Source organism: Diadema antillarum, unplaced genomic scaffold (assembly GCF_040938485.1).
Source record: "Diadema antillarum isolate AM-2024a unplaced genomic scaffold, OU_Dant_1.0 seq00000931_RagTag, whole genome shotgun sequence".
NCBI classification, from domain to species: Eukaryota; Metazoa; Echinodermata; class Echinoidea; order Diadematoida; family Diadematidae; genus Diadema; species Diadema antillarum.
This window is the reverse complement of record NW_027271782.1, coordinates 1-72,089: the sequence shown is the minus strand read 5'-3', so window position 1 is coordinate 72,089 and position 72,089 is coordinate 1. Positions and strand designations below refer to the sequence as shown.

Below are 72,089 nucleotides of genomic sequence, written 5' to 3'. Positions count from 1 at the left end.
CTTGAACGTGATCCGTGGAGTGAACAGGTGGGCTCAAAAATGGCGCCTTGACGTTATTTTGGAAACAGCTGATAGACCCTCGTGGATCCGAATCCATTCTAAGCGGAGCAGAGCAGTGTACCTCCATCCAGTCTGGAGAATACGAAGATGAAACGACCTCACATTCGACCGGTCCAGGCGGATTGATCACATCAATATAAGCATCTATGACGTCATGGTGAATTTCACCATCTCTTTCTTGAGCCACGAGAAGTATATAGACACCTGTACGTGTCTTCCTTCTGCACATCTCTTACAGTGAGAGTCACCGTCAATCCATCCTCGGTGTTATTTGCTCTCACTCTAACCCGATCCACCTGTCCATCTTTCAAACAATGCTCTCCTACTACTACTCCATTTTGCCAAGAACAAGCACTCCAGATGCCCGTAATACATAATTATCATATTCCAAAGTGAGGAGCGGAAAGGTACAAGTTTGTATATCATTGTCCGTGTCAGCGCAACAGCTGTACACGTCAATAGCATTCACTTTTAGAGTGCCAACAGACACAACGCACGTCAGAAGGCGTAGACCCAACATCTCAACAAGAGAAGTCGCATCTCAATATTAATGTTACCATTAATAAACTATGATTCGTGATGACGATAACTGGTGGTAATGTCGCAAACAAACTGTAGATTTCGATTTACCATAAACAAACTCGTAGCTCCTATAGATATGAAGTATAGTTTGTGTATAAGGCACCACCGATTGCACAATTTCTAAATGACGTAAAATGCCATGCAAGAGTCAATCCCTTGTGCACCAGTCCTGGGTAAGTCCTACAGTGTTTTGTAATCAGTAGAAGCGTCTAAAAGCACGGCAGGCAGCAGTTCACCCACCCTGAGAATGGTTTGGCCCGCGGCCAGGGAACTGCCATGACCGTGCTGTTTGCCAATGCATTCATAGCACAGATCTTTGCAGATCTTTTCTGAATTAGATTGTCTTTTTAACAGTTGCACTGTATAACCTGAAATTTGCAAAAATTGCAAGTCTTACCATGTATGCACATACATACATACACATGTATACACACGCATACACACACAGACACGCACATGCACAAAAGGTAAACACACAAAGTAGTATACTCACATCATAAAAACAAAATTTAAAAAATCGCGGACCTTCGGTCTATTGGACATTCGGTTTGAAGGGGTTTAGAGCAGTTTTGTAAATTGCAACGAACTGGAAAGGCCTGTGATGTGAAGATTTGGTTTAGTGTTATAAAGTGAAGTGGAGTAGGCTTCAGATTCATTTAGAATTTCATTCCTGAATTCCCCTTAAGAGACATCTCAATATAGATACGCATAGATATATAAGATATTCTCTCTCTCTCTCTCTCTCTCTCTCTCTCTGTCTATAAGTGTGTGTGTGTGTGTGTGTGATGATTTCCTCGAGTTTTTTGCGTTTGTGACTTTTGATAATTGCTGCACGTATGTTCTGGTTAAGTCAGCACTGTGGGCAAGAGGTGAGGTGATTATTACAACGAGGCGCTCAATTCACACAAAAATAATACCGATTCTCCGAAATATATTTCAGTGGACGGCCGCCAGATTCACGACCCGGTCATTATGGCAAAATCTTTTCATGATTTTCTTGCAAACCTGTTTGCAAAATCCGGAAATCACCCACAGAGTATTAAAGATATTTAAGTAATAGGAATCCCCAATCAATGTTTTGAACCTATTGTTGAGGAAGAAATTGGAGATGTCATTAAGAATTGGAACGATAAAAAAGTTCAGGATATGATGGAATTAAAAATTTTCTTTAAAAAAAGTATTCGATAAAGTAATAATTTCTCCTCTTACATACATTTTAATTAATCCTTATCTAATGGTAAAGTCCCTATTGAAATGAAAGTAATAAAAGTTGTCCCTATCTTTAAGAAGGGACAGAAGGATTTGGGTAAATCGACCAATTTCTTTATCCACTTTAATCACTAAAATTCGTGAAGGGTTAGTTTTTACGCTATTATTGAAATTTCTCACAAATAATAACATTTTCTTACATTCTCAGTTTGGTTTCAGAAAACATTTCTAAAACAAGGTAGTTTATGCTGTATATAATTTTGACTATACAACTGGAGGTTTTTCTTTATTTTTCCAAAGCATTCGATACGATAGATCATGAAATTTTATTTTATAAACTGTGTCAATATGGAATCCGCGGGACGCCTTTAGAATGGTTCAAGAATTACTTAACAGATAAAAAGCAATTTGTTAATATTAATTACCATGATTCACAATTAAAATCTATTTCTGGGCTCACACCTGTAAATTTAATGGAATGTCCCTGATCACTTCACACAATCGTACCAAAGATACAAAAAAGAAAATGAAGAAAAAGTTAATTAAAAATCAAATATGAAGATTGGTAAAAAAATCAGAAATGCAGTTTAGCATAAAACTGAATAGCTGCAGATATTGAGTATGAATTCCGCTATAAACTGCATTTTGGTTGGAAGGTGAAAGTTTTTCTTTTGGAATTCGAAGGGACTATATTTGATTGGGTGCATGTACAGAAAATATGTGATTTTCGGAGTAAGAAGAACTCATAGTCTGACATTGCGAACCCTTGGACAGAGTTTGAGCTAGAGAACCCCCGTGAATATTTGATGGATGAAAGGGTATGTCTCAGTTATCCAGGTTAGTGAAGATGTACTACCTTATTTTTCCCAGATATGTTACAGATTTTTTTTTAACATTGAATTTTAACACACGTCTCTATGGGGAAATATTTACCTGTGTGAGCCCTTCAGGTGGAGTCCCACAGGGCTTTCCTCTTGGGCCCACTTTTGTTTATGTTATAAATAAACGATCTTCAAAAGTCATCGCAAATTTTATCATTCGTTTGTTTTGCCGATGACACAAGTTTTTTTTTTTTGTCATATCGAGACCCAATATATTAATGGATATGATGAATAGTGAGCTTAGGTTTGTGCAATCCTGGATTTATGCAAACAAATTATCATTGAATATATAAAAAAATTACTATGATATTCAGTATTTCTTTGAATCTTGTTCCAAATGATGTTTCATGCAGGGCAATAACACGAAGTTTTTAGGATTCTGGATTGACCGAGAATTATCCTGAAAAACTCACATTAATTTTGTAAGTAAAATTGTGTCCATAAATATGGGAATTTTAAAATAAGCTTAAACCATTATTTCCTTTTTTGCAGAGCATAATATATATATACTCTTCTTTAATATCTCCACTGCATTTTAATTATGGAATGTTGGGGTGGGGTAATGCGATTCATTCATTATCAGATTCCTTTCTTCGTATTCAAAAGCGTGCAATAAAAATCATAAATCACGCCGGATATTCAGCTCATAATATCTGCTTTTCTTTTCACCAAAACAGAATTCTGAATATTCCAGACTTATTTCATTATTATCTCTGATTTTGTATGTATAGACTAACAACTAATGGATTACCACCTGTTTTGATCCACATGTTCAGAAGAAATCCCTCCATTCACTTCTATCCCACTCGCCGGAGTGACGCCTATCACCTTCACGCTATATTTTTTTCTTGCAAAGAGTTTACTGGACTTAGATACGGGAATGATCTCCATCGAGATGTTACTTCTAACGTATACGCATTCACCTTCACACGCAAATTAAAACAGCTATTACTTAGTGGATACACCCTACCAGGCTTTTAGCATTTTTTTTTTAAAAATACTCCCAATCTTTTGTCTTTATCGGCAGCACTAAGTTATCTAACGGTAACGGTATATTCAACATATAGCATTCTTTTTCAAACATGGCGAGATCCGTACAGTCTAATATGAGCAATGTTCATTCTTTATATTGATTGTTGTAGGCTACTGGTATAATTTCAGTTGGTCAAGATAAACATATCCGTTCTCCATGTAATTCCACTCCTATGAATTCGGGTACCTACATTCTTAAAAGAGTTGTAGCTTTTACGTAGGCCCCTATTTCTGTTATATCCTTGTGGCACCCTCAAATTTACATGGCCATATACTTTTTTGTTCAGTGTGTTTGTTTGTTGGTTGTTGTTCTTTTTTTCAATCAAAAGACATGGTTGTATCTATTTTGTATTCTTACTTGCATTACTGTCAATCATTTTGAAATTTCATCGAGAAAGTGGAAATGTAAAATAAATTTAGAACTGAATTGAATATATATTATTACATTTGAACAAGTTCGGAGACAGACAGAACAAACCTTGGCCCCATACGATTTCATTCTATTGTTGATTTAAGATCATTTCTACTAGATTTTGTACACACATGCACAAGCACACATACACACACTCAACTTACGCACACTGACCTATTATTCAAGACAACAATTTGTCAATTTCAAGTTCAAGTTCAAATTTATTTCCTTTTTCGATAGTAACATGATATACAGCTCTCTTTCTTTAGTGACAGAAATGATGTAAACAAGACAATTTAAATTGAGCCGAATAAACAACAATAAATCAAACCTTACATGCCGTAACGATTTAAAACGGGACTGGAGTAATCAGAGTGAAATTCTTGTATTCGTGCGAAAAACGGAGGGACTCACTGAAGGGACAATGCTTGTACAGAGTATGGGCCGCTCTTTGACAAAAAAAAAAAATCAATGAAAAATCGGTATAATAGAAACAGCAAAAACAACAGCAGCAACAAAAAGTTTAACAGCCTGCTAAAAGGCAGAGGAACAAACAGATACATGCAAAAACAACAAACAAACGAACGAGCAAACTTGAAACGAGACTGGAACAGCAACAAGACTATACTTATAGGTAAAAGACTGACTTAAGACACGATATAGGAAACAAGAATAGTCAACGAGATTACAGAATAGACAAGAGCATAGAACATGCAGAGACAACGATCTTCTGACGTTCGACGAAAAAGCAAAAGAAAAGAAAGGAACCGTCCGATTCTCCCTTAATTGTATCCACAGTGGGTACTATACGTCTCGAATACAACCTCTTCAACTGCGGGACTAATTTCAAGACACTCTATCAAGTCTATAATGGCCAAGAAAATTATAGTGATAAACAATTTAAGAAATATGTGGAAGCGTCTTCCTTAATCAGAAGTACATGAAAATTGCACTTTCAAAATAGAATATATCATTAAATTTCAAAATCTTCACTTAGAAAAATACAGGCGACGTGGGGGCAAGAAAATTACAGTGAGAAACAATAAAACGGAACATTATTTTTTTTTTTGCAATGAAAACAATCTCCTGCGACATTGGTCATACCTGGGTTTGCCCAAGCTGTTGCACAAGATGAGGTAATACGAGAGATTTTTGAATAAAAAGCAATACCTTTCTTAAGAGAAATCGTAATTTACAAATATCCCCACATTTTGGCAATCTGTTACAGACGACACCAGTTTGTTCGTATGTTCGTACATATAGTGTAAGAAAAAAAAAATCAGAATTGTTCGGTTCAATCTGTTAGCACATGAAAAGCGATTATGTAAATTTGTATCATAATTATGGAATCAGAAATTAACAAAAAAAATGCTGGAAGAAAGTGATTGTGCGTTTGTGTAAGTGGGCGCTACCATGTCATGTTAAACATTAAAAAACAAAATTGACTGATCATTTATTGCTTTTAATGTGCTGAGCTAAGGGTTCTAACGTTCGATCCTACAGCTGGCCCCATAAATCTTGGTCTGTGACTCGCATCGTAAGTTTTTATCATGAAATATATTTGGAAATGAAAAATCAATTTTCTCAATTGATGTCACGGACCTTTATAAAATTTGGTACGGCAGTACACTGTATCACATTTAATTCCCCATCTTGTATACTGTAAGAGTATTGTTATCCGAACACACACACACACACAACAATAATAGTAATAATTAGAATAATAATGATAATAACAATCACCATCATCGTCATCATTATCGTCACCATCATCTAGGAGCTAACGAGGAAAGTGCCTTAAAAAACCAATTTCAGGTGTTGGTACAGTATGCAGATTTCATAAATGAACCCAAATAGTTATGATGACAGAACAGAACAACAACGACGAATTATCCAACTAAATGAAATCGAACATACCAATGAATCAGGAAGGAAGGCTGCTGTACATCGGAATTTATTTAAAAGTAAAGAAAACATGATAACTCGGATAAAGAGTGCTGTCCATGATAGCGCTTTAAATAGGACAAAGTCTTGCACTGTCAGTATACTATAACGGTTCATTCTATGTTAGCAGTATGTCCATGAAACAAAACAAAGAATATACTATTCCCTTAATACAAGAGGATGAATGCCTGTATATTGTATAGAAAAAGAGACCGCCTAGTCGAATGACATAGGAAGCTAGATAAACATTTTATAGAAATAAATGTTCCTATCTGAAACAAAAGTTTAAAGAAATTAGTAAACAAAAAAAAGTCATACTACGGTAAATTAATTAGTATACCTGGAAATAACATATTTTGCGTGATATAGAACTACCACCAAATCATATTTGAACAGAGTTAAACAATACAGAGGAAATTTACAGAGAGAGAGAGAGAGAGAAGAGGAGAAGATGTAAACTAAACTGAATATTGAGTAGATTTTAATGGGCGGATAAAAGATAAGCTATAGTGATAGCAAAAGACTGCAGAGTGTTTGACGTCCTTGCAGAGTGACTTATGGGGAGACATGACTGTGAAGCAGAGAAAATGTATGATTATGCCTGAGTTCCTGAATGCAGTCGCTGAAATGTTATCGATTCAGAGTGGTGATGGGGCCAGTTTACAATTTTCTGGTATCACTTCCGGGCTTAATTAGCTGACAAGCAAAAAAAAAAATGAAAATAAATGAAGGAATAGATAAACAAATAAATAAATAAATATAAAAGTCCTAACCGCAATTTCTTTTCCTGTCGCCACTTACGGGGTTTATTTGGCTGAAAAGCAAAATAAAAAGTCCTGTAATGTTTACGTTCTTTTCGGGTGCCACTTCCGGGTTTCATCACCTGACAAGCAGAAAAAAAAAATTAACCGCAAATTTCGCAATTTTCCACGTTTTTCTGGTGCCACACCCGGGGTGGAAAAAGTATGGGTCCAAGTGGTGAGCCCTTATGTAATCCTATGTATTTCTATACTATGCAAAAAAAAAAAAAAAAAAAAAAAATGTGGGAGGGGGCTCCCTCCCCCCGGATGCGCCGGCCATGATATTCATAGTTCAGCTAATAACAATGGTGCATTTTCTATTTCATACTTTTGCTGATAAGTTATTATGTTGCCAAAGCAATGGGGCTGGTGCCCTTTCGCACAACTCATTAAGGGGGAGAGGAACATTTAAGTTGACGAAGAACAAAGGTACTTCCCTTACCAAAAAAAAAGAAAGAAAGTTGAATGGTATACCATTAACATTACCATTCATTTACCCATCAATACATCTACCACTTGAAATATTCTGGTTTTGAATGGTATACCATTCAGTCTACCATTCATTTACCTTTCAGAATTTAACCCGTCATTTACCATTCACCCTTCATGAAACATTCACCATTCAAATTTATTTAATTAATTGGAACGTGCAATTTGCATACATACCATTGATCATTCACGAAATACCATTCAGTATACCATTCAGTCAACCATTCACTTATCCTTCATTTACAATTCAGATTACCAGTGAAACTAATTTAAATAATTGGAACATTTAATTTGTGTAATATTCATTTATCATTCAGAACTATACTATTGAAATCAAACAAGGTTCGTTTTATTGTTCCGCAGGTTCTTTATTACAAAACACACAGATTCTTATACACGTGAATGTCCGTTAGTTCGGAAATGAAATAGGGTTACGTTATTACGAACATTTTGGCGCTCTTCCAAAGGTTTGTTATTGATAAGGTTCGTTAATCCGACAAAGAAATATGGTTCTTATGACGACAGTTCAAGAATTCCAAACGTTCTTTAATCGGAACATTAAAAAAAAGTTTCGTTAATCCAAAAGTGAGAAAGGTGAGTCCACTAACAAAAATTAGGAATACCAAACCTTATACTCGTCGATAACCGAACCCTTACAATAAATAACATTTTTTTTTTTGATTGCCAAGCCTTCCTGGGAATAACGAACCATATTTCATTTTGGATGAGAAAAACCTTCGGAAAACAAACGATATATCTATATCAAGATTATGAACTTTCGGAATAACGAATCTTCGGAAGAGCGAAAATGAACAAACACTCGGAATCCCGGGAATGGCGAAATTTCGGAATAAGGAGCCTTCGGAGTAACGATCTTAAATAAGAAATGAACCTTTGAAATAGCGAACTATAACCGAATTCTATAAAAACCGTCATTTTCTATACATAATTATGTTACAATTCAAACAACTTTATGCTGTCTTTTAAATGTAATATTCAAACGAATTTAAAAAGGTACCATTCCATTTCACATAGCTTTCAAGTGTATGATGAGTATTCAACTAACAGAATATGATATATGCGTGGTTTCCTTGTTTTCGATATTACATGTATTTGTTCGGTTATAACGAACTTTACGAAATTTCGTTGTAACGAAAGAAAGCTGCCGGTCCCGAGCATTTCGTTATAACGGGAGTGCACTGTACCCTTCACTATTGAGAGTTACCACTGATCACTTGAAACCTACCATTCAAATACCCTTCACCATGGACAGTTACAACTGACCACTGGAAACCTACCATTCAAATAACCTTCACCACTGATAATTACTAAAACCACTGGAAACCTACCATTCTAATACCCTTCATCACTGGCAGTTACCACTGACCACTACTGGAAACCTACCATTCAATTACCCTTCCACATTGACAGTTACCTTTCATTACCGTTCAATTACCCTTCACCATTGACAGTTACATTTCATTACCATTCAATTGCCATTGACGATTTTTGTAAGGATTGTAAATTGTACTATGTGAGATACGATCGCTGCTTTTCTCAGGCAGATCTATGTTACCATTAAGACTTTTATTGTGGGGTTGTGATAAGAGATACAGTCACTTTTATTCGGGCATTTTGATGACGTTATTCTTGAGCAGGTTCCCGAAGAAGATTGCGGATAATCTTCGTAAGTTATACCATCAGGACTTATTCCTCCAGCAGTAGCGAAAAGGTGAGAGAGAAAATAAAGGTAAAAACAAAAACAAAAACTTGGAATGTACTTGTTCCTCTGGCCCACTTGGATTTTATTATCAAAGAATCCTGAGTTACACCACACTTCAGTCACTTAATAGAAACGATACGGAAATAAAGCTGACCTAAACAATTCAACCTACGATTTTATACATTAAATTTTAAAATCCATAACCTGAATTTTATTTGCTTTTAAAAAGAATCTGAAGAATAAATGAAACGTACGTTGTTGAAATCACATCGCACACGTTTCCATTATCTGAGGTCTTTGATATGACAGGTATTTTACTCGATGTTTATTAACATATCTCCAACTAATAATAACTACGACAGCAAGAGTTACCAAACACGATACAGCAATACATGAGATTAATACAACGCAAGTTTGATGAGTTTCCCCATAGCTATCAGCATATTTTAACGTAGTGAGCATGGTGAGAACAGTTGATTGTCCAATCGTTGACTCGCGAGGAGTTGTCGCTTCTCTTTGCTCGGAATCATTTTCCTCAAACAAATCTGATGAATTTTTACTGGGATATACGAATTCGAGGCAAAGCTCAGGACGTTTCTCACACTGAGGGGCGAAGGAACAGCAATTGATGGAAGACTGGGCGTTCAACCAGAAGACAGCCTGTATGTGATTCGAGGAGTAAACAGGTGGGCTCAAAAATGGTGCCTTGACGTTATTTTGGAAACAGCTGATAGATGCTTGTGGATCTGAGTCCATTCCAAGCGGAGCAGAGCAGTGTACCTCAATCCAGTCTGGAGAATATGACGATGAAACGACCTCACAATCGACCGGTCCAGGCGGAGTGATTACATCAATATAAGTATCTGTGACGTCAATATGCCTGTCATCATCTTTGCCTTGAGCAACGAGAAGTATGTAGACACCTTCGTCTTCCTTCTGCACGTATCTGACACTTAGAGTCACCGTCAACATATCCTTGGTATCATTTGCTTTCACTTTAAACCGATCCACCTGTCCAGCTTTCAAACAGTGCTCCCCGATCATTACTCCATTTTGACAGAATAGACAGTCCAGATGTCCATAATACATGTCATAGTCATATTTTGAATTATTCCAAAGTGAGGAGCGAAAAGTTATATCATTATCCGTGTCAGCGCAACAATTGTACACGTCAATAGCATTTGTTAGAGTACCAACAGTCACGACGCACGTCAGTAGGTGTAGACCCAACAACTTAAGAGAAGTCATCATGTCAATTTTGGTGTTACCATTAATGGTGATGTCGATGATGGTAATACCGCAGTCATCAAACGGTATGTTTATATTTACCATGCATGAACAAACTGGTAGCTCCTATAGATGAGATATACTAGTAGCTTGCGCAGCACCACTGATTACACATTGTAAAACAAAGTAGAACGCCAGTTAACATGATTATATTCCTTGAACACCTGAGTAGGCAATACCAGTGTATGGCAAGCAGCACCGGATACGAGCACGGCAGGCCTATTATCAGCGTGATCGACAGCAAACTTGGGTCATGTTAATGAATATGAAAATTTATCCCTTCCATCTGCACTGGATTGTTCACACGCCACCCATATGGTGTTATTGATTTATGTGATATCAATCATGCTATAGCATGCCAGATGTTTAAAAGTTAAATACAACGGTACGTGTACTTGCAACCCCGACAGTGACACGCATATTTGCCGCACCTAATATGCGATATTATCCCGTGTATGTACCATAGCTTGGAGGGGAAAAAAAATAGTATTGGTAATTTATTTCCAAGATTAGACGCTTACATAGATATCCCAGCTCCAGTGCAGAAAAGTTAAAGCTAATGCACTGCATTCTATCCTGTCTATGCCCAATAGGTGGTACATGTTCATGATATGAAATATATATACCTGGGCCCTGTTTCATAAAGCTGTTCGTAAAGTTACGAACAACTTACGAGCGGCTGGTGATCAGTTCTGGTGTGCTATACTTATCAGAATTTCCATAATTTAGCACAAGAACTAATCACCAGTCGCTCGTAAGTCGTTCGTAACTTTACGAACAGCTTTATGAAACACCCCCTGTATATTTTACTATGGTAATCATATAGGTTAAACGACGTTGTGTGTCAATGAACAATCTCCCACTTTTATTGGCTTGAATGATGGGCGGATTACGCAGAGGTTCTCAGTTCCTTTTTTACCTCTGCCAAGGGGGACGGTTATGACTGTTTTCGTTACCGTTATCTTTTGTGTTCGTTAGTTAGTTAGTTAGTTTGTCCGAGTGCAAAATAACTCAAAAAGTAGTTATTGGATTTGGATGAAACTTGCAGGAAAGGTTTAGAATGACACAAATAACAAACGATTAACTTTTGGTAGTGATCCGAGAATTTTCGGGGAATTTATGAAGGATTTTTTATATTTTGGCAGGTAGGGTCAATGAACTTGGGAGTTCAGCCTGCGCGTATTTGAGGTTTGCAAGCGCGCACTTTACAGGTGCGTGCTGTAGTTTCTGCTGGGGCTAGGCGCGCCGTACAGCTGAGGGTTTATGACGTAACAAAGGCTTCTATATGGGAAATCGGGCGACTACTAGTAGAAGTAGTACGTATGGGTGAAAATCACTGATATCTATGGAAGAACAAGATCAGTGGTGGAAATGAGCATGGGCGTAAATCCGGGGGGGGGGGGGATGGGGGATATATCCCCCCCCCCCCCCCCCCCCTGAAATGGAGGACGGGGGATGGCCTGTACAATCACCCCCCCCCCCCCTGAAATTTGAGAAAAAAATGGAGGAAGCAGCAATGTGATTGTATCATTTTTGTCATATAAGCCAGTTCGGAGTTAGCTGATGGGCACATTGGTACGAATGACCTTTCTTCTTTTTCAGTCGGCTAGGGGCATTTCACTAGTCTTCAGAGCGACATAATGCATAAGCTTTTACGTAACAATTAATGAGATTCATCAATCCTGTTCAAACAAAGAATGAACTTGAGTAGACCAGATGACCAGAGTGACCCGTCAATTAACACTTGGGAAAGCATCCATTTCATTATTTTACATTGAATATGTTAACAGTCTCTTTCTATTGATATTGCCAAATACCACTTTTACTGTCAGGTGGACGTGCTGACAAGCAGCATTTATAAGGATTACATGAATAATCATTACATCACAGATGCTTATCCCAGTGAATTTAAAAACCAACATGCCAGGTGGTACGAATGACCTTTTTCTGCTCATGCGCAAAGTAGAACTCCGAACTGGCTTATTGCATGACGTTCGTACGCCCGCCTTCAGACAGGTAACAGAGCTGAACAGTATTCTATCTTGTAGGATAATGCATTCATAATTTTCTCGAGCGCTCGCTCGCTTCGCTCGCTCGCGAAGAAAGTAATATCGACATAAGGTATGGTCCAGACGTTGACAACGTCAAACACATTGTCAAATAGGCGGGATAGGCTTACAGGTAAACATGCTATGAAGCGAGCAACTCGGGACCATCTGCAAATTAATATGTTCGAAAATAAACAAACAATAACAAAAACTACACCGCCATAATTGACCCCCCCCCCTCCATTTCCTGCATCATTCCTGAAACGATGATGACTCTGATACATCTATGGGCATACCCAGGGATGATCAAGGGCGTCGAATCTATCTCGGGGGGGGGGGGGGGGGGGGGGCAAAGGGGCATCAAGTTGCCCCGCCCCTACGGAAATGTTGGGGGCAGACAAATCATTTGTCCTCCAAGCAATTCCCGAGATGGGGACAAATCTCGAACTTTCTTTATGGAAAATTGGACAAGTACCGCCAGAATTATGAACCGCATCGCTGAATTGCAATCATGAATATGCAAAAGATCCGCTACTGGGTCCCTTTCGATAGACTTTGTACACTTTTTAGACTAACGTTTTATATCCTTATATTTATCAAAGATTGTGCAGCGGATCTTTCACTTACAAAAGCTCCCTCATATGCAGAGGCGTCGATGGAGGGGGAGGGGGATGGTTCCCCCATAAAAGTATTGGGGACAAACAGATCATTTTGCTCTTTCTCGTAACTCCCGAGATGTGGAAAAAAATTTTTTTGATAGAAAACTGTCTAAATATTTCACCCAAAGATGGCTGAATTTCAATTCTGGCTCCCTCGCGTAAGAGGGGGATAGGCCTAACCCCTCCCATACCCTCCCCGTTCAGTCATTTCTACTTAATACACTTTAGATCGACAGATTTCAAAATGTTTCATCTAAAGTGTGCACCAGGTCTGTTACTTCAGTTTAAAGAAATGCAAAATAATGTTCCTTGGGTGGGAGGAGATATCTAGATACTTTCAATTAACGGAGGCTTCCCCCCCCCCCCTAAAAAAATAGTATACACTTCTGGGATTGAAAATCCCCCAGATTATACATCATAAATGTATTTACGAGATATTTGTTGCTGCCAGTAATTGCCAGCAGTTGCGCCCGGTTCGCCCCCACCCCCTTAATTTCCTAAGCGAAAAAAGTACAGCTACAAACGGCAGTTTTTTGACTGTAAAATATCAAAATGTTCAAGCTCGCTCACTTCGCTCGCTCGCATTTAGTCGTTATGTCATTCTCCTGATGTTGCTGCCGGGTAACTGCCAGCAGTTGCGCCCGGTCCGCCCCCCCTCCCCCCTTAATTTTCATAGCGAAAAAATATAGCTACAAGCGGCCGTTTTTGGACTGTACAATATCAAAATTTTCAAGCTCGCTCGCTTCGCTCGCTCGCTTCGCTCGCTCGCATTTAATCGTCATGCCATTCTCCTGATTTGGCTGCCGGATAATTGCCAGCAGTTGGGCCCGGTGCGACCCCCCTCTTGATTTTCAAAGCGAAAAAATATAGCTACAAGCGGCAGTTTTGGACTTTACAATAATATCAAAAATTTCAAGCTCGCTTGCTTCGCTCGCTCGGATCTACTCGCTATGCCATTCTCCTGAAGTTGCTGCCGGGTAAATGCCAGCAGTTGGGCCCGGTGCGAACCCCCCCCCCCCTTAATTTTCAAAGCGAAAAAAATATAGCTACAAATGGCAGTTTTGGGACTGTACAATGTCAAAATTCATGATCGCATTCATGATCTTCAGTGTAAGAATTAATACAAGAAGTTTCTCTAAATGATACTATTTCATAAGTAAAATTGTTCAATAATAATCTACATAAAATGTACTGCTACCTTAAACATGTTGGACTGTTTCAAGTCGATAAAACACGCAAAAAATGCATGAAATTGCACCATTTACAACATCTATATGCAAAAAGTTCTCACTGTGGGAGGGGGAAACCCCCCTGCGCACCCTCCCCCTCGCTCGCATCGCTCCCTCGCATCTAACCGCTCCCCCTAAGATCAAAACCTGGCTACGCCGGTGATAGGCCCCACTATTTAGTAGGCCTTCACAGTGATGTCGCACAGATGGAGCAAGAGCTGAATACCACGATGTAGTCATTCAATCATCTATGAATATTTTTCTCTTACTTTTTTTATAGGAAAAAGAATCACAAATTTCACCAAAAGTGTGCACCAGATCGCTGAATTTCAGGTCTGAAAATGCCAAATTTTCCTTGTGTGGGAGGGGGATACCCCCCTCTCACACCCTCCCCCCGCTAGGCCGCTCCGCACCCTCGCACAGATATTCAAACTCCAAGTCCCTCCCCTACCCCCCCCCCCCATTTGCATCATTAAAACGGAACGATGCCCCTTGGATGTTGCTTTACTGACTTAAATCAAGAAAATTGAAAAATGAATAGCTTCAGGGAAATATCTACTACGTTTAATATTGCATACAAAAAAAATGGATATCCATATCTATTGAATTTATTTGGGCATTATTCAGGGCTGCGAAGGGGGGGGGGGGGTGGTGTCTAAATCGCCTGTCAGTCAAGAAGAAAGAACATCAAAAGACAAGAGAAACAACAACAACAAAATTCTTCATACTTTTAAGGTCTGATTTTCCGCCGAAAGTCGGCGGACAAGCAAGAAACAAACAAATAAAAACAAGAACAAAAAGTCTTCATATTTTTGCTGCCACTTCCCTCCCACTTTGAATGGAAAAGAGTGAGACATTTTTATTTTGATCCCTGTAAAGTGTGTGTGTGTGTGTGGGGGGGGGGGGGGCAAGCTTCTCCCCCCCCCCCCCCCCCCCAAAAAAAAAAAAAAAGGCTGCACGGGTCCGGTTATGGGCTTGTAATCGTGGTGATGGTGGCTATCGCCGATCATCCCCCCCCCCCCCACTCCTCAGTACGGATTTACGCCGTTGAAATGAGCTGCATGCTTGGCGGAGGTCTGCGCTCTCAGAGTGCCTCTCTAGTTTTGTTATTTTGTTTTTGATTGTTTGCTTGTTGTTGTTGTTGTTGTTGTTGTTGTTGTTGTTGTTGTTGTTGTTGTTTTGGGGCAGTCATTGTATTGCACACATTGCACACCACAAACTCAGACAAGGCAACAAACTCAACAAAGATATTGAATATCTGTGCTTTTTTCACTGTTTGCTGTTAAAAAGGACCTGCTTTGCTTGTAAGGTATAGTTGCATTTCCGGCACCCCATTTTTTAATGCTCGAGAGTGGTGCAACTACACTACAGACAGCATCCGGCGTAAGATCTATCCCGTATATATTATATCCCACAATCGGGTGGCATCTGGAAATAACGATCTTTGGACTTGGTATGTGGCCGTCCTTTAATTTTTTGAGTTACAAGTTTCACAGCAAGTCCACGATGATGGCGCCAGTACTACCGTACGAAGTAACCTTGGGAAGTCTACAAGAGAGTTCATATAGTCCAGTCCATACTGTACATGATAGCTGCCTCCATCTGGGCTCAGGGTTCTTGAAGGGTTTGCCAGTACAGCGAGCGCCTACTAATCCATCTACAGTCTAATAGGGATGAAGCATGCAAAACGTATAATAGCTGGACCTCCTGTATGGTTTGTTTATGTTCTCCAGCGTCGAGGGGTCCCAGACAATGCAATCATACTCCGTGATAGGGCGCAGCAGTGATGTGTACATTAATTAGCATACAGTTTTTGGTTTTTCACTTGGCATGTGCCAATGTTCCTTCTCTACAGGATCGAAGGCAAATGCTGCGATTGCTTTCTTAGTTAAAGTATTAACATGATATTCCAGCCTAGATTTTTGGTAAGATGTATTCCAAGGTAGGCCCCTGAGTGATGGGCTCGGTGAAGATGGGCTTCCGTTTGTTGGTCAGGGATAGGCAAGCACTTTGGAGGATTGAATATTCCATGGTCCAATCCCGTTCCCACTGCTGCAGTGCGTCTTGGTCTTGCTTTGGTACAAGTCCAAGAGTTCTGTTCTGAGGTGATAATCAATGGTGGCGGTAATACAGCAGTGTTGTCAAGTTCGATTTTCAATAACCACCACTGTTTACATAATATGAGAGTAATAAGCGTTTGCTTCTAATTAGGCACATATACATTACGCGCACACTCTTTTTTGAAATGATATTCTTTATTTGAATTTCATTCAATATCGGGCACTTTTTCCCAATGAGTAGTTTGAAGAAGAATATGCAGATAGCTGTCCTTCTCGCTTGTGCTGCTCTTACATTCTTCTTTTTAACATCCAATACAATATTTGTTTGTTTTATTTTCCTACAATATAATATGTGTGCATAATCATATATATGTATATATATATATATATGAGATTAAAACCTAAAATGGCATTAAAACGCTTTATCCTGGCGAGGAAATTAAGCGCATGTTTTAGAAAAAACAAACAAACAAAAAAACATGCGCTTAATTTCCTCGCCAGGAGAAAGATATAAAAATAAATAATATAAAAATATATACCCTTAGGGGAAAAGAAAGTTATAACGCAAAGTGAATGTGAATAAAAAGTTTAACTACAAAAGAAAAATACGTGCACAATATACTAGTATTGTACCAGAAAACTGAAAAAAAAAGAGAAAAAAAGAGTAGTGAAACAACACGAAAGAAAGAATAGAGAATAACGCCCTCTATCGACCTCGCTGTGGTTAATAATTATAGCAACGGCTGACGCTTTTTGCATCCTAGGACTGTGATGACGAAAAGAAATAAACGTAAATTCGCCAGAAGGAAAATTTGTCCAACATTATTGTAAGTATCAAGAATATGATTATGATTGCGAGAGTAATGTAATCATTATGCATAAATTTCAGGCTTGGCTAACGATAACTGTTTGAAAATAGCATCGCCCTTCGATCAACACTGACGCGCAGTTTCCGTTGCAATGTCACATCAGATAGTCCCACATGCGTGTTATTATGTGAGGTTTTGCAGAGAGGTAGAATTGGAAGATCCAGACGCGACGCCTGCTTTTATCACGCATATCACATCGTTTCACATTAGCATTGTTAGGGCCTACTGGCATTGTTGTTCACAACAGGAAAGTGCTTAGTCACCTACAAAAGTCTATTTAAAATCCCAAATTTCGCCATCTAAAAATGCAGAATTGGAGCAACTTTCCAAATAAAGTGCTCGCGAATTAGTTCTGTGTTAAGAATCAGGCTTGCCGAAAAACGGTAATGAAGGCTTGAAGCGCTAGAGACAGTAGAGTCTAGACTAGAACCCTTCTATAGAGAACCTTACTTAGTACTTCCTAATCATAGAGAAAAACGCCGATCTGTTGAGAGATTATCCCAAACTCAGAGTGTGATGGCATCCTCAAAAACACAAGAAAACAAAATCTCTACGTACGCGTACCGATGCAATGAATGACTCATAAAATTAAAAATAGTAAATTAATGTATAGGGGTTGAATGCAAGTGCGGATTCGCCGTATTGACAATATTAATTCGGACACCAACGACGGGCGCTGAAACGTCACTGGCTATGCAACCCTGTGCCAACAAGGTATGATGCGGTGTACATGTAGTTTTCAGCGGTTTTATACGTGCATTGACATTGTCATTGAACACGCATAGCGCATGTCCGACTTCTGGAGAGGCCGAACAGATTGTGGGGTATTATCAAGGTGATAATATTTTGGGATTTTGTAAAATTTAATGATACATTTAATGAAATCAACAATGAGAAAAAGTTGTTTGAAGTATATAACTATTGTTGTAGGTTTGTATGTATTTTTTGAGTGGAACAAATATTGCAGAAAAGCTTAAGTGCCTGAAAACCGATGGTTTTTAATACTCTATATTACTATTTTTAAATTCCTTTATTGAAGATCTCAACAGTAATTATGCCTTTATTGCTTATTTTCATTCATCATTGCAGGTTATCAATTGCTGTAATGAAGGAAATGTGAAGGAGAGAGAGAAAACTTCAAGATAAACATGGCTGACCGCCTTGCAATATCCAGCAATTTCAGCATGCAGAAGCCTATACGGCCTGAACCGCACTGGAACCACGCGCCACCACCAAGTCGGCAGTACCAGTGTGCCGAGCACAGCGCCAACGTCCTGGGACAACTGTACCAGCTGTGGCGAGAGCGCATCCTCTGCGACGGCACCATCATCGCCAACGGCCGCCACTTCTCCGTCCACCGGGCCGTCCTGGCCTCGTGCAGCGAGTACTTCCGCGCCATCTACATGGAGAATGACACGGTGCGCGACGTCCAGCTACACAGCAACATCACCCAAGACTGCCTCGAGCTCCTGCTCAACTACGCCTACACCTCGCAGATCGAGCTGACCCTGGAGAATGTGCGCAAGGTGGTTAGCGGGGCCGTGCAGCTGAAGATGCATAGTGTCATCAACATCTGCATCCAGTACCTCACCTCAGTCCTCGCCCTCGAGAACTGCATCGGTGTCCTGCACCTGTCGAGAAAGTTTGGCTTCAAAGACTTGGAGAAGGACGCGCATGACTTTATTGTGGACAACTTCACAGCGGTGGCAGAGAGACCGGAGTTTCAGTCGCTCAAATATGATGACATGTGCTTCTTCCTCAAACAGGATCGCATGTCCATCGGATCCGAGATTGAGCTCTTTAAGATTGGAGCCAGGTGGATTGACCATGACAAACACAACAGAGTTAGGTATGGTACATTGATATTGATCCACAATCATTTTTCAGAACACACTATGTTTCGACATGAAATGTAAATGAGGCAGAAGTGTAGAGTTGCTGGTAATCATTATAATGATTTTGCTATAGATCAGCTATCTTTCATAATCATATCAATGAATCCAGAATGTACATATACCGTGAGGAAAATGTGTGCATGATTGTGTATTTAAAGCTGTTTAGATAAAATATTGATTTCATAGAACAATTTACTTGTGTGCAAAGAAATGACCAATCCTTAGCACACATACAGTATATGACCCAGATTATCAAAGCTTCTTTTGAAGGGCATTCTGGTATTAATTTGCTCAGTATTCCAAGAAATGTTTAAAAAGTCACTTTTCCATGATGTTGGATGTTGGAAAATGTTGGGGAAAAAAGGATTATGTTAGTCTAGTACAAAATACAATGCATTGAGTCTGTTTTTCTCTATTACAAACTTACACTCTTTTCATCAAATGTGTCACTGAATAATCATGTTGACATGTTTTCTTTGGATTGCATCCGCATAGGAACACAGAAATGTTATTAAAAAAAATGTCATTCATATGATAGTGATAAGGTTATCGCCATTGCTTTGTTTTATCATCTATCTCCCAGAAGCACAGTTAGTTATTAATTTCTTTTTTAATTGTTTCATCACTGTCTGGCAGGTATGCACCCCAGCTGATGAAACATATTCGCTTCCCTCTCATCGCAAGTGATGATCTTGTGGAACACGTCCAGTCGCATTCCTTCATGATGGAAGATCCCGCCTGCCACCACTACCTCATCGAGGCCCTCAACTACCACCTCGTCCCCCACCGTCAGCACTCCATGCAGACGCCTCGCACCCGTCTCCGCTCCACCAGGGAGGTGATCGTAATGATGGGTGGGGAGCTCCCCCACCACCGGGTCAGCAACAAGGTCTTGGTACTCGACGAGCTCAACTTCGTGTGGAAGGAGCTGGCTCGCATGCCGCTGAAGAGGGTTGACCACTGCGTGGCTAATCTCAACCACTTCCTCTATGTGGTGGGGGGTCAGGTCACGCTCAACTCCAACGGCAAGGAGAGTATAGGAACGGTCCACCGCTTTGATCCGCGATTCAATAAGTGGCTACAAATGTGTCCCATGCAGCAGCGGCGTGCCTTCTTCTATCTCACAACTCTGAACGACAGCCTTGTTGCCATCGGGGGCAAGAATGAGCAGGGTCCTCTGGCTTCTGTGGAGATTTTCAATCCGACAGAAAACCGCTGGCGATACATCCACCGGCTGGACGAACCCACCTACGCACATTCTGGTACAGTTGTGAATAACTACTTATACATTACCGGTGGATTTGCAAGCCACAATTTTAGCAAAATGTGCTACATGTATGACCATGAGACTGACCACTGGATCCCCAAGTGCCAAATGAACATTGCCCGTGGGTTCCACATGACGTGCAGCATTCGAGGCATGATGTATGTGATGGGAGGTAACCACCTCAACCCGTACGGTGATCGCGTCGACGTAATGGGTGTTGAGCGCTACGACCCGCGGCATGATGCGTGGATCACCATGTCACCGATGCTCACGGGGCTCAGCATGGCAGGTTGCGTGGCAACAGAGGACAAGAAGATCTTCGTCATCGGCGGCTACAACGGCCTCGGAAGGCAGCGGGAGAAGGATGTCCACTGCTACAACGTGGATGCGGACGAATGGGATGTGGTTGCCGAGTTACCGGATTCGAGCCTCAGGATGTCCTGTTGCACCCTGGTTCTTCCAGGCAGCTTCTTTACCACCTCCTCTCCCAACTCGGAAACCACCTCCATGTCAGACTCACACTTCACCTCGGTTTCACAGCTAAATGATCACAGGTCACATGGAAGTGCCAGCACTGTGCTAATGCCAAGGTAGCAACAAAAATCTGAGATATCAGGACAACAGAGAGAGAGAGAGAGGAAGACATTTTAGTCGCAAGGTGCATGTACTTGATTCTCTCATTCAATTGGGGGAAATTTTCTGTTCTAAATTTTTGTCACACTGTTGTTGTTTTTTGTGCTCTTAAAGAAACTGTGGCTCTTGAGGTCTGGCATTCCAAGTTCTCTTGCTTAGTAGATGAGATGGTTTTGCAGATGACATCAATCCAACCATATCATCATTATTGTAGTACAGTGTACTGTCAACTATGCGAATGTTTTATTATGAACAGATTGTCAGGTGTTTAAATGCTTGCTTTTGGAATTGGAGTCTTGAATCTGAAATTCGTTTGAAATTCTGTGATTGCATTGCATTGATTGCCACGTCTTAGGCTGACTAAGGTTTTGGTTTGCTGTGGATGACTGTAGTGCAAAAATAGTGCTGTGCATGCATGATGATTTAGTAAATCTGATCTGGTTTTACAGAGGCTCTGCAAGCTATCCAAAATTGTTATAGCAATACGTAACTGAAAGTGTTGTATGTTCACATTGAGGGTTAGCTGCAAGAGCATTCTGCAGACCTCCCAATCATACTGAATTTGGAGGAAAGAATCTGAATATTGACCATACACAGCTATTGTTTCTACAGGAATTTCCTATTTTCTGAATAGTTTCACTATGTCACACTTCTATGGGAACTGCTCTTTTTTTCCTACGATTGAGCTGTATCATGAATCGTATTTTTCAGTCAGAAGGTTGGGAGGTCTGATACTGGCATTGAGCTGTGTTGTGTTGTCAGCAAATTAAACTTCCACCCCTTTCATGATATGTATACTACCTTCTAATGGAGAGGGTAAAATATAACACGATCAGCCAGCAGTTAATTGTGAATAAGCAGCACAAGAATTTGATCTTGTTGTTTCAGCTTATAAAAATGTTGTCAGGCTGTCATGTCCTCTGACTCTGCAGGATGTTTCTGGGAAGAAATTAGACCTATCATATTTAAAAATTATTTCTCCACATCCTGACAAAGGAATATATAGCTGTATGTGAAAGCCTCCCATTCTTGTTGAATCATTTAGTCGCACATGATTATGCATAGTATGCTTTCCTGTGCTGTATAGCTTCATATAAATGAGAACCTCTCTGTTTTTGAAGTGTGATTATTGGCAGCCCTGTAGTGTTGTAGAGTTTCTCAAAAGGTCGCCACCAGCAGTGACCATATCACAGTCACATGCTCCAACAGTTTTGAATAGACTAAATAGCTGGCAACTTGTCTGGACTTATTGGACAATCAAAGTGTACTTCATGCTGGAAACTTCTTTAGCCCCATCGTGCAGATGAATTGCAGATGGTGAGGTAATCCCTAATCCTGTTCCACAGGAACAGTAAGCTTAATGAGTGGGCTTAAGTCACACCTCATTTGTTGCAGATAAAGGAGGCGATGTTGTGGTCATGTGGAATGACCCAAGGAAACTGATACACAATACCGAGTGCAGGGCCAAGTCATAGTACCTGTGAATAATTTCCTTGTTAAGACTGTGTGTTTTCATGTGGCCTTGCATTTTTTTTTTTTGATTAAAAACAATATGTCATGCTAATGCAACGTCTTCATGACACATCGACATGAGGAAGGCCCATCCCCCTCCCCCTTCTTAGTCCTGGTGTTGCAGTGATTGGACTTTTTATTACATCACATCATCATTATGATGAGATTATATTTTACTGTAAAGGCGGCATGTCAGTATTTGACCGATTAATTAATGATAAAAATTACTAAAGTTAGGCAAACAGGTATCATAGTAATGTCCATTTATGCACTATAACATAATCAATACATACAAATATATGAACGTATACTCTGTATGTTTATCTCATTTTTGTAACTTGTCATAATTTATTCTTTCCTTCCTGTTTGGATATCAATAGGTTTTAACTGATCTGTTCACATTCTTAAATGTGTGCTTATTTGATTGAAAAGGCTCAGTATGATTAACTTTCAAGGCTTTTGTGCAATACTACATGTAGTAACCCAATTACAATGTATGTAACAAATTCTTTGCTGTGGACCAGTGATGTTTCGTTGACCAGTGCCCTCTCCTCCCATGACCATTTGTTGTAGGTTGTAGAGACATTCTCTGTGCAGTATCTCTTTTCACACCATCTACCAAGACATTCTTCCATTTCCTTTGAATGTGTACCTTCTGTATGTGAAGAACTATTCAAATGAAAGCAAGATCTTTTTAAGCAGAGGGGATGAAGATATGGGGTATTTAGAGACTTCTTCGATTATTTTTCTCCCTCTGTACAGTAGCTGACAGGTTCCATTCCTGCTGGTTTTCTTTCTCCCCCGACGTGCATATACACTGTATATATATGTATGTTTGTTAGAAATATAGATCAGCATACCTCATGATCTTACAAATTATGTGTATGTCATCTGTACAGAGGGAGACAAATTGGAGAAAACTCATTATATCCCATGCCTATTCAAATGTTATGAAATTAGCCACATTCAATTTGAAAGGAGAAGTAAATTCCTTAATTTCTCTTGGCATAAGTGAGGGGAGTTGCAAAGAGAATAAGAAATGTAAAAAAAATCCTGTAGGCTGTATCCAGCGCCTGTATCTCCTTTGTGTACATAGATTGAGTCTCGTCTTTCAACATGCCTTCAAGAAGTGATATGTGCATTATAAGCATCAACTGGCATTGTATATTGCTGCAATTGTAAAGTTTCTCTATCAAGTTGTAGACTAGTTTGCTACAAAGATACCTTGAAAATGCAAGACTGCTGTGTATGGTCGGCTGTATAAAGTGTGTGAAACGGCATGACATTTTAAACTATTTGCAAGGCTGATGAAACTGCAATACTATGTATTAATCGTCTTTCTGCGTACTTTCCATGTAAATAGACATTTTTCATACACAGCTGTAGCTAGAAAAAAATTGGGCAGCATTTATTTGTACAATTCCACATGCAAATTCTACACTTTAGATATTTGTTAAGAATGGAGTACAATGTACAGGTGTAATATACTGTATCATCTCATGCTAGAAGAAAATGCTGTACCAGTACTTGAACTTGTACTCGTGATCACTGGCATAAATTGTGTGTAATTCTACATAATAAGTTATAGTAAACAAGCTGATTACAGGGTATGACTTTTTGTGCACTAGTTTAAATCGCGTATAATGCATGTATTTTAAATTCTCAAAATTTTGTCTGTACAGTGCAATATACACTGTAGAATATGAATGGCACAACAACGCACGCACAAGGAACAAAATCTCCCCAGAAACATATTTGCACCGCATGCTATACGTCTGTACTTGGCTTCATGCAGGGATGCCTCTGTTTCAGGGATGCTTGGAAGCATGATGTAGAGTTCTAAACCTTTCATATGTCTTTAGTGCTTTAGTACCGTATGTAGCCTTATCAATTGTGAGTAGAGTATTATGATCAAGAATTTTTGCTGTTTTTTGTTTGTTTGTTTGTTTGTTTGTTTGTTTGTTTGTTTGTCTGTTTTTTTTTGGGGGGGGGGGGGTCATTAGAAAGGGAGGGGCAGAGATGATAGATGTATTTTATGCTCAATATTACATGTACCGGTACATGTCATTTCTATTTCAACAAAAGTCATAAAATGTGATATTGTTAGATCAGCAAGGTTTTAAAGTGGACGTAGTTACCTTTACGGTTTTATAATCCAGGAAACAGAAAAGAAAACAAGCAGATTAATTAAGCACAGTACAAAAAAAAAAAAGAAGAGGAAGAAGAAGAAGAAGAAGAAGAAGAAGAAGAAGAAGAAGAAAAGAAAGCGGACATGCAAGCACACATACAAATCAGGCATTCTCCCAGGTATTTTCTTTTAGTCAAATTGAAGTACTGTTTATGATATTAAATTAAAGTACTGTTTATGATTTTAAATGTACATGTATGTATCTGTCGTCCTTCCGAAAATGAATCTTCATGAACATCATGGCATACATGTAAGCTTGCTCCTCATGAAATGTTAGAATTCGTTATTCAATTACACACTTGTTGGCTGGTATTTAGATCTATAACAGTTGATAAGTTACACTATGCCCAGGTGTAAATTAATCCTTTGTTTACTTTGAATGTTGATTGATACAGAAACCCCCATAGCGTTGCACACACTGTCCAAAATTCCTGGTGCAGAAAGGGTTAACAGGGAGCTAAAGTTGTTCAATATGTACGTGTAATGCAGAGTACTTGTCTGAACTCAGACAACGACAATGTCTGTGCAGTGTGCAAAATGTATTACGCAACGCTACACATTGCAGTCTTCACAGGATCTCAATACTATTATATGTTATTACACTGCTGTATATTGTATCAAACAAGTTTCATGGTTGACATTTTGCTTTTAAATGCTAGATATTAGCGACATTGTTAGACACGTTGTTGATTCAAATTGCTTTCATCATTACAGCAAATTATCTGGATTTCAAGAAGAATTCCTGTATACACGTGACAGTAGCTTGCTGTGTTGCAGTATAAATTGACGCTTGCACCTACAAGAAGTGTGAAAATGATGTGTTCACTTCATTCTCATTCTTTACGTTCTTGATTTGCGAAATGATTATGCAGTTTGGCAAACTTTATGATATTGCCAAACTGTTATTGAATATGTGATGAAATGTAGTTCTTTTTTCTTGCATTGATCTGAATGCACTGCCAAATAATTCAATGAGCTTATGGCTGAGTATAGTGTATTTAGCAAATATTTACGTTTTTTATAACTGTTTAATGTGTATTTTTCTAAAGTAATGGTTTGATGGTTATTATTAAAGAGCTATGTATGTAGTCGCTGCCTTTTAATAGTAAAGCGTGACTTGCTGATTTATATAGCAAGAAGGTATCACCTTCCCGCTGTTAGTAAGCGTACATTGTATCACTTCATTTTACAGCAGTAGCTGCACGATGGTCAAGATTTGATTGTATGTAGGTGTACATTTCAGCAATTCGATACTCAACAGTGCAAGATATCTAGGATAGGAAGAGGTTATAGGAAGTGTTTTGAACCAGACAAGAGTAATTTTTAGTCTGATACGATTTTTTTTTTTTGTCTCACGACTGACCGGCTTTGGATCTGAAATAAACAAGTGTGTTTATTCTGAGGCTATCGTGATTTATTTCAGATCTAAAGTTGGTCAGTCGTGCGACCGAAAGTCGTATGTTTGCGGTGGCCTTTAGTCGAAGTGACTAGGCTATGTTTAGATATTTTGCAAGATTGTTTATTCTAATTACCTATGAATACAGTTGTTTGAAGCACACACATACAAAAAGAGCTAGTTCTGGTAATTATGTCAAAAAGTCATGATTATGTGCTGAAAAGATTTGTCCCACCTCCTTTGCTGCAAGAGAACCAAGCTTTGAATGATAAATGTTGTTACTTTTGTTGATTGCCTGCTGTCTTTCTGCTTAAACCCATGGGTCTTTTGTTTAGGTATTTTTTCCCTATTTCATGGAGGGGGGGGGGGGTCAAGATGATTGCGTCACTCACAGTGTTATATTGAATAGTGTATGTTATTTGAAACTACAGGCTGTATGAAAGTTGAATAACAACAGATAAACAAGCCCTTGGTTGTCAATTAAGTGCACATTCTTTATTACGTTTGTAGTCATACAACCACTCGTATAGATAATGTCGAAGTGCATGTACGTACATGTATTTGTATTTGAGGCAGTATTTGTTCACCAGTATCTAGCGAGGTTACGACTACAAAATGTACTTATCACACTCAACTTTTCAAAGTGTTTACTATCTTTTGTTCCTTAAAGGTGGAATCGATTCTGTTCTATGCACCTTAAGTGTACTGAGATGACACTAAAATGATTGCAAGATCACAAAACCGTTGTCACAATATTTGATCATGCCCTGTTAGTTTGCAATAAGCGTGATAAAATGTCGTTGCAGTAATAAAGCCTGCAAAACGCCTTTGTTTGTGTACATGTCTGTTTCCTCTTAACATTATTCATGGAGTGTGTGACGTGTAACTGTGTAATGTAGTGTTGAGTAAACAAACAGATAATATGCGATATACACAATGTATTCTTATCTTGTTGCTGACGAGACTCAAGATTGACTTTGGATGACTGCAATGGTTCCTTTCATCCCTTCTTAGCAATAAGACCAGGGCCCTGTTTCATAAAGCTGTTCGTAAAGCAACGAAAAACTTATGAGCGACTGGTGGTCAGCTCTTGTGCTGAATTATTGAAATTCTGATAAGTATAGCACATCAGGACTGATCACCAGTCGCTCATAAGTTGTTCGTAACTTTACGAACAGCTTTATGAAACAGAGCCCAGGATGGCTGATGATTCCCTGGAAATCGAAATCCCATTTGTCTTGTGCAAAAAAAAAAAATAATACTAATAATAAATAAATAAATGCGTACTGTGCCTTCGGGGAAATCATATAGACAGTGTAAGTGATTTGCTTTCCCCTTCTGACGCGCTATTGAATGGAATTCATTAATTTCAGTGAAACGCCAGAACAACAGACCCGTAAATTAATTTCCTTAATAGTATCTGATCACGGAAGATCGTAGAGCCTAATCATCTAAACGTTATGAAAACATAGACATATTTTATTTCTCTGGGCAAAAATACTAATCACTTAAAGGGGCTGTACGGTACTGGTTGAGGTGGGGATTCAGATTTGTAATATTTTGTGTGTGTGTGTGTGTGCGTGTGTGTGTGTGTGATACTGAGAAACCTCATGAAATATGGAAAGAGCATGAAATTTCAGGAAAGATTCAACGTTTATTTGATGAAAATTGGCCTTGAAATGGCTGAAATACTAGTATCCATAAAAGTGATCCTAATAAGACAGGCCGCGACTTTTATTAGGATCTCTTTGTTTTACTTTTTTTTAGATATCTCAGTCATTTCAAAAACCAATTTTCATCAAATAATCTTTTGACATATGCTTAATTCCCCGTAGAATTGTATGCTCCTTATAACATTTCATAGAGTGGTTTCTAAAACTTCCATTATACGTATGAATCTCCTTGACGTGCCCTAACTTCCCCCATGTGCCTACTATTCACAGGTTCCTTCCATGGACCGTTGATTTGGGAAATACCCTCGATCATACCCCTTTTGTAGTAAATACTGCACCTTATAACAAGTTTCGCATAAATGACACGCAAACAGATAAATGTGTATATGCTTTTAAATTCATTAAATAAATATATATATATATATATATATATATATATATATATATATACCAATACATATGTGTGTGTGTGTGTGTGTGTGTGTGTGTGTGTAACATTACAGGTGTCTATCCTGTATACAGGGCTCGACACTAGCGCTTGCCCGATTGGACAAAAGTGAAATATCGATCCGCCCCATCGCATGGGGAAGGGGGGGGGGGGGGGGGTGTAGTTTTTCAGTCATCCGAAAAGTGAGCCAAACATGAGTAAAATTATCAGAAGTCATTGTAATCCGAAAAGGCCAATTCAACTCACAGTCCCATGTCTGCACATAGAACTCACTCTATTTCTGACATTTTAGTTTTTGTATTTCATGTTGTTTTCCCTGTCAACTTGCGATAGAAAATATATCTAGCGACAACAGTTCTAACTTCTAAACTTAGTCAAATACTGTACATTTATACATTGTATAATGTATCAGATTTCCGCCAGTTCTCAAAGGATGATAGGTGAAGACTCGAGAGTGTAGAAACCTGTGGCTTGGTGGCGCCATCACGAATCTTCTCGTTCCGATTCTTGCTTCGATAGGCGTTTTCACATCAGCCCGATGTTTCGAAATAGCTCGCTATTTTCTGACTTGGGAAATTGGAAAATATCTTGAGCTTGGATTTTTATCGGGCTGATGTGGAAACGCCTAATCTGCTTCTGTTCCTGTACAGATCAAATATTTGGAACAGCCATTCTTAAACAGACAACATGGGATTAAGGACGGAACAATCGTCGAGGACGTTACTTATGAAGTTGATACAAAAAGTGGTACAAAAAAAATGTACCGAAAGCATCGAATTGGTAGATGGATAGACCCGTAAAAATCTAGGTCAAGCACAAACTGATGTGACTGACGTTAGAACAGTCTCTGTTGTAAATGTTCTCTTACGTAAATCTCCAACATTTAAATCTTCATTAGAATTGACAGTGGAGGACATTCTTGTGATGTGCACACTGTTGCATAACTAACTTAATGATAATCTTTACCCCCAATCAACTTCCAATGCGACTGCAGTGAATATCCCTGCCGGAGACTCTGCAAGCAGCTATCAAAGGTGGCTGTGGGCAACAATGACCATTGATAGGACTTGCAGCTATACAAACTGCCACCGTGTTACACAATAACACTTTACTTTATCAGATATTTTAGCTCATTTATCCGTCTGTGACGACCTGTCACAAACGGTGCCGTTCCAGCCGCCAGTGTGGTATTCAAACACGGCCTTTCGCCCTTTGGACTTGCAGATAACATGTGCAGTTGACTTTTGCTATCGGTTGATGTGTGTATTAGATATTTACAGGTCGATATGACAGTGCCTCCGCGCTGCAAAATTGTATGTCTTTGTACGATCGCCATTTCCTTTTGTGATCCTGCGATTCGTCATGTTTACGCGCCCACACGATGCTGATTATCTTCTGTTCCTAAAACACGTTCCGTCAGTCTGATATTCCCTCGTCTTGATAAAGTACGACTGACACGGACGGCGTGTGATATTCAAGGTTATATACTTGAGCTTTCTGTGGATCTTCATCATTCAGAAAAAAGGTGAGACGTATGTTTTTCGAGACTTCTCATGTACGCCATTTTCATCAGCACGCACCGAATGATATTTATTACTTAAGAGTAGAAAAAGAATATCACTGTCGAGCAATATTGTGTGTAATCATACCGTCCCCTCTATAAGACGCAAAACGCCCTGTACCCCGAGCCTGTCCCTTTGATAGTCATTGGACATGAGAGGGTCACAACCAACGCATATAAAAATCGTACTTCATTCATCCGCCGTTAAGAGCAGGGTGCTAGTCAGGTGAAGTGGCCCACCTATCTACCAATTCACACAAGTCACCTTCGTGATTGGCTGCATAATAGCCATTTGAAGATTAAGAAAAGAAGAAGAAAGAAAGAAAGAAAGAAAGGATACGTACTTTCCTCATCATGCATGGTTAGTTATGATAATATAATAATTGTGGCAAATTTACATTGGACAGTATACAGCTGTTAACGAAACTTCTGTTTGTTAATGATTCAATATCGTGAACGAATGTTTAAAATAGAATGGCGCATGTAGATTATGTTGTTTCCAAACCAACTGTGGATTCAACAAGGATGATCACGGAATCCAAATATGATGGTCCCATTTACAACAAACCACTGTCGTGACTGTCCCAGTACATTTCAAAAGGATTAGTTCACTATGTGTTACCACTTAAACTGACCTTTTCCAAATAGGCCTATACAGGTTATAATAAATTCGGTGTGTAACACCGACCCAGACCAACAATCATTTCATAGAGTGAGATCTCCACGATTTTTTAAATACTTTATTGATGCACTGTGTCTGATTTGTTTGGATGAAGGTATTATTCATACAGACGAAACTCTGATCATTCTTATCTCAAAGTGAACAATTTGTGGTCCGTCGAAAGAAAATGTCATTTTCATACAGTTGGCAAAACCATAAGATGATCATAGCAGTAATACAATGTAATCCACAACTGCTTATAGGCAAACGGGGCTTCAAGGAAAATTATTCCATTATTGAATTTCAAATTGAGAAGCTAGAAAGCTCCCAAAAGAGGATCGTCAGGGAAATTTAACTGAGTTTGAATTACATGATAAGGAGGGAAAAGGATGAAAATACAAGCAACAAATGCAACAGCAACACAACAACAACAACAATGTGCCCAAAAATACAATAATACTTGGACAATAGATCATTGGCAATTTTCGTCCCCAGATTACTCAGCGAACTTGCCTTAATTTGACGACAGTGTTTTTTGTGGCATCAGCGACGTAAGTTGAAAAGCATGCATATAAAGCATACTTTTCTAACATTATTTCAGGACATATTCATTTGTCAAGTTATAACCTCCAGTTTCTCAAATGAAATGCAGGTGAATACGAATAGTATTCGCCGTGTGCAGACATGCTGCTCATGGGCTCATTACAGCTGATCATGGTCAAGGAAAATAGTCACTGTTGACTCACTTGTACTTTGTTCATATTTCAATATTTCCATTTTCTTGTGATACCCCGTGTGTGTTCTGCCTACAGCGCTATCCTGATATTTTTCCTGTAATATTGTATATCAAAACATATCGGATTAGAAGACATCGCTTCACGCCATTATATGCTATCTTAAAATATTATAAATAACTATACGTTCCTTTATAAATGAAGTCCTGGAAAAGGGATTTCCGAAAAAGAAAGAGAAAGGAGAAGAAAGAGATGCATCTTTATCAAGCTGATATGTATAGCACGAGATAAATACTTGAAGTCTAAATAAATTTCATGAATACGACAGTAAATGCAGGATAACTATTTTTGCTGTTGTGTTTTTTGTATTTCAGAACCTCTGACATTGGGGAATGGACCGACTGGGTCAGGGCCTTGCACCATTGGTCCTTCTGCACGCATTGCTCCTGCTCCTACCACCAGGATCAGCCACGTGTCCAGAGAGATGCAGTTGCCGTGGCGACAGCGTATTCTGCGCGGGAACCAACCAAAATACAATACCAGACAATCTCCCTCCACTGACAAAATTTCTCTATATTCAGCGTAACAGTATACAATTACTGCCAGCGAATGGCTTAGCTAATGTATCCCAATTACAAGTCCTCAATATCAGTGAAAATCTCATATCTACTATAGACAAGGATGCCTTTAGCGGTTTATCTAAACTAGAAAAGCTTTGGTTATCGAGCAACAACATATCAGTCATCAATGCAGGAGTGTTTGCACCACTCATTAGCCTCACTGAGCTGGAACTCAGTGACAATCGCCTCTCCGTTCTTGATGCAGAGTCTTTGGGTTCGCTTCCCGCCCTTTCGCATCTCTTCATAGAACACAATCGCGCGCAGCTTGTTTTACATCCACAGACATTTACTGGTCTCGCGAGTCTGGCGCTCCTCCGCCTGAGGTCGAGCGGCATCGCCAACTTGGTCCCTGGGACATTCGAAGGATTGCAGAGCCTGACTGCTCTTGACTTGAGATCAAATCAGCTCGGAGCCCTCAGACGGGGAACCTTTGCCGATCTCCAGTCGCTCCTGTACCTTTACCTAGACTCGAATGATAAACTTCACTTGATCGAGGATGAAACTTTCACAGACCTTGACAGCATATTGCACTTAAACATTTCTGAGTGTTCTTTGGTCTCTTTGTCAGGAGATGCCTTTAAAGGTTTAAAATCCCTGGAAGAAATATTCCTATCCTCAAATCAACTTGAAGCAATACAGCCTAAAGCCTTTTGTACATCGCCGAATCTTCTGGTGCTTGACGCTGGTGACAACCCCTTGAAGTATGTAGACAGCGAATCATTCAGCTGCCTGTCGAAGCTTCGGACGCTGAAACTGAACGGGGGCAAGTTAACTCGAATCGGAGAGGGAGTCCTCTCTCCTCTACCAGAATTGGATATCATATCACTCAGAGATAATAACATTTCGGAGATAGCAGATGACGCGTTTCGTGGGAAGGAGAGGTTGTCGAAGCTGGAACTGGACTCAAATCGTTTGGAAACACTGAATGCTTCTCTGTTTGTAGGGGTGACTAATTTGCACACGCTACATTTACACGACAACATGATCGAGACATTGTCGGCAGACACTTTTAACGACGTCGAAGTGCCCTTGTACCTGACTCTGAGGGGGAATCCCCTGGTGTGCGATTGCGGGATCGATTGGATCGATCCGTGGATGGAAAAAACCGGAAGTGAGATCGATTCCTGCCAATGCGCCGAGCCGCCAGCACTGCATGGGAGGCACGTGTACTCTGTTCATCCGAAGGATTTCCACTGCGCGCCTTTCCAAACGGGCGGCCCCACCGACTACGTCGCGACCGCGGAGGATAGCGACTTCAGCATGGCATGTCCCGTGTACGCCAAGCCATCTCCCACAATCTACTGGCTCACTCCAGATGGCGAGCGTATCACGGATGTCACTGTCCACGATTTGTTTTCGGTTGACCGCAACGGATCCCTGATCATCATGCAAATCAACGAAGAACTTGAAGGAGAGTTCATGTGCACGGCGACAAACGCTCTTGGTCATATGTCGGTCGAAATCGTCCTCAACATCAACCAGCCCACCAAACATGTCAAATGGGTAGCTATTGTTGTTATCTGTGCCATCGTAGCCGTGATCGCTGTCGTAGTCGTAGTCGGCTGTTCGTCGGGGAAGGTGAGACGGAATTGCTGTCATCCAAGGAAAATGAGACACGCCTGGTCGGCTCACTATGACCCTCTCAACGCCAAACTTGATGCATTGTGAGGACAAGCTACCGTCTTGTCAAGTAGGTCGTGCACAGTTGTAGAAACTTCTTTTTTTACCACACCGCATAAAATGTATAATATTAATGTATGTAGTCCAAAAGGAAAGAAAATCAACCATAAGAATAAAGGAAAAGTTGCTATATACATCAGAAGTACCCAATGATTCACTTCTCCTTTGAAATGAGTTGTCAGAGACTCTAGGAGTCAGTAGGAAGAAAAGACGAAATTTGGTATATGATTGTATTATGGCTGTTTAAAATTCATTTGAGCAATTATTGTTACGTTGCTTTCTTGCCAAGCCAAGTAAGGATACATGTATACAGACACATACATATACACGTATATAATAAATATGTTTATATGTTAATATTGGAAAATTTGTTAGAGACATTTTATTGTTCTCAGTCCTCGGTCAACATGAAGTGATGTTCCTCTTTATTAAAAAAAAAACCTCTGAATAGATAATTAGAAATTCCTAAGAATTCCACAATCATGTGACATTGTTCGAGTACAACGGAGAGATTTCATAATATACATTAAAAAAAAAACTTATGACTGGCTCTTCAGCTATGATTTAATCTGTTATAATGAAAGAAAAAAAAACTATTTGTAATGCTAATTCCAGTGTTCACGAATCCTTGCATGTCGTTTTGGATCTGTAAGGTTTCCCTTAAAACAGAATTAAATCAAGACCTATGCCCCTTTACTTTCCATTGTTCCGTAGTGTCATTAGCCAATCTCCGGTAGTGCATGTTATGTTGTTACGTATATCTGTAGTCCATAAGTGTATGTTGTTGTTGGTGGTTTTTTTTTTTTGCATGTCTTTTTCTTTGTACAAACATTCTGCTATTTATGGTCGAAAGTTCAGGACCCTTTTGTCTAAATATCATCACACTGGCTTTATATAACTGCATAAAGAGTTTGAAATAGTTTGTTTCTGCATTCAATAAAAAAGTGACATGGATGTTATATGAGATTGAATGATTGATGATCGCATTTAGGTTTCGTGTGATATGTTTGTGTGGTCGAATGTTACGGCTTTCATAAAATATTGTGAAGGGTGCAGATTAAACCTAACATAAAACAGATTAAACATCTTGCAAATCAACCATCAACTGGTGTGGTGAGTGCCAAAAGTTTAAAGATTCACTGACACTGATCAGAGTTCTATATTCTTCTGAGTATATAGTAAGTCCTGATTTCGGATGAGAGATTAAGACTATTATATATATATATATTATATATATATATATATATATATATATATATATATATGAACAGTTTCTTCGCAAAAACCGCCAGTCCATATTTGCCCTGTGAAGATATTTGCGATTAAAGGTCAAGAAAAATAAAGAGAATAATAAGATTTTTTTGCTTCTTTTGACCGTAACTTCAAAAATGTACCTTTATATGTAGTGACCAATATATCATTTAATAGGTATTACTTTGTACTTTATGACAGAGACCGTACTTCAAAATCTTCAAAAATGGACTTATCGGTTTTTGCGAACAAACTCTTCATATATATACATATATATACATATATGTATATATATATATATATATATATATATATATATGTATATATGTATATATATATATATATATATATATATATATATGTTATCAGTATGATCATAAGAATACAATATACCACCTTCTGGTGTACCATTATAGTTCTTAATGATATTTTATTCATGATTTATGATGCTCGTAATATATCGTTTGTTTTGGTGCAGCAGAACAACGAAATGTTCACGTGTTAAATTCTAACCACTCGAGTGTGTATAGTTATTATCAATATGTCTGGATATACCAATGCGCATACAATATAAGACATACAGTATAAATGTTTGTGTATGTGATCGAATGGTCATGTGATGAGTGTCATTTGATTGACAATGCAATTATGTGATTAGATATGTTTTTATCTGTGAGTTGCCGTTTTGAAGTTTGGACGGGGGACGCGATGCGGAAAGTTCATGTAAAATACCGACTCATACATAAGAAACACGAATTATAGGCCATCTGTAGTTGATATCATCTTTACAAGTTTATATTTGCTGTGATGATTTTATACAATAATATTACTTAGTACGTAATATGATAAACACATAATCGACGTTCGATCGCTGAAGAGCTGAAAGACCCGCAAAATATTCAGATGCACACAATTCAAAATTTGTACACACATGGTCTTTTTCATGCCGTCATCACACACACGGTAGTGGTTTGTTTTGATGTTCAACTTAAATCTAGCAGCGCAGACAACCATTCGAAGAACGTAATATTTTCTGTTATAAATCACTTATATACATAATATTGATCGATGCACTTCACACATAATATAGACCTATTAAATACGTGTAGGCGCCTACGTATTGCACTTGTGGTTCTGTGATATTTATTGACTTACTTGTCGATTCAGAATCACGATCAAGACATAAAATTAATTGTCGGGGGTATGTGCATAGCTGCGGTAAATTTTTCTCGATAAACAAAAACAAAGACAAGTCACTCCTTTCTTATGTCGTGAACATAGATAATAAAAGACTGTGGTAGATGGTGGAGTAAGAACATGGGGTGTTTCACATAGGATTCAAGATAATCTTAAAGTTAAGGTCAACTTAAAGGGTGCATGCCATTGGTCTCTATGTTCAATTTTCATCACATTTTTCAGAATCTACATCAAATCGTTATCAACATTTGTAGAAAAATTAGTCTGTCACTTATTTTATTTTGTACGTTAACGCTCGTATTAAAAAGTCTAAAAAAAAATGTTCATTTCATAATTATTATAGAAGTAATATTGTCATTAAAGATAAATGCAGCATACCATGCATCGTTTCTGAGTTTTTTTTTTTTGTGGGCGTATCCAAGTAATCTGAAGTAAGATATTAGAAAAAAATATTATAGAATATGTGACACATGATTATTAGCAGTGATTAGCAACCATCAGTAACAGCAGCAGCAGCAGCATTACCATAGATAGAATTACAGGTTTGTATAATTGGCATTATCAAGTGTCATTATCATTATTTTAGATATTGTTACCTTATATCACATCATTATCATGAATATCATGAGTATTGCAGTTTTTAGTCTGGTCATTTTGGTCATTCCTACATTAACATTGCTATCATTAATGCTATGACAATTTATTGGAAGACGTTACCACTGTGAATAATGTCTATAAATTTGAATGGAAATCAAAAGTTGCAATAACATCCCTCTTATCTAGGGATGAGAGTGTGACGATGACGATTATGATGATAATGGGCCACATGCAGTTTACATGAATACGATGCAAAAATGAGGGAAAAAAATCAAGTTAAGTGTCAATGGATACTGATAGCTATGAAATCATCATGACAATAATATCCTCTAAGCACATCACATGAATATCGCAATCATACGGTGGTGTCATATTGTTTCATCCGCCACGAGGGCTGAAGTGCGCGTGGTGATCACAGGCTTGTTCTATAAGTCACAACTATGTTGTTATCATGCAAATTCATGATGTTTGAATTATCCATACATTTTTTTCATTGCACCATTTGCTGGGTCACTTTCATTGGCTGCTCCGGGATGGCTGATGGATATCCGTCAGTCCTTTGTCGTGTTTGTCCCATAAATTCTGTAGGCTGCTGCTGCAGCACCCGCTCTTCAAACTGACGCCAATACATTTTCAGACACGTGCTCTTTATGGATAATCATCATCTTCAGTTGCACCGTCGAAAGTAAGGATTGCAACACAATGTGTATAAGAGTCAGCTGCCGACACTGCATAGCAACGGAGAAAGACGGTATATACTGTATTTTTCTTTTTCTTTTATTGGACACCTTCAGGAGAGTGGTGAGTTAAGGCACTCCGCTCACCCCGCCCCACTTAGGGATCGCTCCGCCATCCGATCGAGCGGGAATCGCTGCGCCTGCCGTCTGCTCGAACTGAGCGTGAACTGCGGCCAGCTGAACGGTCGGCTCCTGTTCGGGAGGAGCCGATGGCGACTACGTCTCACCACGGGTGGGTTCGTGAGGTTGTCGGTAGTGTCTGTCCTCTTTCGGGCGCCATAGACTATATCAAAGAGAAGCAAAGAAAATCCAAGACGGAAAAATTAGAAACGAACAAAAATATGTAGGCCTATTTTTGTTGCTTCATGACTATGATCAGAAAGGATAAACCCATAAGATGATAACGTACAAGAGCTAAAACAATTGGGAACTGGCATCATTGGCTGAGGAGAAAATATGAAAAATCAGACATGACGGCCCGAATTCACGAAGTTGGTACAATCTTTGTCCATGGTTTAAACCACGGACAAAGACTATAGTTTTGTATGGGGCGCCAAGTGTCACATGGCCTATTTCGTTACGAAATGACTGATTCCGTAACGAAATAGGCCATGCGACACTTGGCGCCCCGTACAAACTACGGACTTTGTCCATGGTTTAAACCATGGACAAAGATTGTACCACCTTCGTGAATTCGGGCCTAAGATTCAAATTTTTAAGCAAGTTTTAAGTGTAAAACTTATAGCTAACATGTTATTTGCGTACAAATATAGAAATAAATGTTATTTGAATGCAAGTTTGAAATGTCATTGTACTTATAGTCGACGTGACTAATAATCTAATGGGATTATCACTGATAGTCGATTGCTCACTGTTGTTATTCTAATCACATCTCGCACTTATGCACACAATTTGACAAACCCTACTGTAAATTTAAATTCGATTCATTAAACATTCACTTGCAATAATGTTTCCCTTATCCATTTGTTCAAGCCAAGTGTTCTAGCCTTCACGACTAACTGAGACTTGCCGATTATTGACATTGAACCCCAATGATAGATAACATTGTTATATAATTTCGCAATTGTGTGAGGTGTTGTTACCTTTTTCCCCGAGTCCCTGTCCAAAGTTCATCGTGAGATGCACGCAGACGACCACGAGAAAGACCCGAATGATGAGTCCGAGAATACCGCAGACGATGATGCAGGTTGGCAGGAGTTTGTCGGCTTTCGTCGGCCATTGCTCCCACCTCATCGACAGCTGTGGACGGGAGAAATAGGGCAGTTCTACTATATCAATGTGTTTGTACGTATTTTCACGAGCAGTTAGAAGTTCGAATTTTTCAATCGCAAAACGTGATGATTTGGTTCTTTCTTAAATGCTTTTTGATAAATTTAAGGCTCCCTCTTTCACACGCTGTTGCGAACCGAGCTCGGGAGCGCGTATATCTCTTGCCGAGTCCTTGCCGAGGCTCGCTCCGCTAGCTTTGCTTGATTTCACCCATTAATACCAGGGCGAGATCGAAGGCCGTAACAAAGGCTGTGACATGTTACCTTCTACTCGCTTTTGAATCGTTATGATATCCTCAGTCAGAGTCCTACTCACTTCTACAGTGTAAGCATACCGTAAACATACTGTATGATTTTTACTAAGGAAAAAACGTTTTTAATGTGTGGCCGTATCATCAAAACTCGCGACAGAACCGTTTCCAAGTGAACAATGAAAAAAAAAATCATTTTTTTCGCACAATTCCTGGAAAGAAGCCACATTTGACAATATCATTTCATGTCGATAGTTTTCCAGCCTATTTTGATACACAACGGGTGGTTTGATTACATGAAATGCTAATGCCTGAAGTATATTAAATGGATGACAGGGAATCATTCCGGAATGTACCCAGTGCAATTGAATGAAATTTCTATCCATTTTAACAGCCTGACAAAAAGAAAAGATAGAATGAGGACGCGTTGTATTTTGCTGTAATTTAGATTAGAAACTCCACAGTAGCTGCTATGACAATCTATACACAGTCGGTTATAAGACGTTGCACCCTGTGTAATGATGACTCCCAATACATTGTATTTTAAAGATAATCGTGGTACTGTCCCACATTTGACGCTGGAATGCTTATAAAAAACATTGTACCCGTTACTTAAAAAAATGAAAAAAAAAAGAAGAAGAAAAGAAGAGATCACAATGAGCGTTCCGGAGATCACAATCATGAACCATGTTTTTGTCGTTTTGTTTGTTTGCTTGTTTTTACCTACAATCAGAATTTCTAAAGAATCATAATCGCGATCATGAGGCGAATAATAGGCATGTGACTACATTGTAGTTATGAAGTCATGAAAACACAAGATATTTTATGAATTTACTGATGCTGTCAAGTTGAGATAATTGCCAATGTGATATGAATCTGAGACGGTTAATTTCACTGTTTATGTCTAAACCTCAAAGACGAATCAATTATTTTCTTCGAGGTCGAACCAGAGGGAAACACAAAGAAAAGGGTGTTCCCTCAAACAGATTATGTTTTCAGTATTCGCACATGAAGGATCAGAGGGGGACAAAACATATAAGCACGCACGAGATGTGGCGATGTACGGGTGGTGCCTCTGACCGTACCGTAAACCCTGCACAACTATTGAGAGTGCTTACTCACTTTCGCGATAAGCATCGGTGCAATGCATGTGGTTTTCATTTTTTTTTTAAAGTCAAAACAAGAAAAAGAAGCACGACATTTGCACACCCGTACGGATCATTACACGCGTCAACCAAACCACAACAGGTATACGGTGATGAGGTAACACCACATGTTTTCTACGTATTTACGTGGAAAATTACTCCTCAGTGAAAATTGGAATCGCTGAACAGCTTTCATCATGTTTAAAGTAAACAGCCGAATATCCTTCGCAACTACACAAAATAATGTCAAAACATAACAGTTGATTTACAGTATAACGGGTCATATAACTGAACTCAAAAAGATATAAATATGATTATTCACACATAAAAAAGAGAAAGTGTTTAGCTTCAGTCAAAAGCAATCAATTCCTTTACGAGGTAATCTACGTGAAAACAATTGTAAAGTGAAAATATAAATCCCTTGTTTGGTTTAGTCGATAATGAATGCACTTGCAATAACAATCCCTCTATAGGGCGTATGATTAATCGTACTGGTGGTGATGATAATTATGATAATACTATCATCACCACCATCAGCCTCTTAATCATCATTTGATGACATTTTTTTTAAATATTATCATTACAATGTTATAGATATGAAGAAAAAGTAAGAGAAGAAAAATTAAGAAAGATTGTTATTCTCTTACAATATTGCTCTGAAAATTAAGTACACAATGCAATAAAACAATTTAATAACTGTATAATAACTGACTATATGAATTAATGATCCAGAATTGCGCTTCTCTAATGTTATCCTACGACTTTTGACAACGGTCATCTGAAGAGAAAATAATGAATAGAGCTCGAACTTTCATCAAAAACATCAAGAACTCAAAGTAATCACTGAGTATACGGTAACAAGAAGCAGGCGCGATAATAGGATAAAATATCACATATTCATTTATACATCATTTAAACTTTCATGTTTGGTATACAAGTATAACCAGGGCCCTGCTGCATAAAAAGATGCAGTTAAAGATAATTCAAAAAATCACACATGAGACAGCTAGGTGTCCAATCAGCCAATTCAGAGACTTATGTTTGATTTTTTGACGTATGTTTGATCTCAACTTCTATGAAACATTCAGGGCCCTGTATATACGTCACTAGTACGTCATCAAACTCACGTCAATAAACTTGTAGGTGATGAAGGCGGGTAAGATCCAGCCGGTTGCCAGAAAGAGAACCACAAGTATTCTGTTCTCGTATCGCAGCTGTGATTGTGGAGGGAGAGAGAAAGATGTTTTATAACTAAAAATAACTATTTTATCGTCGTGATGTTATATTTAGCTCACGTTGGTTGATGGTTTCATTTTTAGCAGAATTTGCCATTTCTATCACCATTTTCTCCGACAATAGTGACCTGGCACTGATGCTGACTAATAATAAAACACAAAACAAAACAAAACAAAACAAAACGTAAATAAATTCCTCGGGCAGCTAAACACTAAGAGGTGAAACTGTCTTGTCGTTGTGGTTGTGACGGATGAGTGTATACTGTATCTAGGACCATGCAGAGATTAATTTGATTTTTTTTCCTTCAAATTTCATGAATAGGTAGTTTATGTGTGTCTCGTTGTTGACTTGATAGTATGAATCTACGCATGATAGGAATAAAAATGATAGTTCATTGTATGGTTGAGGCCACCTCTGTGCGTGTCCTAAATTTCCCGTGACCTTCAGATGTACAGTTCCAAGAACCGGCAGTCTTATGATATTCCGCTTTTCTTACTTTTCAAATGTGTTCAGTGAATGTTGAATAATTATTGCATCTCGCAATCATGTTGCTCTTGACTCCGTTTGACAAACTTCGCCTAAAAAGTCTGCCTCATGTCATTTACTTCGCAAGCAAAGTTTCTAACTTTCTAATTAAAGTTCCAAAATAAGAGTGTCCAAATAAAATTTAGATATATTCCACGTTCTGAACAGCTTTTGTGTCATTAGATAGTTCATTGCTGTTCATTGTGTTAAAGAATAATAATATTGTTAGTATCACTGTATTTTCTCGTGTTGTAAGGCTCAATGTCAGCACAATGGTCCTATCAGGTACAGGTGCACTTACCGCTAAAAATCCCAGGATGTTCCACATGAGACCCAGGGGAAGACCCAAACTTAGGACGATCTTCTCGAAACCATTTATGTTGATACCGTCATCCAAGACTAGAATCACCATACTGGTCTGTGGGGTGTGTGTATATGGGGGGGGGGGGGGGGATAATAGAGAGATGCGATCTGATCGAGATTGTCTTTTTCATTTTCTCGTGTCTTGTCCTAGAAAACAAGCACAAATACCACACTAAAAACAACTGCAACAAACAAACAAAATACCAAAGATGAACCTGACATCGATTTATAAGGAACTAAGTATTTATGTGAACAGATGTAAGCTTCTAAGCATCAGCTCATCCCGATAATAGTTCTTGCATAATATATATATATATTGTATATAAAATATGATACATAAATACATACACACACACATGCATACATATATGCAATGTATATATAAAATAGCCAAATTGGGTGTCCTTGAAGAGGATTTTTTTTTTATAGGTCCAAGTTAGTTTAATGACGGTGAGAAAAGCATCGCAGAGAATTACTAGAGACTAAACGATTTGTATACTGAAAGTATATTAAACGGGATAATATAAAAAGTACAGATACATTATATTCATATTCATATTTAAGTTATTCATCGGAGTATCGGCAACCAGCTGCAGTCCCGACAGAATGCAGTAGGCATGCAATCTACGATAACAAATTTCATCCACATCCCCTTTTCTACATGGGTATTCTGGCACCATAGACGAAATATTGATATCGAAGTGTTCATCGAGCTCACTCGGTATACCTCGTAAGTCACTCGGGAAAACATTTCGTAATGACTCGGCAATTCTCGTGACTCAGCTTGGCTCATGAGGATTCGAATAATTTTTTTGCAAGATCATCACGTCTTGGCAACTGTATAAACGCACAGCTATCAAACAGCTCCACAAGATACGAACATCGGATAACCTTGGGTAAGTGCAACACCACACTCAACCCACACTTTTATTGTTGGGGTTATTGTTTTGATTCCCATTAAAAATCATGAACGCACTCCCAGGGAGGCAACAGTGAGGGAAATCGCATTCAGCATGAGTCGTGAATTCTCTATATTTCCCATTTTTCGTGTTTTCACTCACTGCTTCAGAGATAAGGCACCGTTCCCAAATGTTATATTGGTGTGATGTTTCGGCAAATACTAGTAAGGGAATACAGCAATACCTTCAGGACACTTTCAGATTATCTTGTGTTGACATGAGTCAACTTTTAATTCAAGACTAAACATACATTGCTTTCACAAACGAGGGGCTCCAACTTCTTTCTTTTTTTTTCTTTTTTTTTTTGAGGGGCACTAACGGTATGAAACGTGGCAAAAGTTTGTTTTCATCCTATCCTCAACAACAGTGTTACTTGGCACCGGATAATAAGTTTTGATAGATGATAAACGTACTGCCTTCTTGTCCTTGAGTAAGGAATTACATGTATACACAAACTTACACAGTCTTTTATGACTATACGATCTTAAACTTCAATGCCATTTCCATGTTCCAGCTGACTTTCAGAAATAAGAGCAAACTCAATCCAGCGGGATGGTAGATGTTTCTGAGAAATCAGATATTATGATAATAATAATAATAAGGTCGCATTATTATCCAGGGTAGCCTCTTCAGTGTTGCCACTGCTCTACCAGAGGGCCCTGCCAATATTATAACCCTAGCGTTACCAGGTATCCACTCAGCCTACACACCTGGGTCAAGAGGGACATGGTGGATAAGAACATCCTGTCAAAGGATGTAAGCACTGGGCGGGAATCGAACTCGGGTCCTCCAATTGGGAGTTGGGAGTCGTATCCACTATGCCACAGCGCCCCCGCTTGTATAACATGAACACGTTAAGATATCAATAATGCTTTCATGGAACATGAATATTAACCGGTAGCACTCACCTATGCAAATAAATTGATTATGATGATGTCATTGCCACACACCCATTCTTTCTATTGGTTTATGAAATAACGTATAATTATTTGGTCAAGAATTAAGCAGATGTAACCTCCCTTCTGGTGTAACTCATCGTTAATTGTTAGGTTCTTTTACACTACACAACAATAATTGATTGCAAAGGATACCAAATTGTTTTTTGTTTTTTTCCATTTCAAATCAAAACAATGTGACATCATCATTTGATAAAAATGATACCATTCTGGTGGATTGATTTTATTCTCGCCATTAAAACCGATATGATTGTGGAGTAGAGTCACACATAAACAGTTTATTGAGACATTTTTGTTAACCAAAAGTACACTGTCGTTACAATTCGGACCTGGGCCCCGTTGCATGAAGCTATGGTGGAACTACGGTAAACAAAATTAATGGTAACCACCAGTGAGATCTTACCTTCGACTGGCTACGGAACAGTATATACAGCTATATTATTATCAGTGGTAGTTACCATTGATTGTGGAGTCACCACATATCGTAAGTTACTTTAGCTTAATGCAACGGGGCCCTGGTCCTGGTCGTAACTGCATTCATTCACATTCACCTCGAGCTGGAGATCGACTTTGAGGAGGTCGACGAAGAGGTACATGTTGCCGCACAGGTCCTGCAGGTGGATGTTTGCTCCCACGGTTCGGAAGATGAGATTCTTGGCCCGCCGATACTTCACGCCCATGTAGATGCTGAAGCCGATTTGGAACGGAAAGAAGATACAGACCAGTACAAGCCGGGCCTGTGTAGACAATCAGGACAAATAATTCCGAATCATTACAAAGACAACAATCTCCATAATATCGCTCTTTTGGAGAATGTGGTAGACTGCGATCCTTCCCCTTTTCTCTCTTAACCTTTTCTGTTCCAATGAGTCAAATGTGTACAAATTTCACACGTATACCTATGGACAGGAAATAAACGTGGCAAATAGAGGGTTAGATAATTCTTTCTCTCCCATTAACCCATCAACACCGAGGGGATTTTGCAGTAGACATCATCATTGTGTCATCATTATAAACACCTATTTCGCTACAAATCTTGATTTGATTTTATTGTTCCACAACTCAAATACAAATAACATGATACAATCGATTGAACATTGTATGGACACAGCGTCGTAATTACAAAGAATGCAAGAGAAGACAATTCTACAAACTTGAAATGTGGGGGATCTACTAAAAGGCAGATCAAATCAAATCTTATATTAGTATTGGAAAAAGATTAAATGGAATTTGTTAATTGCATTGTATTACGTACAAAGAAATCCCCGCAAACAAAGAGGCTATAATGTGAGATGGTCAAAGGGGGGCTTTAATCTGTTAAAACGTGTTGTCAATTTCAGAAGCGATCACAGGTTCAGCAATATCACCCAGTTCTTTGGAAACCCATCTCGTAAGGAACGTAAACGGGTTCCCAGTTGAGATTAACAGGCAACAATATTCAACAAGTAGGTCCAACAGGGGGAAAATCAGGAAAATGTCTTCTTTTTTTTTTTGTTACCACAACCATGGGTTTGGGTGTTGCTGCTTTTTTCCCCCTTGTTTGTTAGGTTAGTTTTCAAGCGAGCAATGTGATGTTACATTTTACGAGATGCCGCCGTCTGCATAGACATCATGATATAGACCGCTATGGGTAAGAAACCAGGGCCCTGTTGCATCAAAACACATCAATCAAACATAACAATTAAGTCAGAAGATCAAGTATAAGTCGGGTATCAGCCAATCAGAATTGAGCTGATTCAGAGACTTATGTTTGATTATCCAACTTATGTTTGATCTCAACTTCTATGCAACAGGGCCAACCATTACGTGAAGCGCCCTCTGCGATGACTGAATTCAAGGTCGGACTTACCAGCTTGACGGAGTCCTCCGACGTCTCAATGAAGTTGGTGATGCAGTAGACGAAGATGACTGACATACTGAAGGCGAATACGATGAGTTCGTAGGCGTGTTCGCCGAGGACGCCGTGCACCACGTAATACAGACAGAACACTGCCGAGAAGGCGGTCGACATCCATTAGCATGGTGATGGGGGGGGGGGGGGGGATGTCATGTTAATGTCATTGACTACATGCACTCTTCACAGAATTTCGAGTGGAAACACGCCACTTTAGGTGCGAGCGCGTTGTGTCACTATGGACCGAACACAGGGTTAGATATTGATTTAATAGATAATGGATGACAACTTCCGGTGATTTATTTGATATGAGCCTATTAGTTTATATCATCTCCTTATATTAGCAAAAATCGGAAATAGACAATATGTGTACTACAAACCGCTATGGACTGTCTTTATCTTCTTCGAATGGTTTCACCTTCAGTTTGATTTTATTTGTCCACTTGTACAAATAATATACAGAAATACACACAAATACACTATGAAAATGACAAAATCGGGAACTTCTAATCTGACTCGTAGAATAATATAGACATACAAGTACGCAGAAGCAAATGACATACGTGTGAACAATTATATATTTCGAGGCACAAGTGGAGGAGATGGTCATCAATAAGCAATGTGCTTGACTGGGATGACGGCCTCGGATAACATGATACATAAGAGAAATCGAATTTTTAATTGAAACTGAAGGAGGAGCGACAAAAAAAAATATAATTTTACATGCGCAGTAAATAAAATACATTACGTTAAACATAGGACTATACATGGTCAGTGATTGGAAAAAAAATAGAAATGAAATACTATTGATATGACATCAGCAAAAATTGAATGAACGTTGAATACAGAATACTCACGGATGTTGATGAGAAGTAAGATGGCGAAGGTGAAATCGTCTGAGGCCTTCTCCACGATGGCTACCCGGTCAGCCGTTAGTCCCAGTGTCACGAGGATTGTCAGGAGACATAGGACAAGGAACACCTTCTCCTCCCGGTTCAGCTTAGAGAACTTCCTGTACTGTGGACCAAAAGGGTAAAACTAATAGAGCCAACGTGGTTTCATTGGGATTCGAATCAGTCGAATAGGCCCTATTACATGGAACCATAGCTTTAAAGGGAAATTAAATCGTGTGGATTGAGTAAATGCAGCAAAAATATTAGAACACATATCAGTGGGAGTTTGAGGTAAATCCCTTCAAAGGTTATTAATTTTTAAAATTTTAGTGCCTCCATCGCTGAATGAAGGAACTACTACAGTTCGTGACGTCACATACGGAAAGCAAAAGAACCAGGATCACCTTCTCTCGGTTCTCAGAGAATTTCCTGTACTGTGGACCGACATGGTGAAACCGATACAGGCAACAAAGTTTAACTGGGATTCATATAGGCATGTAATAGACATAGAATCACGGCTTGAAAGGGGAAGGAAACCGAAATATACTATGTGGATTGAGTGAATGCAGCAATAATAATCCAGAACACATCGCTGGAAGTTTGAGGAAAATCGGACAATTCGTTCAAAGGTTATAGGCTTTTGAAGTTTTGGTACCTCCACTGCTGAATGAAGGGACTTCTTCAGTTCGTGATGTCACATACGGAAAACAATATAAAGGAAATATACAGAAAATCCACATATTTTCATTTTCCAGCACAATGAATGAACACTTGACTTGCCTCTTTCAGAAAGTAAGGGAAATATAGGCCTAGAACTTAACTGTAGCAGTAACAAGTCGAGGGAACCCAAAGCTTTCACGAAAAAAAAAAATATGTTGAATTCAGTCCCATCTCAACGCATTAATAGGGCCTAATTATACATTATTCATCTTTAGGGTCATCATCCTTATGTGATGCTACGAGGGATTGCTCATGGTTATTTTTCATGCTGGTAGAAAAGTAATCGATATCATCTTCAGTTTTCAGCAGAGGAAGTGAAATATTTTCCCTTGTTTCAACCTACTATTTACTACATCAGAAATTGACATTGACACCTGAGAACAGAATTACATACACCCTACAAATAAGAAGTAGAAGAGACAACGGAAGAAACCTTGTGTACACGTGTTCGTAGGGTTCGTATCCTAAAGTCTACACAATTTTGAAAGAGGAAAAAAGAAATAATGTAATGGGTAAGATGCGACAAAATTTCCTTTCATTCACGGTTCTTCTGAAGTCGCTTCCGCATAATTGGGAGGCCTCAGAAGTTGGCCCTTTGTCCCTATTAGGCAAATGTCCCAATTACAAGACAGTAGTCAGAATGTTACATCTTTTTGACTGAACCTCTTCTTCTTTTTCGGGGAGAAATACGAGTTTCCCCAGCTGGAGCCGCATCAATGGCTTCTCCGTGCGTCTTAATTATTAGATACCGGAACCACATCCCTTCGGAAATACGATTAGCACAAGCCCTCACAGACTGGTCACCTGAGCGGATTGGCGCAATACAATTATTGCAAACTGTAAATTGGAGGTTTCCTTCAAGACGGTGCCTTCGGACAAAAAAAAAAGAATTAAACAATAACAATACTGCTGAGGGTGTAACAGCTCTATCTCTTAATGAAACACATGCGTACACAATAACGGCATACAAAAGAAAGATAGCACACTATTCGGTAACGCAGGATTGCGAATTGAAACGTGGTGTTTTATGATGCTTTAGCATTACGCTTGGCAATCACAAAATTCTGTATGATCTAGCAATAACTGGATTCCTAATGTCAATAAGTCTCTGTAATTTTGTACGAGGAATATCACATACAATTTCACATGGTTCGTAATGCATGCGCCCATCATAATAAAACCTCGAAATGACCTAACAGAAGAGATGAAAATAGAACGATTAACGTTTCCTAACTGTGTCTATCACAAGATAATGAGGTTGAATGAATGAGAGGAACCAATAATAATACTAATGATAATAATAATAATAATAATAATAATAATAATAATAATAATAATAATAATAATAATGATAATAACAATAACAATGGCAATGATAATAACAACAATGAGAATATGTAATAGAACCTCTACGCAAAGTAAGACAAGCGGTGAGCAGTTGACGGTATAAACTAAGCCAAGTTTCAGAGCGGAATGAAAATTCAAGTATGGTTATTACGTGTTAAATACATGTAACAAGTTCGTGTGTTATCATTTTCTTCGTTTGGCCTCTATGTGAAAACCTCACAAAGTTGAGCATCCATACCCAGCTACATTTGTATGATAGCTTCTTCCGTCAGTCGTTTACCTGTCGTAGGCCTATATTCAAAGTTATTATAAACTCGGGTTTGTTTTAATAAATGAACGCAGAACGCTGCTTATAAGCCTACATAATGATTTTGGCTATAACATTGTCATTAAACATCGACCATTATGCTTAGTAAGGATCTCTTTGTCTTAAACATCGCTTGCGGTGTTTTCTTTATTCATCAAAGAGCAGTGAAATGGAAATCTACAATAACAACGTATTCGGAACATGATTTCTGATGATTGGTATCACATAGCATTCACTAAATTTCGTTGCAGTCCGCAGTTTCACACTTTTTGATTAACCATTAATTCTTGCACTGGGAATCAATGACAAAGTTGTTCATCATTTACTATAGGAAATATTCCATTCTTTGACGAACATAATACCTGCTCCTCTACCTCGTGAAGTGAAACTTTCATAAAACGTGTTCTCGTCGTATATATGCATCTCGTGTGGTGCATTTAGAATCATGTACTACTTAGACTAAATCAAACAAAAATTAGTTGTTGAATGAAATATTGAACTGATGTAGAATTCACATAATGGAAGATATTTTGTTCCACGAAAAGGGGTTCAGAAGACTAATAGGTTTCGCTTGCAACCAAAGTTTTGGCTTTGGGATAGAGCTACTGGACTGGAAGGGTGTCATTGGGAAGTGAAACAGGTCGTTACTATTTGTATTAGGCAAGGCTTTACACAGACTGGTGTGACCAACAGGGATCTGAAGCGTGCGCCAAATATAGCACCGTTCCAAAACGAGAGATATATTTACAAGGATCTCTTTACGTGGCGTCCGCAACGAAGTCTTTCTCCGAACACCGAGTCATTTCAGAGTTGGCATGCATTAAACTGTCATTATGCAATTTCCACGTTGACATCCTCTAGGCAGTATCATTTCAACGCAACGCTGAAGGAGAGACTGAGAGAGAAAGAGAGACAAAGAGGAAGGAAGAGAGAGAGAGAGAGAGAGAGAGAGAGAGAGAGAGAGAGAGAGAATGAAATGAAGAACATGCCCTGGGAGGGAGAAAACGCGTTTCGTTTCCACAAGTTACGGTAGGATTAAAAATAACGCACATTCGGCAGCTGCGCGCTCCTCGACCCGACTTGGGATTACCATGACGTCTCTCTAATGACAGACTTTGACTTACGACATTACCATGTTGTCAGAAACATACGTCACTGTCTGATTATTGGTCGCAAGCCCTCAGCGGAGTCCCATAAGAACTACGAACCTTGTTTACATTGTGTGTGTATATATGATTGTGTTTGGAAAGACAACCACATGATTACTTAAAATTTCGATGATTTAAAAAAAAAATCATAATTGTAAATTAGTACTCTCCCCTTATCGGTTGCATGCCTCCACGCATGTGTCCTTAACGACTTCAGTAAAATAACGGATATTTTCATGGAAGAATAGGAAAGATTGATAATGACCAATACCAGACTCTCAATTAGAAAACAATTTACGAACTGTGCACAATTCTGCAAGACTCTACAGAGTTGAAACTTTCGTATTCAAGCTCCGCCAGAGGGCGCACTAAAAAGCGACTAAAATCAAATCCAAACTCGAGGTCGAACAGCCGAAAGGAAACCGAACATTTTCGTGTTGCAACTGGAATGCTGCATTTTTCCTCAAAATTTGACATTTTGAGCATTTTTATTGTCAAGTAGCATTGAGAAGTATTAATAAAAACGATCATAGAATGATCAAAAAGCCATTAAAATAGGGACATAAGAGTGGAGAGAGAGTTTTGCTAAGCACACGAGAATTTCACCGAAAGAAAATTACTTACGAATACAGAGTTGGGGATTATATATATATATATATATATATATATATATATATATATATATATATAACGAAGAATAAACCGGTAATGCAATATTTCGCCAATATAGAGTTTATTGACGAAACATTGCATATTGGCGAAATATTGCAGCATTCCAGTTGCAACACGAAAATGTTCATATTGGCGAAATATTGCATTACCGGTTTATTCTTCGTTAAATTGGAGCCAATACGTGAATTCGCAACATGTTTATATATATATATATATATATATATATATATATATATATATATATATATATATATATATATATATATAATATATATGACCTGTGTAAATTCGGAAAGCTTGGACCAGATCCAACTTTCGTGGACGAAACTTAGTTAGGGAACCACAATATGCGTCAGGTCAACACCTTCCAAGTTTTCTGGGAATGTAATGTCCTTTATATTGTTACGTTGCAAATTAACTGCGAAAAGAACGCGAAAAAGCAAGGATCTCAACCTCGATTGCACTTTTTGCAAAGTGACTTAGAACTACGCTTATAATATGGTCACTGTGTTGACCCCGGTACTGCAGGATTAAGTTAAGATAATATTATGAACACATTGCTTACGGGATCTGAATGTGTCATGTAGGTATGATGCACCCTATATATACAGGGCTTTGGTAAGTAGAATTACGCTCCTTCTACTTCAGTTGACAGAAAAACGCAAAGACATTCATATATTTATCTACAAGAAAACCCGGGACATAGCGTCCCCTTACTGACTAAGCAACACGCACGAGGTCCTTTCACAATCCTTTTTACTTTCGATTCTGATACATTATATTAAACACAATATGAACTTTCTGAAGAGGGTTTGCAATGGACTTGACAAGTCTCCTCGGCATGATATCATTTTCATACATTCTATCTGGAAGTTGTTTACCATCATGAATCGATCAATCTCGCAGAAGAAAGACAAACAGTTGTTTTTGAAGACCACTGACTATACTCTTTAACGTTGGCCTGAAATTGACAAACATTGCCGTTGAGCACTCATAACCTTTGAGACGGTATAACTTTCATCGCAATTTAAACGGAAACGACCGGAACCCGGGGATAAAGGCAGCATAATAGTTAAGGAATATACAAATGCGATATGTCCGATAAAGAATACACGAAAGCATATCCTTAAGATCGAGTTTATTTAGTATACGGTACCTTGAACGGTACATATTTATAGACTGAAATTGGGCTAGAATTTGCTACCAATCATCAGTCCCCTTAACACTTCTTATGGATACCTATATGGATACAGTCTATATACGGTTGTGGCTATGAGTTCCTCGTTGTCCACTCTAAGTCTGACCAGTCCTTCAAGTTCAAAGATCAACGAATACTCTTCTAATATTGAATTGGGAATTTTCATTGTGATAGCTCAAGATATGTGTTTCTTCAAAAGCGATTATAAATTTCCACTTCTGTTACTTTTTCCTTATATTCCATATCCAGATTATTAATATCGTTCCTTCAACCAATGGTTTGCAATTTGTTTCCAGAGTTCCTTTGAAAGAAAAGAGGAACAATTTTAATTTCATGCGCACTGGCAATTTACAAGCTCCCTGTTTGTTTGTTTGTTTGTTTGTTTGTTCGTTCGTTCGCTTATTTTGTTTGTATTTTGTTCATGCTTGCTCACTGTGGAATACATTTCGAGTCTGTTATATGATGCAGCTTGTGGAAGAAACAACAAAAGGGGGAGGAGGAGGAAAAACACAACATGGCGACGACAACAAGGATTCTCCTAGAGCTTCTAATCCCATCCAAGCACAGACTGTAATCCAGGGCGCGCTGCTGACACGGATGTCCCCAAAAATAACCCGAAAAAATGGCGACGGAATGACAGTCGGGCATGAGGGTTAAAGGGAACACAAACCCAAAGAGCAATGTGGATTGAGTAAAAGCAGTAACATTAATAGAACACATCAGTGAAAGTTTGAGGAAAATCGGACAATCGATGCAAAAGTTATGAATATTTAAAGTTTTGGTGTTGGAACCGCTGGATGAGGAGACTACTAGAGGTTATGACGTATGAGAGGACCACAATATAAAGAAAATATAAAAGGAATTCCACAAAAATTCACTTTTCTAGCAAAATTAAAGAGTTCTTGACTAACCGCTTTCAGAAAACAGGGGGAATAAGTGCTACCCCTAACATATGTCAGTATCAAGTCGATGGAATGTGTAATTTTCATGAAAAATGAATTTTTATTGAATTTCCTTTTTATTTTCTTTATATTGTAGTCCACTCATACGTCATAACCTCTAGTAGTCTCCTTACCCAGCAGTTGCAACACCAAAACTTTAAAAATTCATAACTTTTGCATCGATTGCCCGATTTTCCTCAAATTTTCACTGATGTGTTCTACTAATATTACTGCTTTCACTTAATCCACATTGCTCTTTGGGTTTACTTTCCCTTTAAGTAGTGGCATGAGAGAGTGAGAAACCTGTTGGTAATCTCGTCTCAGACGTACCAAGCTGTATACTAGTCAACATGAGGCAGCAACTGCTGAAGTCAAAACTTATTAGCCCATCATAACCCTTCCTAAACGAGGGGTATATCTTGGACAATAAGGCTGTATACGTTTAGTGGTATAAAGGAAGGGGAGGCACACTTCTGCGCCTTTCGAAAAACGATGAATGACTTGTTTATGCCTTCACTAAAAAAAAAGAAGAAAAGAAAAAAAAGATACCTAATAAAATAGGATAATCCAAGACAAATATATTCAATGATTGAATTGGTTTAAGGCAATATGTCAGCGTACGAATGTGGACAGTTAATTAATTTACAGAGTCAGTCAATCTTATACCGCCACAGTAGACTATAGTATCATGATCATTCAACGGAAGATTGATCCAAGGTACTAAAAAAGAAAAAACAAACAAACAAACAAAAAACCACTCCCGCACAATAACATTGAAACATTGCTATGATATCTACATGTACATTCTAATGATGGGTAACCATTTATTTATGTTTGAATTTCGCACATATCACATATATCAATTATTATTTTATCCTCCTCAGGTTAAAACATTACCACAACCCTATTTGTCCATGAATGCTCGCAATCATCATGATAGTAGAAGGCCATAACTTTTCTTCCACGTCCTCCTAGACAGGTATAGAACGTGTCTTCTTTCTAGATGTTTAGCATTTTATCTGAATTAGGCATCTGTATTGATTATCATCATCATCATCATAATCGTCATCGTCATCATCATCATCATCATCTTCATCAGCATCATCAGCATCATCATTATCATCCTCGTCTCAACATCAACACCGTCATTATCATCTTCATCATCACCGACATCATCATCATCATCTTTATCATCATCATCATCATCATCATCACCATCATCATTACATCTTCCATATTAAGCGCGATGATTAAGACAAGAAGATACTCTGAACGCCTTGATGTTTCCTTATACAAGTCTATAGGGTTGCACAACCACCCCGTCCCTTTCGAACCGTTTGCAATGGTTTGTGAGTGTATATACATGCATTTATGTGTTTGCGTCGTTAGTATCCTTATCATAAATTATAGATTGCAATACAATTTTAGGGGAATGAACGATTGGGAATTATTTGTGTTCAAAGAGTTTTGTTTTGGTTGAGAGAGGGCTGCATGTTTTTGTTTTTGTTTTTGTTTTTTGTTTTTTTTTCCTGGTCACCCAGTGTTGGAGCTACATAGAGCTAGAGCTGGACGAGTGATAAACATTCATTTTTATATAACCGTGTGCAAAGTGTTGGTTTTATTGCCCACTCACCCTTTATTATTCATCCTAATGTCGTTATGTCGAACACATTCTTCCGCTTGGTCCCAATATGACATCCTTAAGTAAGCAGTGCTTATTGAGATAAGTTTGGTATAAAAACTTGTGCGTTAGGTATAGAGGAAAAAGAAGAAATAAAACTACACCTATTACAAAGAAAATCCAAAATAACATTCGGTACATTGACATAAGGCAGGGCTCCACACTAACTTTTTTTTGGTGGCCCGATGGGGCCACCAAAATCATCAATTTCAGATTTTTGGTGGCCCGAAAGAAAAATTTGGTGGCCCGAAAAACAAACAAACATTAAAAGTCCTTTTTTTTTTAATGAGTCAAATATTTAAGCTCTATCGTAGTAAGAACTGGAAGCTGGACATATCTACTCATAAATAAACCTCAACAAACTCGCAACACTCTCTCTCAGGCACTCATTCAGTCCTTTTCATCCATCCTTTAAACAAATTTAACTGCTGAATGGTGAAGACTAAGAATAAATATTTATTGACAGGCACATGGGTTGCAACATCTAAACATAAATAAATGACATCAGATTACATGCCCTCTTTTGAACCAAATTTGGCCTTTTTTGAAATTTGGTGGCCCGACTTTCATTTTTGGTGGCCCCGGGCCACCGGGCCACCGTTAGTGTCGAGCCCTGCATAAGGGCATAATAACTGCAGAGAAATTTGAGGCTAACACAATGCATGCCGACCCCCATCCCCTCCAGCCGTGCTCGGGATGACAGCAACCCCGTTACTTTCTTGTCCTCTTTCATAGAAGAAAGTAAACAATATGAACATGCATCGACCTTGCTATAACTTCAAGGCCATCATAACCAAATGTCATGGTAAGGCGGGATGGAGAGTAACATCTCATGTCATCATTTGTCAAAACATTATCATCATTATTATTATTATTATTGTTATCATTACTATTATCATTATTATCATTATTATTACTACTACTACTACTACTACTACTACTAGTACTAGTACTAATACTACTACTACTACTACTACTACTACTACTATACTATCAATATTTTCATTTTTATTAGCCGTTCATACTCCTTTACCCTGCATCAGTTTTCTCCTGTAGACACCGCACATGCTCGTATATTAAATGTCCATGTTATCATGCTATGTGTTGTCTTTTAATCCTCAGTGTCGCGTTTTCCGCTGTTCACTCTTTAGTGTTCAAGGCTCGCAGTGACATCAACAAACTAAACGAAACAAAACATAAAACAATCCCTTTTAGTCATGCTTAATGATGTTAGTGAAATGGTTTATCGCATAAATACTGTAATACATCGAAGCACTTACGTTACAATAATGTCCATAAAATCAAATATAATGGTGAGCTGGTCTATTGACATCACACTACCACGTCCTAAAAAGAGGAAAAAGAAAAATCTTATAGATTTAAATGAGAAGTATAAATTTAGCACATGACTGCCTCATTCTATGACGATATTCAAACATTATAAACCCCGAATTGTGCAGCGCGGATCTATGTCATCTTTGTTTTCCTATCGTTAAAGGGATTGTTCAGCTCACCAGCTGACAGGAAGTGTATGCTATGACCTTCGCCACCATTGTTACTGCTAGGCCTCTACAATTTATCTATTTCTGTACGCATACAGGATACGAGTCCCCGTAAGAAGATTTAGACCGGTATTAAGTCGTGACCACTGCGTTTGACATTTTTTTTTTCGACACGACATAATAGAGCCCTATATTATCTCTTGTTATCACTCTGATGAAGATCAAACAAATTTGGACTGAATCGAATAGTGTAGTGATTTGGAATGAACTGAATTGATCCTCTCGGCTTAAGGGCATACAAATGACAAGCAATATAGGGCGTGTCTCATTATGAATAGTTTTGTTAATATGTAGAATGATGTGATACTCACTATTATGATAAAGACCGAGCGATATTTATGGGTCAGCTTAGCTTAACGATCATAATTATTATCTACAAACATGGTAGCATTGATAATGCGATAACTTTATCTCGAAAGCGCAACGAACAGTTTCAAATTTTTCTACATATTCAGAATGTTTGGAAAAAAAAAAGCATAATAATAAAATCGGCACTCAAGTCACCGGTATTACAGGCAGGTGAAAGTGATCACGGTACTGCAAGTATATAGGGAAAGTCAATCTGCCAATTTTAGATTACAGATCTTCACTTGAGACAAATCTTGTTACTGATCAAGAGGAGCATTGTCCGGGAAATATCGAATGAAAAACAAAACGCAACTAAAGCAGGGCAACTGAACCAAATCTATCCAAACCCAAACCAATCATGAGCTCATACCGAAACCCTTCACTGCGTTACGTACACACCCTGGGAATTAACCTTCAAAACGTCAGTTTAAAGACCCTGGCCGAGAAAAGCTCCAGGTACAGTTCATTTTTCTGCCCTACTTTGACTCAGAATTTCTTGCCCTCGTACATCGTGTAACAGTCTTACCATACACTTCGGAAATACCAATGTACAACCCATGCTATGAAAAGCTACAAAATTGTGATGGACAATTTTCGCTTTATCTTTTCGGACTAACAGACACGATAGACCGAACGATACGATGCAATGTGCTCTTGTCATACCGAATAAATAGAGACAAAAACATCAACAACAAACAACAACAAATGTGTGCGCCCGCTCACACCCACTCACACACACAGACACAGACACAGACACAGACACACACACACACACACACACACACACACACACACATTACACACAACACACACTCAATTTTACCACAATATCAGACATTTCGAAACAAACTTGACGGTTTCGTGAGCTTGAGACGTTGCTCGACGATACTCGTCAGGGTGTGAGTCACGGCGTATGGCATTTCCTTCGCTAACTCAGTAAGCGCGTCTCATTCTGGTTCAACACTTACGTGTTGGCAGTACACCTGTTGGTTCAAATATGACGCTATAGAGCACCGTTACCTGCCAACAGAAGCTGCGACATCAAAGTGTATTAAAAGAAAGCCTTGGTATAGTTCCTTTATCAACGTTTAGAAGATGGCAGAAGAAAATGCGTCGAAGCGCTTTCGATATCGCGCATTTATATATTCACCGTGAGAAGTTAAGGGGCAAGATGGTCTCAAAATTGGCGTTCAACAAGATTTGTTTTGTTTTTTAAGATCTGCGCAGCTTCGCATTGACTTCTTCAGTCGGCAATAGCGACTTCAGTTTTCATATATATATATATAATATATATATATATATATATATATATATATATATATATGAATGAGATATAACTATTGAAAGGGATTGCACAGCATGCTTAAATAACCTTTTTATCACTTCTTTTGCAGTTGTGACACCACACGCCTCCACATCAACAACTTCGCTATAGTCTACACAGTGATTTGCTCATTAACATTTTGAAAAATCATTGAGAACCCGAAACAAAACCAGCCAATTTCAGTGTCAATGGAAGTACTCATAAAGACAAAACGAAAAGTAATTCAACCAAAATCCTAATCACGCTTGAGACTGAAACATTCCTGGTTTTTGTTTTGTTTTTGACGTTGCTGTTTTTAGGGAGTATAGAAAACTAGATATTCTAACATTAAACAAGTATCAAAAGTTTGCCAGTCCCTCACGGAGACGTACAAATCCTCCACTAAACTGACTGGCTTAGTTTACTGGGTATAAAACAATAACGGATTGTGTTTCATTTTAAACGAAACAAATTCATTTCTCTTTAAAACCTCGCTTCACAACAATATATAAAGTATGAAATACAACACATATAAGATATCATGTCATTGTTCTTCCTGTTTTCCCCTGTTAAATTTGATTTATTCAAGAAAATAATGACGCGCTCCGAATAACCCAGTCTCGAGATATAACTTTCGAACTTTTAAACAAAACATGCACTTGCGATAGCTATATCATACAAACATAAACGTTGACGAGAAGTATATGAGATTGTGCGAGTAGATGCATCTAAAAGGTATCGGGAAGGAATGAGAAGATTAGAACAAACAGCACGGCTAAAGAAACTTTAGCCATTTGTGGTATAATCAAGCGTTTGATTTATTATGATTCAATAATGATACGAGCCATATGAAAGTGATCAGAAAAGTACCGTCATTTTGTGCACGTCTCCCATAGTGGCATGACTGGCAGCGGAGAAGGGAATGCAAATCCCGAGGAACAGTGATAAAGATCAGAGGTGATTAACAGGAAGAGAATCAACGCAAGCAAAGGAACAACGCCTTTATTGACGACTATGAAGAGCTCATTTACAGCTACACTGGATTAACATGACTATAATGATGACTGTAGTGCTTAGATATGTATATGATATGATATCAACATAATAATGAAACCGAGGCCTGGGACAAAATGTCCATTGTACACACCTATATAGGTTAGATAAATCAAATACAATCCGCATTGAAATCAACATCTAGATCACTGAATAATATACGTTGTAGTTCCATCTATCTACAGTTAAGAATATCAGGAAGGGCTAATAGTATCGCTCTAGAAGATGGATATTAGTCTGGTCTGTGCGAAAATCTGTGAAGAATCTGTGAAATAGAATATCTATTTTGTCATTATTTTTGTAATGTAGTTCTTCATGGTCAACCATTCATGCGATCGTCCATATTGATGATAACAATGAAGATGATGACCAGAGTGTGCTATATACATAGCTGCGGCTACCGGATATGATAATCTATAGTGATGACATAATGATGATAAAATTATAGTATCTGTGTCCTCATTTTCATCATCATCTTTCTCCTCAATACAAGTATGTTTATAAAGAGTAAATGATATGTGGAATATAGAAGAGAGATTGGGGGGGGGGGGGGGGAGAGAATAGAGGCCCAGGGGAGAGAGAGGGTGAGGGAGAGTTAGAGAAAAAAGTGTGATATTGAGGGATGTTGAGGGAAGGGGGAGGGCACCTCACACCCACTTGGATCCGTACCTGGGAAGTTTAGACAGGAAATTGTTTTTACTTCATTTATTAACACTCTTTTTGCCCTGGCAGTCGCCTTTTGGCAGAGGAAAATAGGATCACGCACGGACAATGCTGTACAGAGGTAACGCGAATCTTACGTAGAATGGAGACGGCACACAGATGCTAACACAAGTGTGTTCGCACGGATTGCTACCTGCTTTTTTTTTGTGCTCTTGGTTTTTGTACTCCAGCCTTAGAACGCTGTAGAAATCACAAAAATTGAACGCTAATGTGCATATAATTACCTAAAGAGAGTGATGGGACGGTTTATGATACCGAGTTCATAGTTGACGGTTTCTTCATAAATTTGTCCGACGTACTCGTATAAAGCAGTAGCTGATTAAAATGAACTCACATCAAGGTTTTCATCGTAGCTGTCATTATTCGTGATTCGTCGAATGTGAACACGTTTCCTGCTCATCTTCTGAATGGAAATATTTATATACGATCTCTACGTTGACCAAGTGATAATTTCATTGTGTTAGATCTTGGGTGTCGCGGTTTCTGTAAAACATTTTGATTTTCATTATATTCGTCACCATTTATCCCCACACTACTGATATTCGCATGATACATGATGATCCCCATAATTCCCCCGTTTCTTTTCATCCATTTAGCTGTAAAGTGTATGGAAAGTTTGTATCATACTAAAAGTACAGTGTCTATACTTGGTTCTACAGAAACTTGAAACAAATTGTTAAATGCTAAAATTTCTTTGTTGTGAAAACGTTGTTGTTTCACGAGGCATATTAATGTGCTCATAAAAGTGCAAGAATGGATGGATGAATGGATGAATGAATGAATGAATGAATGAATGAATGAATGAATGAAAGAATGGATGAATGAATGGATGGATGAATGAATGAATGAATGGATGGATGGATGAATGAATGAATGAATGAATGAATGAATGAATGAATGAATGGATGAGTGAATGAATGAATGGGTGGATGGATGAATGAATGAATGAATGAATGGATGAATGAATGAATGAATGAATGGGTGAGTGAGTGAGTGAATGAATGAATGAATGAATGAATGAATGGATGGATGGATGAATGAATGAATGAATGAATGAATGAATGAATGGATGAGTGAATGAATGAATGGGTGGATGGATGAATGAATGAATGAATGAATGGATGAATGAATGAATGAATGAATGGGTGAGTGAGTGAGTGAATGAATGAATGAATGAATGAATGAATGAATGGATGGATGAATGAATGGATGGATGAATGAATGAATGAATGAATGAATGGATGGATGGATGAATGAATGAATGAATGAATGAATGAATGAAAGAATGAATGAGCGAGTGAATAAATAAATGAATGAAGGAATAGGATACTGAATTGTTGTGATGGAGTGACTTCATGAAGAAAATAACACGCACTGTGTTCTGCAAAGGAAGACTTTCAATCCTCACGACTTTTTGTTTTTGGAAGGGGGGAGGTATGTTTACTTATTTTGAAATATCACATAGGTTTATCTCCCATGCAACAGCTTGTATAGGATTTGGGCACCATTACAAACCCGCTGAGGACAAGATTTTGTTAGCTCCGCAGAGGTAACACACTGCAGGCTCGGCTCGGGTGATGAGAAATGGACCAACACGACTGACAAGCATCAAATTTCCACTGAATATTATGAAAGGAAGACAATGTTTGCGAGGCCATTATAAGCTCTCTCTCGCCCTTGCACTTAGTGAGTGATGACTTGAATATATCTTCTTAGTATGTCGTCTTTGATATTTAGACAATCATTTCTGAGGCAATTATCCTCGTCAAACGTTTGCTTATGATGATAGTCTCCTGTATTTGTGTTATATCTAGAGTTGCTTAATTTTTTTCTTTTGAACGGCAGGAACACGGAATTCATTTATGCATGAAATAACGCCTGCTCGTTTTCATTTTGTATTTTAGTAGAACGATGTTGGATATTTGAATTCAACGATTTATCTGTTTCAACTTTCAGATTCAAATGATAATGTGCCCAATTAGTTAGTTCAATTGACTTTGTATTACATTTATGTATGAAAAGGAATACAGAAATAAAATAGAATCAACCAATCAATCAATCAACCAATCATCATCATACATTATGTCGCAATTTGTTGAAAATGTAGTCTCAATGCTTTCTATTTATAATGTTCAGTTTTTTAGGTTTAATTACTCCTAGAATATGAGGTAAATTATGTTGTCTTTCCATTATAGTTACTAATTGATTTAATCTGACAAGAATTCTTGAAAGACATTAAACGACATACATGACGATGTCAAGGATAAACTTTGTGTAAATATTACCCGTATTTGTATGAAAGCAAAATCATCAACAGTGACGCAATGCCAATATCATTACATATAATGACGACAGTCAACTGACCCAATAAACTCACTCATACTTGAATATCATTCTTACACACTCTTACGCATATGACATTGCCAATTTAGCTACCTATTACACAGTGCCTCAAAAATATCTCACTTTTGTAATTGGTTGGTGACAAATGAACACGTGGTCATACACATTTAGTATTTGTATATACACTTCTATACGGGAATAGGTATATCTAAGACATGGTGAGTTAGTTCGGAAGATAAGGCAGTTTGCCCTTTGTTTTTCTCGCAACAATAGGTCACGCCAATACAGCACGACTCAACAAAACAGGAAAAGAAAACAGAATTCAGGTCTACCTTTGCAGAAATATTTGAAAGAATTAGGTGTTAATCGGCCGAATGGAATCGAACCCCCCCCCCCCCCATCAATGATTCTCATATTTAGTAACTGTCATTTAAGAGGGAAGGGGTGATTAACTACTTAAGCAAATTGTCAATTTATGATTCACTAAAAAAAGGTGACATACCGGTCCGACGAGAGTGTCTATGGTAGATCGCTCGCGCTCGACGTCGACACCGAAATCAGCGAAGGTGGATGGCCTGTCGTGATCCTTGAACTCGGTGAAGTACGGTTTCAAATCCAGGCCGAACTCGGCGAAAGTGACGGGGCGCTCTTGTCGCCGATTGTTGTCTCCGCCATTTTTGGCTCGCCTCGTCTCCACGGCCGCCATTTTGATTCGGTGACCCACTCCAGGACGTGGGGAGGGGGAAACTTTTTGCTCTCCACCCGTTTGAGGAATGCACGCGTGCGTTTATCATATACGTGACTATTAGGCACGGTGCGAGGGGTCCTCGGCGTTATCTGTTGAACATGTAGCAGCCTATATTAGCACAAACGAGCCTTCATATTCCCCTCCTTTCATGTGTTGGCAATGCCTTAGTACTGTCGATACAGTATCGCCACCGCCCCTTGTTCCAAACTAACTTGAAAAGTACCCTCTTCCGCATGGAACCCCTTCCCCGGTTGTCCAAATTAGACTCTGTCTCCAGCCGCTTCTATCCATATCCATGACCATGTTGCGGATCACGCACCATTTACCGCTTTTATCGTTTATACGTCTTGCTAGTGGTAACATTAACATTGAACTGTATAAATGGTAATCATACTAGCGAAATGAAAGGAATAGAGTGAAAGCCTGTTCAAATGAAGTCTACATGAGTTCCACTGCGTGCCACAGGAGGGGAAATGTCTATGCAAAGATTTGCGCAGGTCTTGATCATGTGTGTGTGCGCGCCACGGGTTTAGTTTAGAGAGGAGCCACCAACATATCGGTATGACCTAAAAGAGACGGTATATCGGTTCCCAGCTGAGATTCTTTTCCTGGATTGCGGTCTGGAGGGTCAATATTTAACCATGAATCTGAACCTATTTCATTTCGGGGACATGCAAGAAGAAAGAAAAGGCATTTGGTAATGGTTGTAGAGACAGAGAGAAAACAATGGAATGATTTCCGTAAAAAGGTTAGATATCTTGACCTCCATTTTGTGAATAGTATTTAGAATCAAAAAGCGCTGTCTTTCTTTGTACTTGTAAAGATTAATGAGTAGATGAATTTAAATGTATGAATAAAGATGGAAAGAAATAGATTAAAACATATATGTATACACATATATACTAATAAATACACACATTATACACACAATATATTTGAATAATAATGTATATACGTATACATACACCACAGAACCTTTTTTTTTTAAATCGTGTATTCTACGACATGAGCTATAATATTGTTACAACGCCGTCTTTCGGCCTCATGAATGCAAAGATTGCAATCGCTTTTAGCTACCATAGTTATCTATAAGTACAATGCATCCTTTTCTAGAATGGTACATTCGAGACCTATGCAAGTGTATGTGTGTGTACGTCCCCGTGTGCGTGCGTAAGAGCTGCGTGTACAAATACACATGACAACAACAAACCATTTCATTTGAGGCTTGTAATATTCACTATGCACGCATATGTCTTATTTTATTTACAACTCCATTCAACATCGACGATCACAGAAACACATCGATAGAAACATATTTCTGAGAAGTATTTACAATTTAATAATTAACACATCAAGGCAAAGAGAGAGATGAACGCTTGTTCAGAAGTAGAACTGATGAGCGTACGTCAAAAAGAAATATAATAATGACTATAATATAAACAATAACCTTCATAATTCTCAGTAATTATGTACGTAACATAATTTCATACTTTGCTTGAACCCGGCATTATTTATGGTATAGCATCCATTTTCTACAGATGATGGGAGGAGAAAAATGACTGTTTTGGTACAAAGAAAACTTATATTTCATTCTATTCATCAAAGCAAAACTCATTGTGTCAAACCATCCATTTAATGGTTATTGTCTGGACCAGGTATAGTAAATGCACGAATTACTGGAACGCCTCATCCAAAGGCGATTGGGCGGAAATATTATAGTGTCATTTTAGACATGGATATAGACACGTCTGTTTGTTTTATTTGGAGGAGCTATTTTTTTAGTAGAGTTTTAGTAAAAAGAAAATAATGCTCTTTAGGACTTCCAAAAATTAATCTGCCTTTTGAATATCTTATGCTATGTTCAAGTGTATCCCCCTTAAACAGATGTTAGTGTATACGGGTAGCAAATCTGCCCTCCCAAGCAAAAAAAGCAGTATCTTTAATGTCTCATATATTGCAGTTACTGGCTTTTTTTTCCTAAAGAGGGCAGAAATAGCATATGAAACATAATTGTCTCTGACGACTACTTTTTCGGACTCTTGTCATCATTTAGATTCAAAACGAGTCTAATACGAGCAGGCACCTACCAAGCCTACAGGACGGGTGTAAAACCTGGGCCCTGTGGCATCAAAGTTGATAGCAAACTTATGGTAGAAAATGAAACATGCGTCTGTGAATACTCATTTCTGATTGGCTGATACCTGATTTACGTCAGATTTTCTGACATAGTTTCATTGTATTTTTTTGTAATGCAACTGGCTCTACTTGCTCCTTTTTTGGCGTTATCTGTTGAATCAATAGGGAGCTTCAGATTTGAGATGCGGACGTTAAGAGAAAAAGAAATCTGTTCTGAGCATGCGCAAGACCGCTTACATCGATCTCGCGTCGTCGTCTGATTTTTCGCGACCGTTCCGCCAAAATTCCGCTTAAATTCAAGACACAGAGAGCTGCTTGCTGCAATGATTACGAACGGCATAATAGGGGCGCCATTTTAGAGCTCACACCTGTAAATATAATGAAATACCCCTGACCCCATCACAAAATCGTACCAAAGATACTAAAATAAATGAAGACAAAAATAATCAAAAATCAGGAAAGGTAATTTGGCAGAAACTGCATAGTTGCAGATATTGAGTATGAATTCCTCTACAAACTGCATTTTGGTTGGAAGATGAAAGCTTTTCTCATGGAATTTGAAGGGACTTTAATCTCTTGATTTGGTGCATGTACAGATAATGTGTAAGGGTGTGTGTTTTTTGTTTTGTTTTGTTTTTGTTTTTTCTTGAGTGAAAAGAACTCGTGGTCTTGCTTTGTGAACCCTTGGGGAAAGTTTGAGCTGAAGAACCCACCTTGGACTTGAAATTGGATGAAAGGGTATGCCTCACTTTTTCAGGGTACCGAAAATGAAACACCTGATTTCTCTCAGTTTTTTTTAAACATAATTTTGTAATCTTAACATACGTCTCCATCGGGGAATTTTTACCCGTGTGAGGCCTTTACTTTTTATAGGCTGCGTCTTCGCGAAATCGAAATCGGCTACTTTGCAACACGACAACGCAGGGAAAGAGGAGAACGGTCGACGTAGGCGTCGTCTAAACATTAACGTCGCACATCTAAAGCTCCCTATTCACAACAAGACGCGAGTATAAGATTGGTGCTTTCCTTCTGATAAAGCGCGCCCTCATCAGACCCAGTGGTAGATCTTGTGCGGGCAGTCTCTGTACGTCGAGCCCGTCGCATTCCGTCCGGCCACCTGGACGATGTACAGCTCGCCGTCGCGTTCGAACGTCGAGAAGTCGTAGACGGTGACCCCGTCCAAGCTGGAGTGTCTCACCCACATTGTTCCTTTGAGCTCGAGAACGGGCGTTTGCACCAAAGTACCATCGTCTGACTCAATATTTCTTTCGATGCGGAGGTTGGTGACCAACATGAACTTTCTTCCATTTTTCTGAGCAGATTGATTTGGTAGGGTGGGTAAAATCAATGATAAATAACTTAAACGATATAATAAGATAGGGATATATGAAAGAAGAGGTAACATGAAATCGATGTCACTCAACAGTGAAAAGGAGAGGGGTGAGGAGGGGGGGGGGGGGGGGAGAAAGGGAGATAAAAGCGCGAGGAAAGCAGAGAAAGTAAAACTTTGGAGAAAATACTGTTACAGGTATAGCATTGGGGGACATAATTACACGTCCCTGCATGCATCCATGCATTGGTATAAGATTGTATTGGCCTTCAAGGAAATCAAAGCCCAAATAAGAATGTGGATTGAGTGAAAACTCCATTAGTAGTAGAACACAACAGTCTGACAGTGAAAGTTTAAGGAAAATCGGATAATCGATTCAAATGTTATGATTACGTTATTTTTTCATTCTTTTTTTTTCATTTTCATTTACTTCATTTCCAACAATGCAAAAACATTTACATACACAATATCATTACAATGTAGTAACAAAGAAAACTACGTGAAATTAACAATACTACGCAACACATAAGCAGATGAAATTGAAATGAAATCAAAGTTGCAGGAAAATGTTTAAAGCTTCGGTACCATCATTGCTGCCAAAAGAAGAATTCAACTGTTCATGTCATTTTTTACAATAAGCATTGATAAGATAAGAAAAATATCGGAATTCCACAAAATCTCATTTTTTTTTCAGTCAAATTTACATTCCATCAACTTGTTACTGACGTATGGTATTTCTCCTACTTTCCGAAAGAGGTAAGTCAAGGGCTCTTTCACTATGCTAGAAAAGTGAAATTTGTGTTGAGTGTCGTTGTCATTTCATTTTATAATTGTTGTCCATAATGACGTCACGAAGTGTAGCAATAAGCATTACCTCACCCAGCAATGACGGACGGCTCGGAGAGTTTGAAAATTCGTAACTTTTGAATCGATTGTCCAACTTTCCTCAAAATCTTACCTATGCATTCTACTGATATTGCTGCTTTCAATCTATGTACACTGGATATCATATTGCACAGATAAATTTTTCTAGACGAACGGGTGGAAGAATTTCGATATAGGAAATGCAGTATGTCAATGATTGCATGAAAATAGGTCGAGTTACGGGTATTCGAATGATTAGAAACCGAGCTTTATTCTACCTCAAAGATTTCGGCATCGATCGGGCACGTCCATTCCAGTGTGATCGTCTGGTGCACTTCCCACTCGGACGAGCCCGCGTTCCACACGTACACCATCATATCCTTGTTGCATTCTTCTGAATCGGCGTACCTGGTAATCACGAGGTAGTGTGAGCCGCCGTGAGAGTAGTACTTCGCCCCCGTGGCCGCGCCAGGAGAGCCGGGCAAGTCCTGGACATTCGTCCAAGATTGATCTTAAAAGAGACCCCCAAAATAATGACACGTTGGCACCGAACGCACTGCCTAATTTACAAACGACCAAACTTTGCTGATGATGAGATTGCGAGGTTCGTATACTTGGAGTGAAATTATCTGATGGAAATTGCGACAGCTATACCATACAATAAACGTTACTTTCGAAATGGCAGGGTAGCTCTAGACACATGTTTTCTTTCTCCATAAAGAAAATCACCGGCAAAGTTCGATCGCGGCAAATCTTTTAATGTCGTTTTATATCAGCCTATAAGTAGCAGTAGACTTTAGTAGAACTAATGAAAATGAAAACAAAGACTTTCTTTTTTTAACCAATTGATAGGTTAGGCACTTCGCTCGTTTTCAAAGCGACATACTGCATAACCTTGCCCGACGTAACAATTCATGGAATTCTTGTTGATGCGCAGAATAAACCTGTGTAGATCAGGTGACTAGAACATCTCGTCAATTTACATTCGCCGGGAAAGCATCCATTTCAATGTTTTGCTTTGAATGCACTGACAGATATAATGCATTATGATATTGCCAAATTCAATAGCACTTGAAAGGCTTTATTTGACACTTTGTTACTGTTTGACAGAGGGGCATGCTGGCAAGTACCATTTTAAGGATTCATCATAAATAGCAATCATTCTATTACAGATGCTTTATCTCAGTGAATCTAAAACAACATGCCCGTTATTACATGATATGAACCTATTCTGCTTATGCCTAAGTGGAACTACGAATTGGCGTATTGGTGCTGAACACGTATCAGGACAATTACCCTACATGGACAATTACTACCCCAGGCAGTGCCAGGCTAAATATTGGTTTGTGAAAGGATTTCATATAAATGGGTTCTGGGTTAGGATCAGGGTTAGGAGCAGGGTGAGGGTCTGGGGTAATTGTCCAGGCGGTAACTTGTCATATATAGAACCGCTGAACGGGTCAGTATCATGCACCCACCTGTAGAGTAGATGTTGTTCCTCCAAGAGCCACCGCAGTAGGAAGATGAGTCGCCGGTGCATTGCTGGTTGCAGTCCCCGCTGCTGGCCTCCCCATGCTCGCTGTAATCTTCGTCGCCGCAGAAACAATGGCTACTCGCCTGGAGCCCGGCATACGGGTAGCCGCGATCTCGGCAATACGTGATGCACAGTGTCACCGTCATCGAATCGGAGGAGAAGGAGTCGCCGTCGAGCGCCCGACTCGTGCCGTCGATATAGCAACCCCGGTGAATGTCTGATCCACACATGATTATGACAAGAAGAGAAAGCACTGACAGAGGTTGTCCATGTTCTGGACATTTTGTGGTTTTGTTTTGTTTATGCGTTGTTTGTTTGCAGAGTGATGCGATGCGACGATCCAATCACACGACCGTTTGTCAACGAGCAGGTTTAAATGCATTTCTACTCGCATCACTGTCTTTCTTAAAGGGATCCTATTGTTTTGGTAGAGACTTAACTTCAGGTTTCTATCATTTTTTTTTTGTGAGATAATGAGAAACCTCTTATGAAATATGTTTATTTGATAAAAATTGATTTTCAAAGGGCGGAGATATCCAAAACAGAGTGATCCTAATAAAGTGTGGGACCCACATTTTATTACGATCATTTTGTTTTACTTTTTTTTTAATGTTTCAGCTATTTCAAACCCGATTTTCATCAAAAAGCTTAATAAACTTTGTATTCCTCTTGAAATTGTATGCTCTGTGTTATTTCGTAAGTGTTTTCTTGGTATCTCGCATAAAAGTTAAAGCCCGATTTTCATCTCCACCAATACTGTACCATCCCTTAAAGTCTACTACATCACGGATCACTTCATACAGACGTGTTTCGATCTTTAGGTTAGAATCTATTTTTTCATGAACATAATGAAGCACAATTCTACAGTGTGTGTACGCCCGTGGACACTAATTGTTGCCGGGAGTTTGGAAAGTCCCTCTTTATCAAATGGACTTGCTCATAGAGCTTGTATCAAAAGGTAATTTTACCACACTTTAACCGTATACAGCATTCATAATACGTCAAAGAATCAACTCGAACGAGGAAGGCAACTGCAACATAGTTTTAAACTGAAGAACAAACAACAGCCGACAAAAGGGAAAGATCCATCGCGTTTATCTTGCTTTCATAATGTAACAAAATAAGACAAAACTGAGGGGTCGAAAGGTCAACGTACCATAACTTCCGGACTGCCCCCACACTTCCGACGTCAGCTCGTAGTTGCTACCGTCTCTGTAGAATGGGACCGCCACGTAGATCACCGAGTCGATCTCGAAGATGTCACTCATGAAGGCACCGGTGGTTGAGATGTCATGAATCCAAACGAAGCGTTCGTATCGCGGGTACCACTGCGGATTATCGACCAAAAAATAATGACCAAGGATGATGACAATGTTGGGGATAGTGATATAGTAATGACAATAATGACATTATTATACGATTACCTCTATGAGATATTGGCATGTGGGGGGGGGGGGGAGGTGGTTCACGAGTGAAAGTAAATGTGATGTTGATTTCTATAAATAAAATCGTAGCGATTTTATCATATCCCAATTCTGCACGATCGGCATTTCTTTTTGTGTAGGTTTAAGCTGTTACGTCGAGTCGGTTTGTTCATTTCTATTCTATTTTGCTTCGGCGTACTGTCTAATGTTCTCGCAAAACCAGACAGAAAGGCGAGGTGAGAAAAGAAAAAAAAGAACCATTTTTAATTATCATTGTCTGCGATTTTTAGCTAACCCATACATTGTGGCAACGTAAAAGCGCTTAAATTACATGGTCGGTCGGGACATTTCGCCACCTCCGGCTTCACATCTCACTGAATTCTGCACCCTCTGCGGTTCGCCATGTCGACAAATTGCTGAAAATGTTCAATAATGATTGCTCCCCAAATGGACTATAGGCCTATCGAAAACTCACATGTTTCTTTCGAGTACACCCCCTCTTTAGATGAAACATGATCACAGTGCATTTACCTTGTAAACCTGCGAATTCTGGGTGTAGCTACTGGGCGCGTAGTAGTTGCTGATGAAGAGATAGAAGCCATGCTCGGTCGATCTCAAGGTGGCGGGCGTTACACAGCCCTTCGTCGCAATCGTTTGGTGTGTGACAAACGAATCTGTGAATGCGTAGCGAGCAAAGACAAAGAAAAACAAAAAGAGAGAATCGACATGATTATAACTGTTGGGGCGCTGTGGTATAGTGGATACTAGTGTCCCTGTATTGAGAATACAGGGACACTCGTGGATAACAGTGCCATGTTATGAGACTTTTAGTGGTTTTTTTTAAGAGGAAGGGTCATGATTTGTTTGCCCTCTGTGCAAATGAAATTTGTGAGATCGCAACTACTGACCAACATTTTTTTTTTTAACAAACATATCGGGGGAAAAAAAAGTACCAGCGGAAATGCAACCTGTCATCTACTGCAGATCAAAGCAGTTGCTGTCTTCAAAATTTCATTTGTACAGAGAGCAGACAAATAACTATCGAATAACACTCAAATCTCATATCTTCACTCCTCTACGGAATAATCTCTCGCTTAAATTTATTCTAATTTAATATGTCGACCATGGACTACTTTACTACACATTGTCGGAATTTCGGATTTTGTTCTAAGTTCATCGCACAAAAGCATGTAGCCTTTTGTTTTAGCTATGATAAAGTGTATTCATAACGTTGATTTGTCTACGCCCTGTATTTGCAACAATTAAAAGTTCTAGCGCACGACCATTAACTATAACGAAAGCAATGTATGTCACGTGGTACAAATTTTGAATATCACAAGTCTTGTTACAAATACATGTATAGATGAGGTATTTTATCACTCCAAATACATCTTTTTAATGACACTAATTCATTTCTCAATAGACAGATGTATACATTAAATGTACCGTATTTTATCACTACACATACATCATTTGAATGACACTACTGATGTATTTCTCGATAGACAGATGTATGAATATAACCTTCACAAATACATTTATAAATGAGGTATCTTATCACTACAAATACATAATTTTAATGACACTACTGATTTATTTCTTAATAGACAGATGTATGAATATAACCTTTACAAATACATTTATAAATGAGGTACTCTATTACTACAAATACATAATTTTAATGACACTAATTCATTTCTTAATAGACAGATGCATGAATATAATCTGAACAGCTCTGCTTTTGGAACGTAGTCAGTATACTGATCAGAATGATTCCTCACCCGTGCTGTTGTCGTAGACCCACACGTATGAATCGGTGTCCTGGTTGCCGTCCCATTCTCTGTAATTGCAGATGAAGAAGT

At 38.7% G+C, this 72,089-nt stretch overlaps 4 protein-coding genes across 4 annotated transcripts; 2 read left to right on the top strand and 2 right to left on the bottom strand.

Annotated features, from left to right (window-relative positions):
• Positions 1–18,432: 18,432 nt before the first annotated feature.
• LOC139741468 (kelch-like protein 13) lies at positions 18,433–21,040 on the top strand. The gene is made up of 2 exons (XM_071652052.1): positions 18,433–19,133; positions 19,816–21,040. The coding sequence occupies exons 1-2, from the start codon at positions 18,433–18,435 to the stop codon at positions 21,038–21,040; spliced, it is 1,926 nt and encodes a 641-aa protein (XP_071508153.1).
• A 10,590-nt stretch (positions 21,041–31,630) lies between these two features.
• LOC139741466 (uncharacterized) lies at positions 31,631–33,612 on the top strand. The gene has a single exon (XM_071652051.1). The coding sequence runs from the start codon at positions 31,645–31,647 to the stop codon at positions 33,538–33,540; it is 1,896 nt and encodes a 631-aa protein (XP_071508152.1). The 5' UTR covers positions 31,631–31,644; the 3' UTR covers positions 33,541–33,612.
• A 3,805-nt stretch (positions 33,613–37,417) lies between these two features.
• LOC139741457 (uncharacterized) lies at positions 37,418–62,897 on the bottom strand. The gene is made up of 8 exons (XM_071652041.1): positions 62,694–62,897; positions 46,810–46,969; positions 45,908–46,047; positions 44,610–44,795; positions 42,082–42,198; positions 41,147–41,233; positions 38,438–38,594; positions 37,418–37,617 (listed from the first exon to the last, which is right to left on the bottom strand). Exons 1-8 carry the CDS (start codon positions 62,895–62,897, stop codon positions 37,418–37,420), a joined length of 1,251 nt encoding a protein of 416 aa, XP_071508142.1.
• Positions 62,898–66,123: 3,226 nt separating this feature from the next.
• LOC139741465 (uncharacterized) lies at positions 66,124–72,084 on the bottom strand (the record flags this gene model as incomplete). Its single annotated transcript, XM_071652050.1, has 6 exons — positions 66,124–66,387; positions 67,548–67,780; positions 68,748–69,020; positions 69,960–70,131; positions 70,759–70,901; positions 72,009–72,084. Coding segments are annotated over 6 exons (1,161 nt in total), but the record flags the coding sequence as incomplete, so codon positions are not given.
• Positions 72,085–72,089: the final 5 nt, after the last annotated feature.

What these genes read in the sequence shown, in the direction of transcription:
- LOC139741468 (XM_071652052.1), top strand. Translation starts at nt 18,433, where the DNA reads ATGGCTGACCGCCTTGCAATATCCAGCAATTTCAGCATGCAGAAGCCT. An exon ending in GACAAACACAACAGAGTTAG is followed by an intron (nt 19,134 to 19,815) that starts GTATGGTACATT and finishes ACTGTCTGGCAG; the next exon opens with GTATGCACCCCAGCTGATGA.
- LOC139741466 (XM_071652051.1), top strand. Translation starts at nt 31,645, where the DNA reads ATGGACCGACTGGGTCAGGGCCTTGCACCATTGGTCCTTCTGCACGCA.
- LOC139741457 (XM_071652041.1), bottom strand. Translation starts at nt 62,897, where the DNA reads ATGGCGGCCGTGGAGACGAGGCGAGCCAAAAATGGCGGAGACAACAAT. An exon ending in ACATCCTGGGATTTTTAGCG is followed by an intron (nt 41,234 to 42,081) that starts GTAAGTGCACCT and finishes CCACAATCACAG; the next exon opens with CTGCGATACGAGAACAGAAT. An exon ending in TCACCTACAAGTTTATTGAC is followed by an intron (nt 38,595 to 41,146) that starts GTGAGTTTGATG and finishes TCCCGTCCACAG; the next exon opens with CTGTCGATGAGGTGGGAGCA.